This window comes from Ornithodoros turicata, chromosome 9 (assembly GCF_037126465.1).
Source record: "Ornithodoros turicata isolate Travis chromosome 9, ASM3712646v1, whole genome shotgun sequence".
Classification (NCBI taxonomy): Eukaryota; Metazoa; Arthropoda; class Arachnida; order Ixodida; family Argasidae; genus Ornithodoros; species Ornithodoros turicata.
The window spans coordinates 10420579-10489502 of NC_088209.1; the positions used below are offsets into that span (position 1 = coordinate 10420579).

Below are 68924 nucleotides of genomic sequence, written 5' to 3' on the forward strand. Positions count from 1 at the left end.
GCCGAGAACGTCAACCCCTGTGGACCCGACAAGTTTATCAAGGTTGCCAATATCAATGGTTCTCACGAGGTACAGGCAATGCTGGATACAGGCAGCTTTAGTTGCATACTCCAAGCATCAGATCCCCCCCCCCCCCGGAACTTTCGCAGGGGGGCCAGGCCCCTCCGGGAAGTCTACGCAGCTGACACTCAATATGAATGTTTCGAGAGATTTCCTAAGAATCTTTCGCGTGTTGCACGCGAGTGAACATGAAAATCCTGAAAAAATTCGTCTCATAACGTCACAACACGGAAGCCTTGACACCATGTCCGACCTGTGTGTATGGGGAAGGGCGTTGTGCTCCGGCCCCCTCCGGCAGATTGCAAACTCTCCGCCTATGCACGAGACCAAAGCTAACCCAGGAAAGCACAGCTCACGTGCTATACGCAGCGCGTGCATCGTACCTCGAACGATTGTTAGTATTCCATGGACGGAGCAAACCCGTGTGACCCCGCCGGGAGCATGCACTCAGACCCCACGCAGCGCAGGGTCAAAATCTGCTCTCTTATGGAATACATCATAAATATAGAAGGGCAACAGGATAGGGAGGAATGCGACACCAGCCTCAGCCTCTAAGTAGATGTATAAAATGTGTAACCGCCACGATATTTCGAGATCTACGGCTGTCTCGAGAATACACGTCGCTAAAGGTTACAATAAATGGTACTGAGTTAAGAGTGTGCACAGCAGCGGTGCTGAATTGCCTTTGTCTCAAAGCCACCGAGGAAGATGTGGTGAACAATCAAGAGAGTGTACACGATAAACAGTTTGGCAATAAAAGAGTATGCCCAGTAGACGTAATTCGACGTATTTATTGGTTTCTCTTTTCCTCTTCGCCTAGGAGCACTTGCAATAGTAGTCCCAAACACCGATACATCTTCCGGCAGAATAACCCCATGAAACGCAAACGACGTGGCAGGTTCGGTCTTCGGGACACCTCAGCTTCTCCGGCATTTGAAGGGCTGAAAATGTCGCACTATGAAATTGTGCGCAACGTTATACTAACGAGTTTTTGTTCGTTGGATGAACTCTAGGAAAACAATACAGTAAACAACGTTATCAAAACCAAGCTTAGGAATGTGAGTTCATCCGTTTCAAAGAAACACGCTTTCGTGACCGTAATCAAATGTCCCAACGTACGTGGCCACCGCCGTTTGCCCCCAAGACCGACGACTCCAGTGTCCGCTGCGAACGCTGTAAGGATACATAACTGATATCAATACTTTGATCAAGAGAACTTAATCACGCAAGGCGCTCAGTGTACAGCTCGAAGCAGAAGTTAGATGGAACGCATCTCCTACCTGCGGAGCGGGAAGAGAGGCACCCTAGCAGCGCCTCCGAGAAATAAAGGGAAAGAGTGTCTTGACTCTCCCATTTTTGCTGGGGGTGTCCGCCTAGCCATGAGTTGTTGACTCGGCATCGCGTTACCTTCAACCGTTGTTATCATCGCGACGTTTCTTTGGTTGGCGGAGGTTGTGTAGAGGTGTATGTTAGTCGATATCTAGTAATGCAATGCTGAATCAACAGGTCATGGCATGACGGACACCCCCGCTACACAAGTGGGACAGCCGAAACACTCTTTCCCTTCATTTCGCCTAAGTGCCGCTAGGGTGGCTCTCTTCCAGCTCCACAGGTCGGAGACGCGTTCAAGTTAACTGAGCTCCGAGCTGTACCCTCCTCGGCGTGCTACACGCCTATCATTATTGCACTACTACGTTCCCTGTTGAATCTTTAAATGGCTATCGCATCCGGAAGGTTGTGTATGAGACCGACACGGTAATGCTGGACATGGCTTCACGGTCTATACTTGGCAAAGTTTATCTTCTGAAACCAGCTGACTTACTAAATACATGACCAGAATTTAGAGACACAGACTGCAAAGCTGGCTTCGCCGTAGACTTGAGTATCATGCAGTGTAGAGTCACTAAAGCTACTAAATAAGCGTAGCTTATTTAGTGACTCTAATGCAGTGTAGCCAGCTTGACAGGCCGGCACGGGGACATGCCAGGGGCATTAAAAAGAAGCGAAGGGGTGTGGAGGGAGATAAGGAAGGGAACTTCTGCGTTACATAGTCACGAGCACCGGCCTTTATTAGGACGTTACGACAGCACAATGACCGGCCGAGGGCGGTAGCAATGTGGGGGGGGGGGGGGGAGGTAAACATTGCTTCCAGCGCCGTGTGTCGGAGAATTCCGGCGCACGTCAAAAGAACCCCAGGTGGTCCAAATTATCCGTAGTCCTGCCCTGCGGTACGTGCAACATATCGCCACACTGCGCAGACAAACCTTCCGTGTAACATCACAGTACGATTACCATTATTACGCGTGCCCGCGAGGTCTCGTACTTAGATCTAAAATGAAAGACGTAATACATAGCTCCAGCAGGCTTCTGCGACGGTTGAATATCGTGGAACAATGGACCATTTCCATGTACGCTTCGCTCCTTGCGGCGAAAGACGACATGATGAGAAGACGACGAAGCAACGATGAAAAGTTAACACGACGTGAGCTTCTATCATCTCTGTGCCGGCGGACGTTCTTGGCCATATGTTGCTCAACCGTCAAATCAGCAATTACCTAAGAATCGTTACTATAAACTGTTTAAGTATAAAAGCTACGAAGGTGTCCCAATGAGAACATCTGTTCCTTTCGGTGACCCGATAGCGTAGCCGTTTCCAGAAGAAAAATCCGTTCGGTTGATCGTCCGCAAAAAATTCGTGAAGGAGCACCTTTTTTTTTTTTTTTGTTCGTTGCGCATCTTTGGAGGCCCGTCTTTCCTTCACCCCCAATGTGAGAGGGGGAAAGGGCACACTTTTGCCTCTTGCGTCCTGGAAAAGAATAACAGAAAATGCAGCCCAAGATAAGGGCAGTTCCGATAGCGTCGCCCGATACATGCGTTTTGTTTTGTTTGCTCAAGTAAAGCTCACCTTGGACGCATAAAGGTGGCACTGTGGCGGCATCTTCGACGCATGAGGCTCCATCACCATCGCACATGGGGGGGGGGGGGGTGAAGGAAAGACGCGTGTTGAAAGATGTGCAATGAAGCAAATGGAAGAAAGAAGAATGGTGTTCCTTCACGAATTTTTTGAGGACGATCTACCGAACGGATTTTTGTTCTGAAAACGGCAACGATATCAGGCGTAGCTTTTATAATTAAAAAGTTATTTAACGATTTTTAGGTAATTAGTGATTTGACGGTTGAACAACGTATGGCTAAGAACGTCCGCCGGCCCAGAGATGATAGAAGTGAAAACAGTATGTCTATGCCTAGGCAGTGCTCAGCTGCGGCAACCTCTTCCATCGGCCCCTCGCGTCTCGTGACGTCAGGTGACGGAGAACGGTGACAGGTGACGTCACTGACACACAGACCACTAGTGATAGGCGCAACGGCAGACAAATGAGCCATAAACTTACCGGTTAGGACACACAGGGTCCCCAGAAAAGTGAGCATAGTGCCCGATGAAGACCCTTCCTGCAATAAAGAACATACCGTAGAACGGGTTCAGACGGAGAGGCGGTGGACAACATATCGTCCCAGCTGCTTCCTTTATCTGTGACGTCAGCTCAACTAACCGCCCAGATGACGTTTTCCTACTGACCAGTGTCACGCAAATAACGATAGCGACAAAGCCGTCCCTGAAAGGAGAACAAATGTCAACAATATTCCTTAGTTGCGACTCTTCTGCGAGCGAAGAACGTTGAATATCCCAACGCCAGGTCGAATATCCTAGCTAGGGGGTGGGGGTGGGGATATGTTTAATGATAGCTTTGGAGCTTTGGTATTGCTGCTGACAGCCTGAAAGTGTACCTCCAAACCACACCATCAGTGCGTTCCTATGCTTCACCAATGTTGACTCTTCGCGGGACTCCTATATGTGACCACATTCCTGGTCTTCTGAAGAAAAACTTTGTGCCTCCCGTTGTTGCTCAACTTCGGCTGGAGCACCTCAGCTCAGTTTGAGTCTTAACGAGTCGGGAACATGGGGACATCACCTTCAATAACTGCCTCCTACCACTTTCAGCCTCAGCGTGTCAGTTACATATACAGCGACTCCGTCACAGCCGCACTCAGCAGTTTCAAGAGGACGCATTCCTACTGAACGAACATCTCCGGTCTATGGGCACATCGATGGATTTCGTTACACACACCACTGCTCGCGTCGAGAGGCGTCGATTCGGGTCTTATGGACAGCCTTTGAACACCGGTCTTGCAATCTCATTCTTCAATGCCCCACTCAATGCCCACCTTCAACGCATTAACCCTATGCCTTTCCAGCCAGGAAATTACGTCGAACAGGAAATGACGCCATCAAGGTCGCATGGCGTCACCCAAGGCCGCTACCACTCCGCCCTCATATCAGTGAGATCATGACGTCACTGGATAAGATAGTTAATCAGTGATACATGTCATAGTTAATGCAGTGATGTCATACCATTGATGTGTCTGTAACCACCTCCTCCTTCTTTCGCTGGCTCTAGTCATCTTTATTTGTCATCTTTGTCTTTGACCTATCTCATTCTTCGGTCACCGTTTGTTGGTTTATTCTTTACCTCCTAGTACTTTTCCTTTCTTTTTTAATTTATTCCTGTTCTTCTTTCATTTATTTTTCTTTTTTCCTTGCGGAATAGCAAGCCAGCGTCCTGTTTGCCTGACCCTTTCTCCGTTTTTGTCCTTTGGCCTAACAAATCTAGCCCCCCTGGCTAGCTTGAATATCATAGGCGGAGAAAACGATCCCCTGCCGAATCATTATAACCTTTTTTCGTGGCCACAGTTGTGTAGCGACGTAAATTATGGGCTACCATTAACGTTTAGTGCGGGAGGTTGAGAGAAGTGTGTACTGTTGGGGACACGGTTCTCTAAAATCTCCAGCCAGTGGCCGAGCTGTCACCTATCGGCGATGTCGCGCACGAAGGAACTATAGGATTACATTACAGTCTCCGAGGTAGGGCCACGCAGCGCCTTCTGTCGGGAGTGGTTACCATAGCATCCTTAGCGTCGTCTGCTAAGGAAAGTAGTTCAGCGTGGCCTTTCTTCGGGTATTGCTATAGTTCCTTCGGGCGCGACATCGCCGGTGGGGGATCGCTCCGCCATGGGCCGGATATTTTAGACAACCGCGTCCCCAACAGTACCCTGTTAAAAACCGTAGGATTTGCAAGAAAAATTCGGCACCGCAGCCCTTACCGTGGAATTTGTCCTCACATCATTACACACGTGACTGTTGCTGTAATGACATTTGCGAAGCATTAGAAGGGCGAGGTCTCAGTACCAGGTGTTCTCTCTGTGACTCGCCCCATAAGGACGCGGCGACAGAAATCGTCGTGTGCTATCTACAGGGTGTTACACCTAACGTAGGCGAAAATCGTATTAAGAAAGCGCTGTGCTCTTTGGCTCACTGCCAAACGCGTATGGAATGCAGTAGCGCACCTAACATTACAAGGGATGAAAGACGACGACTGCATTTCGGACACGCAAAGGAGTAGGAATGGGCCAACCGAATCCGGGAATCCTCGAATCCCAGGCAGGGATTTGAGATTCACGAGTACGAATCTCATTACCCAAAACAGCGAATAGAATCTTTCGAATCCACCAACCACGCTTCTCTGTTTCATTTCAAAATTTCGGCCTCCAAGTCTGCTTTTTTGGCGGCCAGTGAGGCGCGACAAACATACACACACACATATAAATGGGATGATGATGTTGTGTTGGTGTGGTGATAGGGTGTCATGTGTGGTGCTGCGCGATGGGTGCGTGGTGGGGATGTGGTGGAGGTGTGGTGTGTGAAGTGGTGGGTGTGTGGTATTGTGGTGAGGCGCGCGAAGATCACAACATAAAGCTCCAATATTGGAAGTTTTAAAGTAACGTGGTTTTGATTTGATTGTTTCTTAGATTTATGGCGGGAATTCAGACTCCTGAGCGTATGTATTTCCTGTAGTGCATGAACAACATGTTGAATAAGGTACACTTAGGAAGCAGTATATGATATGGGTATGTCTTCTAGCGAAATTTGTTGTTTTATTAAACAAAGTTGTCAAATTCTGCTCAAAAGAGTTTTCAGTAGTAGAGTTTTTTTTCCTCTGTCCTTTTAAACTGCTTTCGAAGAGAGGATTTGAAAGATTCGAGATTCGTAAGATTCGTGGTTTCGCAGAACCTTCCTTGCATTCGGATTCGAGAAATCCTATATTCGTCCCACCCAGAGTTGTACACGATACTCGAAAAAAAGTAATTGATTACAATTACTGTTACTACCGTGCGAAAAGTAATTCGTTACCGTTACAGATTACTTCATCAATAGTGTAATACGTTACCAATTAAAAATGTAACGCGTTACTTTTCCCGTTACTTTCAAATGGTGGGTCATAGCAAAGCCAACAAGCCTGCAGTGAATGCAACCATGCAGCTCTTGTTGCAAAGTCTAATATGAGACACCAACATACGTGATAAGTGAAATTCACAAATACATTTGAAAGCAACATACAAAACACATACACGCCTTTATTACAGATTTATATACGCATTTAAAGCAAATTGTAATCAAATTACTTGAAAACTTACTTGCTCACAAAATTAATTGATTACGTTAAAAAATTACTGAAAAAAGTAATTGATTACTAGTAACGCAATTACTAGTAACGCGTTACGTACAACTCTGGTCCCATCTCCACAAAAGAGTATACCTTCTGGAGTTTTAACACTCTAAACACATATGATACGATAAAAGAAGCTGCCCAATCAGAGATCGACAACGTGATGTAAGCCAACTCAAGTGAGCAAGGTGACCAGCGGCGTAGCCACGGCGGGTGGGGTGTCGTCCCCGATTTGTTGAAAACGCGGGGCGAAGCCTATTTTGTGTCACTTATGTCGTTCATAATTGTCACAAAAACGGCGTACGCCTCCCGTTTTCAGCAAATCAGGGAAGATAGAGCGATATCATTCGAGGTTACGGTTGGCTATGAGCGTTCAATGCGGTGAAGTTCATTTTTAAGGGTGTCCCCGGTATACGTGGAAAATGCGTCACTCACTCCTGTTCGAAATTGGTCCGAACTTGAGCTTCAGAACGAGAAACGTTTAGCCGGGAGAGTCACCGTCTCTTGAGGGTGTGCCTTTTCCCAACTATAGCCGCTGTCGCAAAGGCCGTACCACTTACGACGAGGAAGAGCGTAGGAGTATATCGAGGAATTTTCCCCCGCAAAGTAATCCACACGAGCGCACATGTTTCTGCGAGGCACGCCAGGTAGAGGTAATAATATGGATGTTTGAAGAACGGCGCGTTCAGTTTAACGAGCAGGACGCGCAGCAGGGGGAGGGGGAGAGAGAGAGAGAGGAAACCCCTTTCTCTGGAGTCTGCCAGTTTGGAAGCGTGGCAGCGCAAAGAAAAAACAGGGAGGGGGGCGGCCGCTGTCCGTCTCAGCTATAAGCAAAAATGGGTAGATCAGCTATGCTGCAACCGCAAGCTAGGACCAAGTGCCCGTTATATTTTCTGCAAGCGCCAGGACCGCGAAACAAGTTCCCGTCACATCGCACATTTGGAACGTTGAACTATTGAAAATCGTGTCCAGTTGCATGCGGCTACTGATGTGCGTCGAAATAGAAAACACACACTGCTAAGGAGCGCGCGATGGGGTAATCGGAAACGTAATATTAAAACGGTTAGGAGCAACTAACGTTGATTCTAGAGATGGGAAGAATCCAGAATTTCTCGAATCCGAATCTAAGGAGGGTTCCGCGAATCCACGAATCTTTGGAAAACAAAAGTTGAAAAAGCCTGAAGAAAAAAACTGCTACTGGAAAGTAACAATGAGGCTTTGTATGTATTTGTACTTTCTATGTTGTTCCAGGCTCAGAACATCAGTTCTCTCATGCTACTGGAAAGTGTTTTGTAGCAGAATATGACATATTTGTTTAATGTGAAGCAAACTAAATAACAGTTCAGTTTCGGGAGAAAATATACCCATGTAGTGCTTAAACGTAATTTATTTACTGTTCTTCGACTACAAGAAATACAGGAATTCTCGACAAATTATTTCCATAAAACTAAATAACAATAGAAGGCAAAACCATATTGTTTTTAAGAGGGCATACCAGCTCTCCGTCCCAATGTATTTCCTATGGGACAGTTTTTATGCTTTCTCTCGGTAACCGCCGCGCAGATTTTGACGCGGGTGCTTTCATCACAAAGAGGAAGACGAGATGAAGAGAAATACACTACAGGATTTCTCATATATGTCGTATGTATTTTACGGCGACGTCACGAATGCGAAAAAAATACACAATTTTTCTCCTCCCTCTTTGAAAAGGTTTTATTAAACTTCTATAGCCATTTCGAAAAAAACTTTTCCATTACTCTCTCTGGAATTATTTCAGGAATCGATAGACATCAAATTTATATGTCTACCACTTATAGTTTTTATAAAAAAGCATGAAACGTGAGTACGCAAAATCGCCCACTCAAAGCCCCGTGAACGGCGTCATTCTGTGTTGCCATCTGGTGACGCGACAGCAAAACCGCGCGGATGGTATTCTTCCGCCGAGCAAGCGTGCGCGTGCGCACCTGACCGTCCTGTTGGCTCCTCTGTCCTCTTTACTTTCCCGGACCGCTGACTTAGGGCATGACCTTGGAGACCAGAACAAAAGCTTACTTAGCTGCTCGTAAAGGGATTATTGCCTGAGCCTGAGGCATTGTCGCCAACAACCAGAGACCAACAACCGTCTTCTTTTTTCGGTGCGCGTATAGAGAATTGAGATGAGTTTATTAGCTTCACATGAAACATCAATTTGCCCGATTTTGACGTTTCGGGTTTGTGCTTACTCAGTCAACTGTCTCATAAGGCTAACGAGAATCTGTCGTATTTACGATTAGTGGAAGGCCGACTTTACAAACATTCCAGTGACGTTCAACAGGAGTGCCCTGTAATGTTCGTAATGTTGAAACAGCGATCAAGCGGATTACACACAGATAAATGTTCCTCAGCATAACTGCATTTAGAACTGCAGCTCTCTTTGTTCTTCTCTTTCTTTTATTGATCGATTTATTTTTATGTTTATCTTATTATTTTCTTTTTTTTTTTTCGTCAACGCTCCACGTGAACCAATAAGAAAAATCGATCAAGCGACTGCTGCACAATTATTTCCGCCCACGCAATGGGCAACCGTCTTTTCCGGAACCCAAATTTAAAAAAAACCAAAAAAGGAAAACAGGAAAAAAGGAAAACCAATGACAATGCTCGATTGCTTCGAACGGTGATATGCCATGTTTAAAAGTCCGACATCACTATTTACCACACAAACTCAACAAATTCCGATGAAAAAATGGCTAGGAAGCAAGCGAGCTGCTGAAGATGATGCATGATGTCAAACCCCGAGACTAGGGAACACGAAGGGACAGACACGAACAGGTGTTTTTGAGACTTCGTGTTTGTGTCTGTCCCTTCGTGTTCCCTAGTCTCGGGGTTTTACATCATGCATCAAATTTCGCTATCTGTCCAAGTCATTTTAGCGAACGAGATCCACATTTTTGGCTCTTAGGCTTAGCGGGGCGGACGCGACGGAACAGCACGTTAGGTCGGTGTTTGCATTTTCATGTTCATGTTGTTTATTTTTCAACGGCGACTTCGATCACGTTATTTTGAGATACGGCCAATTTTTCGATACCGGTTCCCTGGATTTTCCATCTTTCGACACTTCTTGCTGGTTGCGCGTTGGATGACCCAAAACCTGTACCCGTCGTTCTTTGCACCGCAAACAAAGGGAAGCCTTCTGAGGAAGATAAGGAACTCTGGGTTACTGGGGATTCTCAACTGAACTAGTGACGAAACTAGTAACGAAAGGTCTGGTGTAATGTGAAGTACCCTGTGAAAACCAAGGAGTGTCTAACAATATAGTACTGAAGTTTCCGGGTAATAATCAGTTCATTATGAGACGTAATTTGTGCTCCGAGACCTCCTCGCGTACATAAAGACGGAGTTCAAAGAGTTTTAGGAGCTTCCCTTCTCCTTTTCTTATTTCTTTTTTTTCTAAATAGCTGTTGCTAAATGCAATGCATTTATTTAGGCTGACTGAGTGTAAGTATTGAGCCTATCAAAAGGCCGAAAATCATAACGTCGAACTATCAGAAGGCCGGAAGCCAAAAGACCAAAAAATCATAACGTCGAACTGTCAGAAGGCCGAAAATAAGAAGGCTGAAAATGGAAAGGCCAAAGAGACACGGGGCGAGCACTCCAGTGAATGACCACTGAATGGGATGATGTTGATTATGAAAAAGTTTTGTGGCTATTGTATTAGAAATCAAATAACTGGAATGCATAGCATTTGGTGGTCGCAAATAGATTAGCCAGCGAAGATGAAAAACACACCGATCACATTATAACCGAAATTATATTCCGAAATCCTAAGCTGTTATTTGAAGAAAAGTAATTGATAACAGTACAAACATGAGTAAGAAACATCATAAACAGCATAACAGCATTTGATCGAACGCCGTTTGGTCGAACGCCGCTTGGTCGAAAGCCGTTTGATCGCAAGTCGGTTGATCGACGCCGTTTGTTCGAAAGATGTTTCTTCGAAGGGAGTTCGAAGCTCGCAGCGTGTCCTTAGCACCTCTTTTTCTGTAACTTTTGACTCGAACATATGGAGCAGGCAATCAGTGTCCTCTCCTTTTTTGTTTGTTTGTTTCTTGCTTCTTTTTTTTTTTCAGCTAAAGACCCCACTGGTTATTTGCAGACCTTTGTCATTCACGAACAGCACAGCCTTCTGGCTTTTTACTCTCTCCCATCTGAAAATAAAATAAAATTGAATAGAACAATGTGGAAGTATCCCGCGAAATTGTAACGGGACCCATTACTTCAATCCCCCGGCGATGAACTCCCTACCCATCATCCTGAAATAAAGTTATTGTTGTATCCCGCGAACCAGTGGGACACATACCGAAGAAAATGTCTTCACGATCGTACGATCGTATGGTTTCTTTTTTTTTTCTTCTTTTTTTTGGGGGGTAGCAGAATTCGCTTGCGCGAATTCAACCTCCCCTTGTTATTTATTTATGTAACCAACCAACAACAACAACAAAATGTCTTCAAGTTGGGAGCAGCCAATAGTCTGTGCTTCTTCTGGGCATGGCACGAAAAACTGTCCGAAAACTGGCCGAACCGAAATCGGGACCGAACTTTTTCTGTGCATCACCGCGTGCTACCGAAATGCACCCCAAATTTCGGCCGAAGACTTCTGGCCTTGGGGAACATCGCCTTTCAACAATCCAGCTCAATGAGATAATCCCTGTATTCATAGAAGTAGAAATCGCACACACGGCAACAGTCGACCCGACTGCTACGTCATCGTTGCTATGGTTCTCCTTCCGGCTGAATAGCCATTGGATGCTTCTCCTTTTTCGGTTGGCGTCACTTCCCATTTCGGAGGAGAAATCTGGCTTGGTCAGATCGGGCCGACTTCGGCCCGAAATTCTGTTCCCCGAAAAAAGTCCGGTCCCGAATTCGGTTCGGAAAGAATTCGGACGCTTTTCGGGCCATGTGGTTCACGCTAAATGGGATAGTGATATGTGGACGAAAGGCACTCGAAGTCTGAATGCTAAGAAGGAAATTTCGCCATAGTATAAAATAAAGATATTGTATTAACAGCCATATAAAACTAGTTCAATCTTGTTTAGAGTATGTATCTGCTTCGAACGTGTTGCCCTACAAGAACTGTGTTGCCCTACAAGAATGGTGATTTTCCTGTCCCACATGATAAGGAGACCGAGCTGCACTTTTTGCAACACTCAAACAAGAACCTGTTATGTTGTCAGGTGACCATTGTTAATATTTTTCTATTGTGTGCCCTTTTATTTTTTGTCGAATCGTTCCTCTTGGCGTCCAGAAAAAAAAGTATATGTTGGGAATATCGCGACTCCCACTGCGAGGTCTCGCCGCTCGACCTTTCCGTATCTTCCTTGGTTGGGTCGACCCGAAGCCTTTATCGCCCTTCATGTTCTTTGTACGGTTTTGCAAAGTAGCACACCAAGGCGAGAAGAAGGGAGTCTTCTGTCACTGGGGGTTGTCGACCGACATCATTTTTCTGAGCCGATGTGAAAGAAAAAGGAGAGGCAACATGGGGGAAAGGATTACTGTAGTTTTCTGGTAAAGAAGTCTATTCTGCGATGAAAATTTTGAAAAGTATTTTGCACCAACGCCCTGTAAATGAAGTCAAATATTTGATAATGCTTACTTACCAGAAATATACATACCAAAATGTCATTTTTGCATGAATAATAGAGTTATTATCAAGGTAAATTGCGTGTAAGCGTGTGCAGAAAAAAAAAGAAAAGGGGAATACTGTTTTGAGCACTAGATTTTCCTGACTGGCATTGTAAGCGCTGTGTGTTTATAGCCTAATTTACAGCCGCCGGTACATCCAGTTGAGAGCCTCCGTGATACCGACATCTCGGGCGAGCTTTGATAGCATATGAGGTTACCTTTCCTTGGCCATTTCCTGATTTCTTAATTGGCAATCGCCTTGTGCTCAGACTCACTGCTGGCAACATTCGTTTATAATACCATCTGTGTGTGTGCCCATATTGCCATCCATACTATCCGATCACACCTATACGTCGGCATACACTAAGTATGCACTAGTAAAACAATACGAAGAGCAACGTAATGTTCAACGTTCGTAATGTTGAAACAGCCAGCAAGCGGATTACACACAGATAAATGTTTCTTAGGATAACGGTACTTAGAACTGCAGCTTTATTTGTTGTTTCTCTTTCTTTCTTTTATTGATCGATTTATTTTTATCTTTATTATTTTCTTTTTTTTTTCATGGACGCTCCACGTGAACCAATAAGAAAAATCGATCAAGCGGCCGCTTGCACAATTATTTCCGCCCACGCAATGAGCAACAGTCTTTTCCGGAACCCAAATTCACGTTCGCGTAGCAAGGAAAACCAACGACAACCAACGACAGCGACGGGGGAGGGGAATATATTTATTAGACGAAAAGGAAAAAAAAAAAAAAAGAGAACCCGGCTAAAGGTCAGCCAAACGGGACGTCGGCTTGCTATTCCAAAAATACTTAAAATAAATAAATAAATAAATAAATAAAATTAAGAAATAGGAGATAAATGAAACGGACGCGACGGAACAGCACGATAGTTAGTTGATTATTAGGTTAGTAAAAGTTCGCCCCCTGTCACTGGGGTTGTCGACTGACATCATTTTTCTCAGCGGGTATAAGGTGAAAGAAAAAGAAGGGAGAACATGGAGGAAAGGAGCCTTCCAAATATGTTACTGAAGTTTTCGGGTAATAATAAGAAGTCTGTTCTACGACGGAAATTTTGAAAAGTCTTTTGCACAAACGCCTTGTAAATGAATTCAGATATTTGATAATGCTTACTTACATGAAATATATATATCAAAATGTCATTTTTGCATGAATAATAGAGTTATTATCAAGGTAAATTGCATGTTGTAAAAACATTTTTGGGACCCCTCATATAGGACCCCGGTTAGCGAATGCTGCCCTGTTGTGCATTTCTGACACACAAATTATGGACTTTGTCGCAGGCAATGCTATGTACCTCGTATCTTTAATGAGCTCCCCTTCGACAATCGAAGTACAAACTGAAAAAAGCGCTACGGCAACTTTATCATAGGATGTAGTACCTTTATATGTTCATGTACTGTCAAACTGTATGCCGCTGACTGCTTCAGGCCCAGTGCCACAAGCTTTTCCGCTTAGACGGGCCTGTTTTATTATATTTGTAGTTTGCTTTCTTGAGTAAAATTATTATCATTATTATTATGTAAGCGAGTGCAAAAAAAAAAAAAAAAGGAATACCGTTTCGAGCAGATTTTCCAGACTGGCATTGTAAGCGCTGTGTGTAGGCAATGTTTATAGCCTAATTTACAGCCGCTGGTAGATCCAATTGAGAGCCTCCGAGATACCGGCATCCGTACTATCCGATCACACTTGTATATCGGCATACAGTAAGTATGCACTAGTAAAACAATACGAAGAGCAGCTAAAAATTCCATAATCAGTCAGTACAGGCGGTAGTGACTTGTGAAAACAATAATTGTAGCATGAATATATAAGAACAAAAAAATAAAAATAAAGTACTCATGTAGCAATAGGAGACAAGCAAAAAGACGTGAATGTATCGAATCGAACTGCGGACCTTTCGTGGCAAAGTCCGACACATTACCACTCGACAAACAGCGCAGAGGGCGCGGGCCGCCTTAATCTCGCGAGGTCAACCATGCGCAATGGGGATTATTTCGTGAGTCGGAGGCGAACGGCGTGATAAGGATCGGCGAGCTTGGCGCCATCTAGAATCGGGAAAATCGTGAATCGGAGTTGCTCCCCGACTGGTATGGCCTCTAAAACCTGCGATGTCACAGTTCCTACCTGAAATCTTTCGGTACGCAGCAATGTAAACAAATAAACAAGGAAACGCTCATCAGTGAATGAGGCATTCCATGACTCCGGAGGCGCCAATTTGAAAAAAAAAAAAAAAAAAAAAGACGGGGTTGGTGGATTCGAAAGATGCGATTCGCCGTGTCGGACACCGCGATTCGGATTCCCGAGTCTAGAATCCCTGCCAAGCATTCGTGGATCCGAGGATTCGCGCATTCTGTTTGCACATCCATTATAGTTTATCCGAACGAAAGTTCTCATTCGAATAAACCCTAGTTGCTCCTAACCGTTTTAATGTTAGGGCTACTGACTTACGCAGAGAACGCAAGACAGCAGGCGGGGCTTCGCGAAGCAGGGCTGCGTGTCACGACTACACTCTTAAAAAAAAGCGTGTAACTCCTTTTTCTTGTCACGTATATAACTCCCTTTCGGAGAGTGCAATCACTCTCAAAAAGGAGTCTTCTCACTCCCACAAGGGAGTAACATTACTGCCTTACTCCCTTACTGTTACCGTTACTCCCTTGTGGGAGTGAGGAGACTCCTTTTTGAGAGTGATTGCACTCTCCGAAAGGGAGTGATGTATGTGGCGAGAAAAAGGAGTTAAAGTACACGCTTTTTTAAAGAGTGTACTCGCTTCCAGGGTGGTATCGCGTTTTCCTCAGGGGCCGGTGACTGGGAATGTGCACACACAAACGCAGTGGCGAGCCGTTTCACGTTCACATAGAAATTCAACCGGGAGTTCACATGCTTCAGCCGGGACTTGCCGCGTTTCAGCCATTCTTGGAACTCCAAGGCAGCGACGAAGGCGTCGAGCAAACAGGGTCCGAAGGGTATTTAATGACGCTGTGGAAGTCCTGTGCTGGATTGGAAGGTTGTAAAGCGCAGTGGCGCTCCAAGAATTTTCGGTCTTAGGCCCGCCATAAGGAAACATTTATGGTGAAAGATGGAAGTCACTGAAAAGGTTAGCCAGCTGTAGGAGTCGAACCAACATCTTCTGGATTACAGGTGCAGGGCTCTAGCCACCAGCCACTCTCTCCCACTCGTCCTCCTTTCCACTCTTACAGTTTTGCTCACTCATACACACATTCATACGACGGGATCGACGCAAGCGCCATCAGTTTTATGTTGACCTTGAAGGAGCTCAACGCTCCTCCTCGCGCGCCGTCATCTATTAAACTTACTTCAGCGGTAACGAGTCTATCACTCCCAGGTATCAACTTCTTTCTAGCAAAATAAACGACGAAAGACGGCACAGTCTCGAGAAATATCATTGAGTTTCCGTGCATCGTACGCCAACGCGTTTGCATACTCCATCCTACAAGTCACCACGTGTATACACTTGTACCTCCACTTGTGTCAGAAGTGCATGCTATGAAAGAACAGCGTTATTTCACCTTATCGTGCGAAAGCCAGTGCTGAAGGCTGTGCTTCCCATGCATGTCACGTTCCTTCTCTTATCTCGAACGGTAAATAAATTGTGCATTATCGTTGCGTAGCGTATTGAGAAGTGCCTTCTTATCTTTGGTACATAACGTGCGCTACAAGTCTAGTTTACACGAGTTCAGAAAGTCTCAGTGCTGCTTGCGCACGCATTGCATCCTGGGCGCTTGCTGAGCAGGGGGAACGAAGAATTGAGAAGAAGAACGGAAATTGAGGGTCACGGTAATCTTCATTCTGCAGCAGGGCCTCTTCGCATTGGGAGGGGAAGGCTTCCCGGCGTCGATGGCGTGATCACCCTTCCATTATTGTTCAGGATGCGTATCTTAGCATCGTTGGTGCACCTACATAAACGTATAAAGGCTCCCCTCATATGTACGTACCCACAGTTTAGTGTATTATTGTCATGTGTATATAGTCACAGTCGTGTAGTCATATGCAGAGTCTCACAGTTGTGCAACCATATATACGTCGTAGCTTGTGCATTGTAACGAATAGACCTCTGCCCGAAAAACGTCATTATGACGTTGGTAGACAGACTGAAACCGAAACAAATCGGAAGGGGAGGGCTGGGTTCCGCGAATGGGCACTTGTTCGCTGCCTCCTATTGAACGAAAAGTAGGACCGAAGTTGGCGTCCCTTTCAGAGTCCATGGTAATCCCCTGAAGACCGTGGCTTTGTTCGTCCCTAGTTTCAAGGGTAGTTCAATTCTACCAAGTTGGTGGCACTGTCGAACACTATGACGTCACATGCTTACAAACAGGCAGAGCTCTATTCTAAATTGTGTATAGTGTGCTGTATAGTGTGAGTCGTTGAATAAATTTTCTCAAACAGAATAATCTTTCACACATTTCGCTTTCGCTGACCTTGATACGTCCTGGACAATGGACCGGTAGGGTAGAAATCGGAACAGTTTAGAGGTCACCCGTTTCTTTCGGGTTAGTAAACTCCCAGAGTTCAAAGTGACGCTACACACTCTGGGATTGCCTGAACTCGTCTATTCGTAACGCTCACGACTGGATTCAGTCTGCCTTATTTGGGTATAGTCGCAGCGAGTGGTCCTTTGCGTTCTCCGTGGGGTCATTCGTGGCTTCGAAAATGTGGTAAGAATTCGAGGGCGTCTGCACTGCCACTCTGAAACAGTACTTCGCCACATATGACGGTGAAGTTATCAACCTTGATCTGCGGAAAAGCACTGGGCGTGCGCCCTTTTGTGACAGCATAACCGCACAACTATCACGAGAGAAGGAGTACGCCTCTCGTTTTCAAGAGATCAGGGAAAAGAATGATGTCATTCAGTATGACGGTTCCCTATAGGAGCGTGCTATGCGGTGAAGTTTCTTTTTGAGAGCGTGGACTGCAGAAGGAGAGTGTGCAAGACACGGGGTCTTCGCTTTGAGTCATTTCAATTTCTCTTCATTCAAAATCAAATAAATCCACAGCTCTGAGCCAGCTTCGTGGATAATTCCTTGCGAACACATGAAAAAGAAGGAAAATTCATGTAGCACCGTGGAGGGAGTAATTTCGGTCTCGTGTCACACGGCGAACTTAGTCATGTTCGGTTACCTTTGTCCTTAGGCTCATCTCCGACAAACGAGCGAAGAAACCCATCTGGAATATTTTTCGTTTTGGACACACCAAGAAAGGAAAGCTGGGCTCACCGATTAGCATGAAAAACTTGTCTGTACGCTAACGAAAGCTCCGCACGAACATCTTCATGAGCTATTCTACCCACAATACAAGAAAAGAACAGAAGGGAAAAGCGGAGACTGGGATAGCAGGAAAGTGGAGGAAAGTGTTAGGGTATCCGGAGATACGGAACATTCTTGTGTATGTGGTGGTACCCGTAGTTTTCGAATTCAGTCGCTCGGCGTCACCAACAGTCCTCGCCCACGGCTCCCGCTGAAACATGGCCGTGTACTACAAGCGTAGAACTGCCATAATAACTCGACAACATCGACATCGTTAAATCGTTAAATAAACATCGTTAATACCCTTCGGACCCTGTTCGCCCGAAGCCTTCGTCGCTGCCTTGGCGTTCCAAGAATGGCTGAAACATGGCAAGTCCTAGCTGAAGCTGGAGAACTCCCGGTGGAGGTCCTCCGTGAGCGGGAAACGGCTCGACACTTCCTACGTTTGCGTGCGCACGTTCCCCGTCACCCACTCCTCAGGAAAATTCGATACTGACCTGAAAGTGATTTCCCTCGCGTGGCGCAGAGGACACGCCACGCTCTCACCGGCTTCCCTACCTGTCTTACCTAGCACTGTCACACCGCCGAACGCCACCTGGTCTATGCCTGTGCCACCGGCCTTCGCAAGTCTTCCTGACCTCCTGGTCCGCAGAGCTCAGGTTCCCCCTCAAGTCCTACGAGCCCATTTTTATGCTCTCGTCGCCGCGAAGTTTTCCACCTATACCGGCGCTTACACCGATGGCGCATCTCAAAATGGCAAGTCCGCGTCAGCATTTGTCATCCCCGACGAAGGCGTAGTTCAAGGACGTCGCCTTTGGCATTGTACATCATCCACAGCTGCGGAACTCTACGCCATACTTTTCTTTTCGCAGCACATGGTTCCTCCCCCCCCCCCCCCCGGAACTGGGTGGTCTTTACAGACTCAGCATCTGCGCTGCAAGCAATTGAAAATTCTGGCATACGAGGCTCCTCCGCATCGTTCGTTATGGATTATGGATGTGTTAACCGCTTACAAACTTGTCTACGAAGCAGGACATAGGCTCGCTCCATAGGTGAGCGGGTGGCAGGTTCACTCTGACGATTATTCCGGCGTGACGGCAGTTCCTCCTACGAGATGCCCTGTGACGAATTGGCCTCCTTGACGAGTTCACCTATGACCAATTGGCCTGTGACGACCGGGCTCGTGAAGAGTTCTCCTAAACCCCATTCTGTGTCCGGGTTGTCAATCGGGATATCCCGGGATCCCGGCCACTTTTTGACGACCCGAAGTCTCGGGATTTCTTCCGTAAAATCCCGGGTTTTTGGTGAGATCAAATATGAATGACAAATCAAACACCTGCAGGCCATCAGGCACAGACTCACCCCTTAGTAAGGAAATGGCACTTTTTATGACTGGAGAGGCAGAGGAGTGCTGCCTACGTGTGGTTACAGGTATTTGCTGACTGTCGTTTTCCTTTTAGCGCAGAAGCTGAACGGACCTTCAGTTTGGCAGCCAGTATTTCCACATTTCGCTCCGAACTGGGAGACATCACCCTCGACGGTCTGTGCTTTCTCAGGTCGTGTGTCTCATTGTACAATGTGATATGCACGACGGTGTTGTAAACTGTTTAGTGTTTCCTTTTCTTTCCATTCATCTTTTTTGTTGCTGTTGCACAGTGGAATGATACACAGTTGGAAGTAATATTTCCTGTGACTTCAAGTGTTGCGGAAATCGCCTTCTTTTCACGCGCAACAGTGAAATGCACATGAATAGAAAAGGAGTGGCATCGTTATAGCAGAAAAAAATAAAAAGTAAGAATTTCGTCGGCACTATTTTAACAACAGGGTTACACTGCGAATTTTCGAGTGCCTTCCTTCAGGAAAAGATAGAATTGACAGAGCGCACATGACCTGCGCACAACATGCCGATATAGTCACTTGAGGTAAATGGACCTGGTTAGATAATGCCGGGTTAGATAATCTGACCCGCGCAAGACTATACTCGGAAGCACCTTCTGATCTCGTCACCATCCCGAAATCTCGTCCCGGGATTGTCAGCAAAAACTCCCGAAATCCCGGGACTGCAAAAATGGCTCGGGACTGACAACCCTAGTCCTGACTTGTTCAAAACAGGGGGGAGGCGCCTATCTCGGACAAGATAATCTCTCCCAGATAGGCGCCTCCTCCCATTTTCAACAAATAAATACACAGAATGATATCATTCGGAATGATGATTTGCTATGAGCGTGCCATGTGGTGAAGTTCTGTGGTATGGTGTGTCTGCTGCGGTTCAAGTCACCGGAATAACTAAGGCCGTTTTGCTTACGGACTCCAGAAGTGCCCTCAACATCGTGATGAACCCCATGTGTGGTAGCATCCTAGCCCGATGTATAAGGAGGTCGCGTGCCCAGCATAGGCTAACCGGAGGTGAGCTTACGCTCCAATGGATCTCGCCTCATGTCGGCATCAGAGGCAACGAACGAGCGGACCAGCTAGCTTCCTCAGCACACCACAGCTGCAGCCCATCCTTACCACTCCCGGCCGACACTGAGAGGCACATGGTCGTCAAACACCTAGCTGAGGTGCGTCATCCTGGCATACAGGACATCATGCAGAATCACCGACCCTCTCTTCTCACGAAAGATCTTCCCCGTGGTATGCTCCATCGGTTACGCACGGGATCTGAGTTCACGAACTCGCAACTGTTCAAAATCGGCTCCAGGGAGGACTCCAGGTGCGGACACTGTAATCATCCGGAGACTATCGCGCATATCTTGAGAGAATGCCGTGCATACCATACTATGCGGGAAACTCATCTTCCCCACGCCAGGCCTGGTATACTGAAGGACGTCCTTTTCCCGAAGGTTCTTGTGCGGAACGACTGTCAAAAACTCGCGGCCTCGTGCGCTTTCTTCAAGAAACGGGCCCAGCGGAAAGACCAGTTTAGTGCATCTCTCACCTACAGTGTGCCTCCGTTCCATCAGTATCGGTCATCCTGCCTATGCATCACTTTGAAGTCCTCAACTCCCCTCTCCCACTTTCCTTTGTTTTTTGGCTATAGTCGTGACGATGCCCACTTGAGTGCCGCCAACAACGGCAAGCTACCTCGACCCCCCCCCCCCCCCCGTCTTAACAGTGTATAAAAAGAACGCTCGCTGATTGGCTCAGAGAAATGTTGTCTGCTACTCTTCTGTTCGAGGTTCTGAAAAAGCATTGCTCCTGTCTCGGTCATGATTCGGCCGCTCCTTCTATCCCCATTTCTCCTGGAGAACTGGCAAAACTGGTTTACGGCAGCAAAGTGACCAGGCGCTGACACCCACTGACCGGCGAACCAGAACTAGTTATCCGAATACCGCCATCGGTGACGTGGCATCGTACCTTCTCCTCCTCGTTATACCCGGAGGAAGGTGAAAGGTGAAAGTCACTGTTGTTCCAGCCTCAGAACATCAGTTCTTTCATGTCCGGAGGAAGGTGTACGCGCGGCTTTCCATGTTTATGTAAGCTTTTTTCTGGGAAACAAATTGCACGCATTAAAACCTTTCCCGCTATAAGGCAAAATGCGGCTGTGCTTTTTATGGTCCTGTCTTTCTTTAAAGAACGATGCGTAAAAGACTGCCTTTAAAGTATTTAAATTATCTATTTTACTAAAGGGATTAAAAGGAAAAGGACACTAAAGCAACTAAGGAAAGCAATTAAATGCACCTACGTAGTTATTGTCACCATAAAAATTGAGACAATTTGAACGTGTGACCCCTTACAGAAACTCCCCAGTCTTCATTCGCCTATGAATTATGACATACCGCGTTTCCTTTCTCGTTCTTTTCTTTCTATTTTTGTCTTGTGTGTGTGTTTTCGTCCTTGGAACACGTTAACGTGGTTCCGCTAGTGCTGCTGCCATCGCTCTTTTTCCTATGAATCTTTACAGTTATAGCATTGCGCGGCAATAAATACCACATGTACCGTAAGCGTACCTGGGACCAGATAATATTGTAGCAGATCGTGGACAACGACGAAGGTGGCCAGGCGCCTGGAGCACCTCCCTCAGTTCCACCGGCGCGGCCATGGAGACAGACCACTGTCATCGCCTCTCCGTGGCATACCATTATCGCCGTTCGGGACTCATGTAGAGGGACACCACCTCCTCTACAATATAATAGAGGGAATGTCTCGTCCAGAAATTGGTCACAAATTCGTAGGCAAACAATGTTTCACCACTTCCGGTTCTAAGTTCACGACATGGCGCGCATAGTTTGAGATGGTGAGTAAAAATGTGTTGCCTTGAAAGTTGAAATAGAAGGTAATGTGCGAGACAGTCGACAACCCCACGGCTTGCACTTACGGCCATACGGAAAACTCGGACCGCAAGTACTGCATTCCGTGGTATGAACCATGCGTCTACGTCACTTCTCAGATAAACTTTGTTAACCTATTTGCAGAGCGTTTCATGCGTCGCAGTCTAAAAGACTAGACAGAGAGACCGGATTTGTTTTTCCTAGTGGAGTCTCACCTTTTCTTTTTTCTCTCATTTTTTTCTTTTCTTTGTCTTTTCTTTTTCTAATGGAATAGCATGCCGACCTTGGTCTGGCAAACCTTTCCTCTTAATAAATGTATATCCCCCCCCACCGGTGAAAGACGAAAGGACTGGAACTGCTGTCATCATTCTGCAGTTCCCTATAGCATCTGGTCTCCTCTTGGTTCTGCCGGAATAGCTTTGCATTCGATGAAATTTCATTTCCAGTTGTGCCTTCTATCCAGGCTCGGGTAGAAACTTGTTACAAGTAGCTTGTAACTGCTACTTTTTAGTAACTAAGCTACTGTAACTAATTACTCTGCTAGAATAAAAGTAACGGCAACTTTCCTCAGCTACTAATTGAATTAAAGTAACTACGACAATATAACGCGTTACTTTGCATTCTGCGCGGCGCACCCGCACATCGCCAATGCCCACTTGCCGGCGAATCGGTATCTCTCTTCAAACGATGAAGAAGTCGTGCTCCGACGCCTACGACCGTCCTCGGTAGCTCAATCGGTAACGTGCTGGCTTGTTGACCTCAAGATCGCGGGTTCGATCCCGGGTTCGATCCCGGTCCAAGCGCGGTAGCAATGTACGTGAGCGGAACGTTCTGTTGTAAGCACTGTTTCAATAAAGGTTTCGCTTAAAGGTTGCAATAAAGACATCGGAACTACGTTTCGTTGTGATGCTTTTGTAGTCGAAAGTAACTTTAAAGTAACGTAGTTACTCCTACGAGGTAACGAGTTACTTTCTGTGAAAAGTAACTAACGTAATTATGTTACTATTTTCACAAAGTAATCGTAACTTAACTTAAGTAACCTACCCGTCACTGCTTCTGTCTCTGTCTCTTAGTTACGGCACTGCCGAAGATTTGCCGCTCTGTTCAAGGATTCACGATCTGCATACTCAGGAGGCTGGGCTTCTGAATCCATGTCACGGCTGTTGAGCACGCGCTCCTCTGCCGGATTCGGAACAAATTTGATAAATCCCGATTTTAAAAAAAGAATTGATTTTTCAGGCGGAAAATAAATCGCGATTCGAAGTGACTTGATCTACTCAAGGGAAGTGAACTACGCCGGGCTTGATTTTTATTTCATTTGGAGTCCTCGTGAAGCTGAGGAATTGATTTAAATCCGATTCGTTTTGTGAAACACACAACGTCTTTAATTACATACACAATTAAGTCTCCGCGAATGGCAACGTCTGGCAACATAACACGAAGCAGGAATAAAATTAATCGTGGCGCTATAGGGTGTGTCGTGAATGTCAATGTTTGTAACCCATGGCTACACTTATACGGGGTGTCCGGTGAGAAAGTGTCATACAATTTCTAAAAATAGGCTTAACTTCAGAAAATTATGAAATTACTTGGAATAAACACACACAGACTTTTGCCACTGATTCAGGTCGTTTGCGTTCGCGTCACACATTAATTAAGCTAATTTTGCTAATTGGACTCGAAAATTAGCCAAGCTGAGGTAACGTTTTTCTTGATGAATTTGGAAGCCAATGGGCATAGCACACTATTCCAACCGAAATCACAGTTTTTTTTTTTTTTTCAGAAGATTTGTACAAAAATTTGACAGCCGCAAAATATTTATGATATTTACGTTTGCTGAATATTGATATTTACGCTTGATTTTTGATCAAGCTGATATTTACGTTTGCGGAACTTTTCGTTCCATCCAAATACCCTCCCTCCTATGCGAACAAGGACATAATCACGCCTTCCGCCCTTATCAACGTGCATACAGTCCGTCCCCAGCCACTTATAACGTCGGTTACCGCGGTAATGTCCTAGATGGGGTGTGGCTGTTTCCACTTTGTCTCCATAAAGCGGTGATGGGCAGTACTTGAAGTACCAAGTAGTCCAGTAGTACTTTAAGTACATTTCTGTGTACTTGTACTTTACTTTAAGTACATTTTAAATCGTGTACTTTGTACCGTACTTTAAGTACTTTTTTCCGAGTACTTTCCCATCAAGTACACAAGTACCCAAACTTGGACTCCAGACAAAAAATCACAAAAGAGCATCAAAAGACACGCACACATTATGACACTGCAACCGGGAGCACAATGACTTGGTCCATTGTCATTTCAGTTATCTCAGTGCAGGGTTCTATGCTGTTTATATTGTTTCCTTGGACTTTTTCATGCATACGGCCTGAATTTGTGGCAAAAGTCTGTGTGTGTGTGTGTGTATTCCAAGTAGATTCATAATTTTCTTAAGTTAAACCTATTTTTAGAAATTGAATGACACTTTCTCACCGGACACCCTGTGTATGTGTCCACAACATAAAAGTAGATAACTTCAATGAAAATGACCGCTACTATTGTCTAAGATCTGACATAATTCGCCTCTTAACTTGCGCAATGTTTACCGTAGCAGTTACCAAGAGACCGTTCCGTCTCACGGCCTTCGACTAGAAGCCAGACGCACTTCGTGCCCAGCCGTATTCGTTTAGGCGAAGAACAACATTATTAACTGCGTTAATTGCGTAATTGAGTGAACAAAAGAATGCATTGGAGAGGTCACTGTCAAGACGTAATAAAGGAAAGCATACCAAATTCTTGGCAAGCGGTTACTAACTGTCGTTTGAAACGTCCATCGTCAGCAGCACTTAGAACTGTAAAGTTTTTTTTTATGAAATGTTGCTAGTTTAAAACAAAACGAAGAATAAACAACCTCTCAAGTAGTTGCTTTCATACAGGAGCAGACCTTCATTGTATAGGAAGCGGTCCGCAAGTAACGTTAAGAATATAATTAGTATGCGAAGAAGCGCGCACATTGTCTTTCTGCGTGCAGTTATAATATGTTGACGTACGTATGTACTTCTGTACGCTCTGCATTTCCTGGACGTTGTCGCGGTGAAACTGCGAGCGAAAGCGGAAGAAGAGATAGCCTGTGATGAGGCGGGACGCAGCCGATATTTAAGAGGCTGACGCTGCCAACTTAGCACGGAGTCCGTGCGAAATTGTTTGCCTCTCAACATGAAGGGTTTCTTTTCCGTTGCTGCTCTCGCTGCTGTTCTTCTGGTGGCGTCGTCTCATCATCTGGATCTGTGCGGTGCGTACTGTACCCAAATCTGTTTTACGTGGAAAGAAACCCCGCTGATGATACAGCATGAACCTCCTATACTGCTGCGTATGTTTGTCTTCATCGCTTCCTTAAAGGGCTCAGATGAGTTCGTGTTAGTGGGTCTCGTACTCTACTGCAAGCAGGTGTTTTCTGCTGTAATACAGCAATTATCATCATGATATAGGTTGAATGATTATTATTCCGTGTATGTATGCTCGAAATGCAACGCAGGAAGAATAGTGCGAGCTTGCTATTTCGCGATGCTCGCTGAGGTGTGCGCAATGAGGAGTTTCCCGTCAAAATTACAAATGGATGCATTTTAATGACAAAACGTCCCATCTGCCAGTACAGATAACGAGAATTGTTGAGATTATTGGTTGTCAGGGGTATAAAACACATACATGAAGGACTTACCCCCCGTGGCATAGTGGTTAGGATGCGTGCTTTCGACGCCGAGACTGGGAGTTGACACGGGTTCGAATCCTGTCACCGGCTGTGCTGTCTGCGGTTTTCCCTTGGTTTTCCGAAGACTTTCCAAACGAATGTCGGCCCCGTTCTCCCTAAAGTCGGCCCAGGACGATTACTAAACCCCCTGTCCCCCACTCCTTCCTGCTGCCCTCTCTCCACCTGGGAAGTTTTCAACCGTGATAAAAAGCTAGAAAGACGTGATGCACACAGAACTGTAGCAGAACGTCTCATTTATGCGTGGAGAAAAAACAAGAAAAGTACTTTTTGTTAACTTGAAGAAATTAATTATTTTCATCGCATACTTGGCGACGTAGGCTTCGCAGCGCGGCCACCGGGTATGAGCGCACCTTGCACCTCTTCACCTCGAGGAACGTAGTATAAAACTGAAATTATTGCGACAGAAATAATAGTGACAACCATTTCACCTGATAGTTATATGATCGCGAGGGCCGAAAGGGTAAAATGTGAAACAACCGTCAAGCGAACTTGAAGCGAGCTTGGGACCTCTGGCAGCCCCTACACTGAGACTGTCGAAGAAGATCAATCGGCAAATCACAGTTTTAATATGTAGTATATAGTATATACGTATTTAGCTGAGAAAACATTTTCGAGCATTTCTATCGCAACAATTTCAGTTTTATACTTCGTTTTTCGAGGTGACCAGGCGCAGGTGTGCTCAAACTTGGTGACCACGCCGCGAAGCCTGCGTCGCACGTATGCCGCCAAAAAAGAAAAAAATAATAATAATTTCTTCAAGTTAACCAAAAGTACTTTTCAAAGTTTGCTCCACGCACGGATGAGGTGTTCGTCTACAGTTCTGTGTAGAGCACGTCGTCCTAGCTTCTTATCGCGGTTGAAAATTTTCTCACTGAAATATGCACTTTTCAATGATTTTTGTGATTTTACAAGTTTTCTACTACACCTAAATTGCTGAGAAAACAGTTCAGAATTTTTTCCTCGAAGATGGTCCTGATGCACTTTACTCCTGCAAAATTTGATTTTGTTAGAGCTGTAGTTATTTTTAAAGAAATGTCAAACCTGGGCAAATGATGAAGTGTTTCTCAGAATTCCCCAAGTCCTAAATTTTGCGGGAGACTAGAGAGGCTCGGTCCGTAGGTGGAATGGTCCTTCTAAAAAACAGGTTTAAATTTTGAGCCTCTTCAGTGTAGTAGCACGCTGACGGCACGCTTCCTTATGGACTATCGTTTTGCTCGCAGCACAAACTACAAAGCCCTCTAGCGTCCGAACGCGGCGGTGCTTGAGGCTAATATTTTGGATTTGGTGTATGTGCACGACCAGAATGACCTCTTTCTCTTTTTTTCGCGAGAATCAGCCATGGCAAGCGGCGTCGCTAGATCACATGGCGTTGAATGCATCATCTTAGTCCATGTTGCTCCACTCGCAGTTGGCTTGGGGTTCTCGCGGTGACTGCTCATGTAACCAAAGGTGGCATAGGAAATGTCCGATGGACATCTGAAATGAAAAAAAAAAAAGAAAAAAGAAAACGTAATATGTCTCGTAAACGTCTCCCAATATCCTTAATGTCTAGGGAAGTTCCTCTATAGCCTTCTTCTAGCATAACTGCCGTTACGCCACCTAGGCCCAGTTTCACCAAAGCTGGTTAACCGAGATCAAGGGTTGCTAAAACTAGAAGTCAAGAGTAGATTCTTCTTTGCAAGCGTTTGTTGGTGACGTGATGAATGTTTCAGTGACAGCAACTCACTTTATTGAAACTGAATGAGTTATGCGTTAAATTCATGTTAACGGACCGTTGAACTCGGTTCAAATGTTAATCGGCATTGGTGAAACACGGCCCTAGACGTCTAAACTTAGACGTCCAACGTCTTGGCCTAGTTCAATTTTACACTATTTACATACCAGAATCACGCGGGTTCTAGCCCTGTACTAGACCTGTATTAGCCATAATATCTAGGATTATACCTTCATTTGCTTTTACTTAGACCACCCTAAAAGCTGTTCTGTACGTGTTTACTACGAATATTTCGGAAATGTGTGCTGTGCGTGTGAAAGTGAGACGTAGTAGGTCACAGATGGAGCACATTTTGACAAAACGTTATTTGAAGTAAAGCTATTAGAACACTGCAAAAGTGACTAGCGTGTGCACTTTACGTTTGCGCAGCACTGCGACAAGACTGTAATCGTACGGACACTTATCAAGGGCTAGCCGATGACTAGATAGTAACGACCATAATATCCCAACACATATTGTGGAACTTCTAGAAACCACATTGAACTATTAAACTCCAGTTACTTATGTTCCCTGATGATACATCTTCAACTCCCGTAAGCAGACTCTGTAAGTCCTCAAACGCAAAATATCAAGCTAAGGCAATAGACCTCTCACTGTTTGTAAACAAATGACGTCATAATGATCCACAGCGCCACCAATTTGGTAGAGTTGAACGAGGTTCGAAGCTATGGGCGAACTAGCTCGCGCCCGAAAGCCACGGTCTCTGGGGGATTACGATGGGCACACTGTTAAAACAGAACTTCACCACATAGCACGCTCCTAGCCAACCATCATTCCGAATGATACCATTCTGTGCATTAATTTGTTGAAAAATAGGAGGAGGCGCCTATCTGGAACAGATTATCTTGTCCCATATAGGCGCCTCCCCCCTGTTTTGAACAAATCAGGATGCAGAATGATATTATTCGGAATGACGGTTGGCTAGGAGCGTGCTATGAGGCGAAGTTCTGTTTTAACAGTGTATGAAAGGAACGCGTCGTAAGGTTCTACACTCTTCAAAATGAACTTTACCGCATAGCACGCTCTTATCCAACCATCATCGCGAATGATATCGTTATCTACTCTGACTAGCTGAAAGCGAGAGGCGTACGCCTTTCTGTGACAATTATGAGCATCAAAAGTGTCGCAAAGAAGGCGTACGCCTTCCGTTTTTGACAAATCAGGGCGAATAACGACATCATTGGAGGTTATTGTTGGCTAAGAGCGTGCTATGCGATGAAGTTTATTTTTAAGAGTGCAGTTTTCTTTCATTACAAGGTAGCAAACAAGAATCCCGGGACGTAGACCTCCCCTTCCGATGTGTTTCGGTTTCAGTCTGTCTACCAACGTCATGATGATTTTTCTCGTGTGGAGATCTATTTACGAACAAATTTCAATAGATAATGAGTGCCCAAAAAGTCCTTAGATGTTCCACCTTTTTTAGTAGCATACCCGTGGTATGGTGCTTTTGAAGTGATATACAGAGTGGCATTGACCAGATAGTATGATGAAAGTGTGTGTGTCATTATCCGAATAGCGCGAAAGGTTTTGATGTGGGCACTTTGCTTCCCAGAAGAAAAAAAAACAAAAAAAAAAACTACATAAACATGGCTCCGCGCGTTCACCCTTAACTCGTCACTCCAGGTACGATGAGGATGAGGAGGTATGATGCCACGTCACCGATGACGGTATAAGGAGAACTCGTTCTGGTTCGCCGGTCAGTGGGGGTCGGCGTCTCGTCCCTTTGCCGCGGTAAACCAGTTTTGCCAGTTCTCCCGGATAATTGAGGATAGAAGGAGCGGTCGAAGCATTACCGAGCCAGGAGAAAGGCGTTTTCAGAACCCCGAACAGCCCAGTAGCAAACGACATTTCTCAGGACCAATCAGCGAGCGTTCTCCTTACAGCGTCAGCGCGACAGATCACAGGCTGGTACTGCTCTCGACCGCCATTGCGCACGGTCGCTTTTTGCGGCGTACTTTAAACTCAATTTCCTCGATAATTATGACCCTGTGGCGTGAATTTCTTCGCATGGTGCATCTTACGGGCCTACTTAACAGTTTTATAGGAAGAAAACAGGGCGTTAAAAACGACTTCTGCGCTACTTTAACGGGCATTCCACGCCAAATGATGCAAACGTTCTGTTCGACATTCCTTAGCTCCTTCTTTAAGAACAATACCATACATACTCCGTCCTACCATTTCCTAGCATTTGCCAAAGAGTTGCTGAAAAATATTTAACGGCTGTTCAGTTTCGACTGGTCAAAATTTACACACAAGACAAAAACCAAATTACGGAGGAAGAAGCCGAGAGGGCGTACCTGCCCATATGCATAAATTTGCAGACGTCGTAAATGCAGAAAGGTTCGGTGCAGAGAGATAACTGCAGTGAGATTATTTGTTAAACTTCGGCAAATGCCTATTGGTATAGACACGAGTATGTTTTGTTCTTAATAAGGAACTGGGGGATCGTGCACAACCTTGGGATCATTCGGTGTACAATCACCCTACACTCTTAAAAATGAACTTCACCGCATAGCACGCTGCTAGCCAACCATCATCTCGAATGATATCGTTATCTGCATTGATTTGTTGAAAACGGGGGGCGTTCGCCTTTTTTGTGACAATTATGAACAGCATAAGTGTCACAGAAAAGGCGTACGCCTCCCGTTTTCAACAAATCAGGGCAGATAACGAGGTCATTCGAGATGATGGTTGGCTAGCAGCGTGCTATATGGTGAGCTTAATTTCGAAGAGTGTAATCTAAATACCAGTCTGTAATTCCGAACCTAAATGCTCTGCGACGTCGGAATATCAAGCTCCAATTGCATTCATTTGCACGCGCCTCTTGCGCTTTCCTAAAGTTAGTTGCAGGGTCAAACCTGTCTCAAATCACGCAACCGTTATTTACACGGCTTGCAGAAGTGTGGGCATTCATCATCGAAATGGGGATCGCTTATAAGAAACCACACGAAACAGTAACCAATTACAACACAAACACACCAACCAAAACACAAACTTGACTGAGCACTTACATGTCTTTGAAAGCGTGCGTTCATCATCAACTCACACGCCTTAATAAACAAATCTTAAACTCATGGGGCACGTATCCGCAATGTCTGACGAACGAACAGAAGCGACCAAAAATTTTCAAGCGACGAAAAATTTCTTCAAGCTGTCAGGTCCTCGGCGATGATGTTCTTCTGTCTTTTCGTAGAATTGGTGACTGGTGATTTACCTTCGTCAGGACGAAGGCGGAGCTTCCGCTGTAACGTAGACAACCCTTTATCATTCCAAGTATCTTAAATGTAAATAAATTATCCCCCTTTTTATTTACTTCCCTTACCTTCCTAGTCCATGTTTCATTATATACAGGGTGTTTCACGAAAATCCCCCGGCTGCATAATTCGTGAACAGGTGGCACCCTCGAAAAAATTTCTTTTCGGTAAAGATCCTTGGGACATCGGCCATGAACTGCGTAGTGAGCGGCTCATTTGCATACGCTCACCAATTAAATAAACATCCTAACTTTTAACTTTTACTTCGCACGCTTACTCAACTTCTGTTTTACGCATCGGGACCTTCAGCGAAAAATATTGCAAGGAAAAAACCATTTCCAAAAGGACATTTAATGATTTTTTCGAGTACTTAATCGGTTTCGGTTTACATTTCTTGCGCGGAGCAGTGCACCAATGCGCTCTTTGGATCAGCTATCCGCCTGTCAATTTCGTGTTCATCCGCCTGGTTCACGCACGGGGTCGACGGAAGATTAGGAACAGCCGTAAGAGAGGCTTCGGTATTCCTTCTCAGAGCGACTGGTAGACAGCACTGGCGGTTCCGTCGTTCGGAGTGTGAGATAGCGTGCTCTTATCATTGATGATGACGAATGCGCCGGGAGCGCTGTGAACTAGTGGGATACACTCGTAAAAATTAACTGCACCACATAGCATGCCCCTAGCCAACTATCATCCCGAATTAAGATGGGTAGAAATCCAGCGAACCGAATGACAACGTTATCGCTCGATTTGTTAAAAAGTAGAGGCGCCGCATTTTATTTATTTTTTCTTGTGTATGGCATCATTTGTACAACAACAACAACAAAAATGCACTGCTCCCACATTCATAAAATCAAGGGAGAGAACGTTGTCATCTCGGATGATGGTTGGCTACGATTGTGCTATGTGGTGAAGTTAATTTTCAAGAGTGTAGAGAAGGAGAAGGAACACCAAAGCACCTCCTGCGGGCTTGCGGCTGTTCCTTATCTTCCGTCACCCCCGTGTGTAAACCAGGCGGATGAACATAAAATTGACAGCCGGATAGCTGATCCAAAGAGCGCAGTGGTGCACTGCTCCGCGCAAGAAATATGTAAACAGAAACCGATTAATTACTCGAAAAAATCAATAAGTGTCGACGTGTGTTTTTTTTTCTTGCAATATTTTCCCCTGAAGGTCCCCATGCGTAAAACAGAGGTTCCGTAAGCGTGCGAAGTAAAATGTAAAAGTTAAGATGTTTATCTAATTAGTGACCGTATGCAAATGAGCTACTCACTACTTGGTTCATGGCCGATGCCCCAACGATCTTTACCGAAAAGAAATTTCTTCGGTCTCTCCACCTGTTCACAAATTATTCAGCCGGCATATTTTCGTGAAACACTCTGCATATGTGTGTGTGTGTGTGTCTGCGTGATTTAATCATGCACTCCTACCCGAGGGTTCGCTCTACCTGGAGCTGTAAACTAATTACCTATGTCACACATCACATCACCTAGGTCGGAATAAATTACAAGATGATCAGCAGTCGCGCTGTTTATAAACTGCTTGACCGACAGTCATGGTACGCGGCATTGTTATAATAACGTGTACGATAACGTTTGTAATGACGTACGCGCATGACCCGTTCGGAATTGCACCCGCCTGGCATATTAAGACCGTTGTTCGATATATGGAAGGACTCCCCAAAGAGGCCTTATTTGCTCGATAGATGTCATAGCTACGCGCCTTGTCGTCCGCATACAGGACCTGACGTTGCAGGGCTATAAAACCACGACGCTCCGCACGTGGCGTGAACAGATCTAATCGGCTCTCTTGGAAAGTAAGCAAGGGCAACGAAAGCAAAAATACAACAACCGCATATCTTTGCCGAGCACGCAGTGGTAAAAGCGCTGTGCTACGTCGTCGTGTCCGCTTCAGAAACGGAGCGTTGTGCAAAGTTATGTGGAAGTTGTCGGATACACCTATTACTCTATTATTCTCTTATTGCTACCTATTATTGCTCTTTGGGAGTATCTGATGTTGGGAATCCAACAATGCAAACTACTGTATTGTCGCTGGTCAAGAGCATCAGAAGACGGGTCATTATTACTCCTTCCTGTATCAGTTTTCTTCTGATTGAACGGAAACATCTCCTTGAGATCTGAGGAACAACGAAGAGGGAAACTTATAAACAGGACGACACGAGACAAGAACCGACAACGACGTCTCAAATGTTCGACTCAAAACTCGACTCGACAAAAACAAAACTCGAACAAAACTCGATAAATGTTCGACTCAAAACTCGTCGTTGTCGGTTCTTGTCCCGTGTCGTCCTGTCTAGTTTCCCCCTTCGTTGCTCCTCAGACTCAAGGAGGTGTTTCCATTCAATCGTATACACCAGCTCGCTTGCCTCCTCTACTTATGTTCAGTTTTTTTCGTCTTTCCTGGCATTCCGAACTTTAAAGAGCGGCGACTCTTCATCCACAAATAAATAAATAAATAAATAAATAAATAAAAATAACAAAGAAATAGAAGAAAACAAGAAAAATACTAGCGCAATGAATACACAAATGTAATTTCACCGTTAGTACCACTCAACGCTTTTCGGTCCCGAAATACACAACAAGAAGTTCACATGATGCTCTGGTGGCATGTTCCCCTTTCCGGAGGCGTCCCCTGTGGCTCACCTGTCTCTTGATATTTCTGCCGCTGGCATTTCGCGTGCGCAATGCAGACCGTGTTTGAATACACTCACACGGTGCACTAAAAGTTTTTGACCTTGTGTCTACACTCTTAAAAATGAACTTCACCGCATAGCACGCTCCTAGCCAACCATAATCTCGAATGATATCGTTATCTTCCCTGATTTGTTGAAAACGGGAGGTGTACGCCTTTTTTGTGACATTTGTGAACAGCATAAGTGTCACAAAAAAGGCGTACGCCTCCCGTTTTCAACAAATCAGGGAAGATAACGATATCATTCGAGATGATGGTTGGCTTGGAGCGTGCTATGCGGTGAAGTTCATTTTTAAGAGTGTAGGATAACGATGTGTAGAACTTCGTCTAGCTATATCGTTCCCTTGCAGGGTGTAGCGCTGATCTGACGGTAACTGCCAGGGTTGGTACGGTAACTGGGTGTACACCAAACCGTACAATTGAGCAGTTTATCAGCATAATCGAGTTCTCAAATGTGTTGGGCGTAGCTTAGGCCACGTCGAAGTGTATGTACGTCATTATGGTACCGGAGTCAGGCTACGAGATTGTTCCGCATTGACGTCATGCAGACACACTTCAAGTTGGGCTCCTCCCGGTGGTCGGGCCTTTACGGGACCCTGAGTGCACCAGATACTAACACCGCCAATCGCCCGTGAGCAAACGCGGACTCTACCCTCGCTGTGCTTCCAAGTCAAGCTACACTCTAGAAACAGAACTTCACCGCATAGCACACTGTGCGCGGACCATTGCGCCAACCTTTTCATTTCTCTCTTGTTGCATTTTTTCCTCCTCATTTATTTATTTGTATTTTTTATGTTTTCGTTCTCTTTTTTTTGGTTAGGGAATAACAAGCCTGCGTGCTGCATGGCTGACCTTTCCCCTTTTATTCTTGTTTTCCTTTTTTATTCTGTCAATAAATCCTCCCCCCTTTGCCATCATCACTTTTGCGTCATTAATTATTGTTGTAATTGTTTTGTTTCTTTCCAGTTTCTTCATCAATTGGCTTTTTGTTGTTGTGGTTAGTTTGCATTTGTGTGTGTGTGTGTGTGTGTGTGCGTTTTATCTGTGAGGTTTTGCGCAGCCGCTGTGAACTCTGCCTTGATCAGTGTACCTCGTCCAATACACAACTACATCCCCATGTGTTAAAGAGCTGCAGTGCATATGAATAGATGAACTGTCTGCCAATTCTAGACAAAGACGACCAGGAACTCAGAGATCAGCTGCAGTGTCAGCGAAATCAGGCCACGGCTGAGGTAAGTGAGTCATTGTATCAACGTAACGGGACGCCGATTGTGCCTAGGACGGATCGAACATATACCTATACAGTTTTGTTGGGACACAGTTACCCCAGAAGGATATATTCAGAGCTGTGAAGTCTTAATTACCGTATTTTCTGGTGTATAACGCACACGCTTGTATAACGCGCACCCCTAAAAACGGGCCCAATTTGAAAAATGTTCGATGTATAACGCGCACCGGTGCATAACGCGCACCGCAATGGTGCTACAAGCTTCTGTACTGCCACCAGTATACACAATAAACCAAAGCGGTGTATCACATATGCATATGCTATATTTGAAACACATTTCGTCAAATCCGTTAAACTCCGATGCAACAGCGTCGCTCTCATAGCATACTTCAGTGTCCTCCCTGCTTTCCGTTTCGCGTCCCTTCTCAATCACGCCATTCTTCCGAAATGAATTCAAAATTATTGACTGCTGAATAACATCCTTAAGCAGCATCGTTAACCTTTTATGAAGTTCAGTGCCCTTTCGCCGGTTTTGTCAACTGACCCTAACAGATATGGGAGAAAGCCACAGCACACTCTGGAAGAACCTAGAATTTGTACGTCACCGACCTGAAAAGGAACTCTGCAGGAAAATATTTCCGTGTATAACGCGCACCGTTAGATAACACGCAGGACATCTTCAGAACACTTTTTTACTGTATAACGCGCGCGTTATACACCGAAAAATACGGTACTGTGAAGTATGGGTGTGATTAATTCCTTTAAATATAACCAACTGGTACTACATCCAAGTGCTTCCCAAAGTGGATAGAGCTGCGCCTGTAACCTTATTACGCTGTTCACGAACAAGTACTCAGGACGTAATCCCTTTTCGGAATACATTGCTCTCGTTTTTCCCACGGTGAAAAGGTTCCCTTCTTTTTGTCTTGCTTTGATCGCTTTCTATTCTTTTTTTCTTATTCAGTTGATTTCCGAAGCGCGTGTTGGTGCCACCATGCCCGTTAATTTTAAGCCTTATTATTATTACTTTTTTTTCTTCTCTGTATATAGGCTACAATTTCACGTTTGGTCACTCACAAGCATAAAGTCAAAAGTAATTCACCAAGTAACTCAATTATATTCGATGAATGAAGGTAAGAGCGTTACATCTTACGTTCACTACCTTCCATGCACTATAATTACCCTCCTTGTCATGTAAGCGGAGAAAATTTCTTTTTTCTTTTTTTCTGTTGCTGAGTAACTTACAATTAATGCGTAATGTGTCACTGACGTAGTGCCTCAACATAAAGTTACCCCGTTCATTCCGCGCGTGCATGTGGCAACGTTTTAATTTTCACGTCAGCGACACGATATAGTGTGTGTACATTGCTTCTTGCTTTCACCCCTAAACGCCAGCGAATGACACGCGTCACACGCAGGACTCTGTGGTTGCACGTATACAAGGCTAAAATTCATACGCATAATTTTAGTCTACAGTTTACGTTCGGTAAGACTCCGCTAATATTGAATATTTGTTTTCCTTCAAACGATAGTTCAAGAGGAAGTTTGACCGCGTCAACAGACAACTTCAGTGCGACAGCGACCTGTGCAGCATCCGCAAGATGTGTGCTGAACCCGACTTCGTAAGACACAGACAGTGATTGATCTCGATGCTCTTTGAAGTTGCATAATTTTCTCCTCTCGGTATATAATATGGTGTTACCTTTACAACAATACTGAAGGAACGCATTTTATCCGTTGCGTCGTCTGTGATTAGTGAGAGAAACAATCTGCAAGATTACTCTTTCTTTCCCCCTCCCTCTCTCTCTCTCTCTTTACGTGAAGCGCGACAGAGAGCCGGAGGGACCTCCGATTGGTCGCCTCAAACGATCTAAAGTCGCTATACACTCTTAAAAATGAACTTCACCGCATAGCACGCTCCTAGCCAACCATTATCTCGAATGATATCGTTATCTGCCCTGATTTGTTGAAAACGGGGGGCGTACGCCATTTCTGTGACACTTATGCTATTCATAATTGTCACAGAAAAGGCGTACGCCCCCTGTTTTCAACAAATCAGGGCAGATAACTATATCATTCGAGATAATGGTTGGCTAGGAGCGTGCTATGCGGTGAAGTTCATTTTTAAGAGTGTAGGACAAATCACCTGGGGGAGAGATCAATACGAGCATGCTTGGCATTGTCGGACTCCTCGAGGAGAGAGAGAGAGAGACAGCATCAATTGCGCTTTTTGATCGATCATAAATCAGGAAATACGCAACATATGAATATCCCATTCCTTTATCGGTTGGTGTCTAGGTAAAAAGAGAGCTTCACCGTAAAGCACATCTGTCTCTTGATTTGTTGAAAACGTGGCGTACGTCATTTCTGTGGCAATAGTTAACTGTATAACTCCACTAAATGGCGTACGCCCCCTGCTTTCAGCAAACCAAGGAAAAAAAGAAAAAAAAACGATGTTACTCAGGATGAGGGTTGGCTATAGGAGCGTGCTATGCGATGAATGTCATTCTTAAGAGTGTAACACCGTCTCACATTCAGCGAAATGAATTTTTCGCACTTTCGTTCTCCTTTAATACCACCGATATTCATTTTTATTAGTACGCAAATTCAAATGAACTGTTTCTTGCTTCCACAGCTCACCGCATTGAAGAGGTTCTTTACGGTGAGTTGATGCACCTTCTGTTGGCATAATAGTTGATTCTTCCATACAGGGTGTTTCACGAAAATCCCCCGGCTGAATAATTCGCGAACAGGTGGCGCCATCGATGAAATTTCTTTTTGGTAACAATCCTTGGGACATCGGCCATGAACTGCGTAGTGAGCGGCTCATTTGCATGCGCTCACTGGTTAAATGAACATCCAAACTTTTAAATTGTACTTCGCACGCGTACGGAACCTCTGTTTTACGCATCGGGACCTTCAGCGAAAACTACACTCTTAAAAATGAACTTCACCTCATAGCTCGGTCTCAGCCAACCATCATCTCGGATGATATCGTTATCTGGCCTGATTGGTTGAAAACAGGAGGCGCACGCCTTTTCTGTGACAATTATGGCCAGCATAAGTGTCACAGAAAAGGCGTACGTCTCCTGTTTCCATCAAATCAGGGCAGATAACGATATCATTCGAGATGATGGTTGGCTAAGAACGTGCTATGAGGTGAAGTTCATTTTTAAGAGTGCATTGCAAGACAAAAGAAACGCGTCGACACTTAGTGATCTTTCCGAGTAATTAACCGGTTTCGGTTTACATATTTCTTGCGCAGAGCAGTGCACCAATGCGCTCTTTGGATCAACTATCCGACTGTTAACTTCGTAATCATCCGCCTGGTTGACGCAGGGGGTGACGGAGGATAAGGAACAGCCGCAAGACCGCAGGAGACGCTTTGGTGTCCCTTCTTCTCTACAGGCTGCGCCTCCCGTTTTCAACAAATTAGGAGAGAACGTTATCATTCGGGATGATGGTTGGCTAGGAGGAATGTTGCGGAAGGGTCGATCCATTGAATTCCAGTACCATTCCGAGGAGTGGTCGCGATTCGAAATTCTATTCCTTTTAATTCCTCAGAATGAAAACCTGGGCTCATTCTCATTCTACCCAAGAAAAGGACATTCCCATTCCCACTCCGGGGCTAACGTGATGCACTATATAAGTTATTAACTGGTGCACTGATCAGTGCAAAAAGAAAAAAGAAAGAAGAAAAAGATAAGAAACATGTAACGGGGATACTAGATATCACACCAAGAACAAACGCACAACAACACGTATACTGATCTATTTTGATGAATTTTATGTTCATTTTTTTCGAACATTAACTTCTTATACCTACAATCTTAAAAAAAGGGTGTACTTTAACTCCTTTTTTTGCCACATATATAACACCCTTTTGGAGAATACAATTACGCTCAAAAGGGTGTCTCCTCACACCCTCAAGGGAGTAGTATAACACATTTCTCCCTGCTGGAGAGTAATATTACTCCCCGGCAGGGAGAACGTGTTATGCTACTCCCTCGAGGGAGTGAGGAGACACCCTTTTGAGCGTAATTGTACTGGCTATTCCGAATCTTCCGTCGCTCCCGTGCATGAACCAGGTGCACTCTAAGAAAAAAAAGAGTAAAACGGGGAGTAATTGCAGCTTCTACTCCCCTAGTCTGCCCAATTACTCCCCATTTTAGTCCCCTAACCCCACATTTAGTCCCGACATTTACTCCCCAGAACTGCAAATTGTCATTAAACTTCGCGAATGGTCTGCTGACTGCAACTATCTAGGTAAATATGTGCCCTTGGTCAATTTGAACGACATAAGGCTCTATAACTCAGACAACGTAGCAAATTTCCAGCCACACAGAGTAAGAAACAGTTAGCGCATCTTTCTTTGCAAAATTGTGCCCTAGTATGGCGCAAGATTTTATATCACTCGATATATCACGGTTGACGGTTTGCTTAAAAGTATTTTCATGCACGCACACCAATTATCTACCTGGGACTCTTACAACAGAGCGTGAAATGCAGTCTCCATCCTGTGACATTGATTTACTCGTGTGCATTTACTTCCCAAAGGGACTATTTTTTGTGGAAATGCATTTAGTCCCCAAAAGGAGTAAAATTACTCCTCTTTTCTAAAAGTGTTTGACCACGAAATTGAGAGCAGGATGGCTGATCCAAAGAGCGCATTGGTGCACTGCTCCGCGCAAGAAATATGGAAACCGAAACTGATCAATTACTTAGAAAAATCACGAAGTGTCGACGTGTTTTTTTTCTTGCAATGTCCCTCGCTGAAGGTCCCGATGCGTAAAACGGAGGTTCCGTAAGCGTGCGAAGTAAAATTTAAAAGTTAGGATGTTTATCTAATTAGTGAGCGTATGCAAATGAGCCGCTCACCACTCAGTTCATGGTCGATGTCCCAAGAATCTTTATCAAAAAGAAATTTCTTCGATGGCGCCACCTGTTCACGAATTATTCAGCCTGGGGCTTTCGTGAAACACCCTGTATAGCGACGCCGGTATGAAGTAAAGCAAAAAAAAAAAAGAAGAAGAAGAAGAATCCATAGTAACAATTCAGGTAGATACAAAGTAAACATCAAGTAGAATGAACAAAGTAAACATACAAGCAATCGTGAGCTACTAAGACATGACGCGCTTTCTTGTTCTATTGAAGACTGCGGGGACCGCCTGTACGCTGTCTCTGATCACATCGGTCGCAAAACCGGCTCTGCCTACGGAATCATCCACAAAATCTTCGAAAGATCTACATTCTTTTTTTTTTTTTAGCGACTAAACTAGAGGAACTTTTCAACATCATGTTCACTGACGCGCTAGTTCTGCGAAGATGGAATCATTGCATCTTTTTACAGGAAGGTGAAATCGAAGAACTGCACGAACTTGCGAATCAGTGCGACGCTGCTGCACAACACAGCCATGGTCAGGACCCCCACTAAGGTAATTATGAGTTTCTGAACTAATATTATTGACCAACGATGATTAAACCCTGTACAAAAATTACGAAGTCGGTACGTGGCATAGTGAGAATATTAAGCGACTGTACTGATGGTGTATTCCACTGGTCGTCCCGATACTCCGAACTGGAGCGGGTCAGACCGCATGTCACTCCGCCTCCGAGTCGGAGGTATTCCATGTCTAGTGTGACGGCGCCATTCGATTTGACACTTAAAATCTTCATACCCGAACGGATTTATGCAAGACTCTCGCCCCCCTCTCTCTCAGAAAATTGTTTGGTCCCTGGCCACAACGCTCTGCCCTCAAGGCTCTCTTCACATTACTCGACACCACAGGACTTCGATCCTTACGGTGAAGGTGCTCATTATTTCTTTCCCCGCATCACCACCAGCAATGGGGTAGGGTATCGCCGCCGACGATGGAACTCCCCAGCCATCATCCCGTAATAAAGTTGTTGCAAGACGCACTGTAATCCATCATAAGTAAGCGACACTCGGTTCCACAAATCCCTCCAGAGACCAGTTTCCCAAGGAGAGTTTGGGCAGCGGTGACCATGTCATCTCCATGCGCCAATTGTTTACCTATGAAAGCATACGCACACCTCACGATCTTCCCGCCATGCTTTTCGCCTGTACATTGTGAAGACGCACAGCAGTACCACTAGTGTACGTCAGCCGGACGCTTCCTCACGCAATTGCTGCGCGCAAAAATTGGCAGTCTGCTGCCATCACACGGCTGCGTGCGTGTGTGCGTGCGTGTGTGTGTGTGTACCTAAAAATCGTTAATTAACTTTTTAATTATAAAAGCTACGAAGTTGTCCCAATGAGGACATCTGTTCCTTTCGGTGGCCTGATATCGTAGCCGTTTTCAGAAGAAAAATCCCTTCGGTAGATCGTCCGCAAAAAATTCATGAAGAAACAATATTTTTTCTTTTTTTCTTCAATCGCTCCATGGTGTGGCACGCGCGAGTCTGATATATTTCAGATTGGAGCCTCGTAACGAAATCAAAGCTCTGCACTACGAGAACAAGCGCGAAATTAACATAGCAGGTAACAACTTACGTGGACATTTTTGGTGCCCTTTTAATTACGCGTTCGTGTTGTTCCGCTCGATGCTTGCGTGATCGCGCCACATAATAGAACATTACTTATAGTAACACCTGAGGTGGGAGATTTATAATTTGAATAGCATCGTAGTTTCAAGTATCGTCTCTCTTGTTTGTGTAGCGTTAAGATGAAGTATCCAGGGAAGAGGCCACAACAAGTGGAGCCTTCGAAGACCAACAAGTTTGTGCACGGTTGAATGTACGCATGTCACCCATTGGAGATGATTTATTAATAAAATGTAATGTACGCCTAGCGATGCACACGTCTGCTTTCATGAACGGAAGCAACACACATGCTACAGTGGTACCAGCAGATATAGCTGCGATGAATACGCAAAATATGCAACACGCCGCACTTCTGAAGATGTCGCACAAGTGGAATCGGCACCCTATCATATCACGAACACTAGTCGGGTCTCAAACTTAAACGCTGAAACCACTCGGGTAATGTAAGGATAGTGTCAACACCACGTATAGATAAAGGAGGCCTGCGCGCTCGTCGACTTGGCGTAACAATTAAGTGTCGGCCAATCAGGATCGTGTTTTCAACGCCAGTAGCCAATCACGAACGTGCTTTCTGCTGTCGTGGCTATGGAGAAGAACCACCGTCGTCTGCGAGTTGTGATTGAACGTCCCTGCGTATTAAATGGGAAAACGTGGAAATAAAGCGCATCACGCCGCATCACATCATCAAAGCGCCATCACCATCATCAATCCATCAATCTTTCTCAAAAGTGATATTCTGGAAAGCGTCTTGCACTTTTTGTCTAATTATTTAGGTCTGCAGGTTCCAGGTGAGCTGCAATCATATGCGGGTTCTTGAGTTCGCAGAACGGTGAATCACAGCAGCAGACAATTTTGACTATATATGTCCACGTTGCGAAGGATGGAGAGGAGGCAATGTGCAGGCTTTCTCTATCTAGTTGGTGTAGGTAATGTTACGTACACTGTTAGAAATGAACTTTACCACATAGCACGCTCCTAGCCAACCATAATCTCTAATGATACCGTTACCTGCCCTGATTTGTTGAAAACGGGGGGCGTACGCCTTTTTGGTGACAATTAGGAACAGCATAAGTGTCACAGAAAAGGCGTATGCCTCCCGTTTTCAACGAGTCACGGCAGATTACAATATCATTAGAGATTATGGTTGGCTAGCAGCGTGCTATGTGGTGAAGTTCATTTTTAAGAGTGTAGGACACTAAACGTTTTTGATTCACAAGGAAAGTTCATTGTATTATCCGCAAATACTATCTTCGTCGATGTTACTCGCGATCCCGGCATTTATCGTCTTGACCGCTTCTTACCTTTTGTTCACCATGTCAACAAAAGTCCAGGGAAGAGTAACGGACGTATTTTCGTTGCCGTTTCCATTTTCGTTACTGCTGTATTTTAGTTTCCGTTATCCATTTCTGATACCAGCATTTTAATTTCGTTTCCGTTACGTTCTTCCTACTGTTTCCGGTAATGGAACGGCTGTTACAGAGCTGCGGGAGGATAGTGCGTCCGGCTCTGTCAACACCCTGTTTTGCCAAGTCACTGGAAATGACGCCAAAGGTACTACGTAATTACCCTAATTTATACACCGTTGTGTAAAAATTAGGGTAATTACGTAGTACCTTTGGCGTAAACATAGTGGCTATAGTCCATTAACACGCCTAATGACTAATTTCAATCACCTTTATCGTCAGCACTGTGGATGTCGATATTCTTATGTCCTGTAGTTTATTTTCGAATACTATCAAACCTATTGTTTAGCTGTTCATTATATAACGTATCTAGTGTTTGTTATTTCGTTTTAAGTTAGTGTGCACCATTAGGTAGACCTTTCTAGGTTATTCATGGATACCTTATCAAAAGAAACTTAACACTTGAATGTTCATGCACCTTCCTCTCCGCCTCACGAGTTGGGATATGTTTATGTGATTCCGCTTCATGCTTTGTCAGGATGAGAACATGCTTTCTATAGTACCAAGTTTATACGTGATTGTGTCTCTTGTTAGTTTTATTTTTGTTAGCAACGGCGGGATGTCCTAACATGCAGTCATCCGCGAAAAGAGAGGGGGAATGCTTATGTTGCAGGGTAAAGAAGGGAAAGGCTCCAAAGAAGGCACATGCACTATGACAAATCAACTTTCTCCTTCTTTTGGATCGACGGAACGACGCAGTGGGCCGAGATGATCGGCTTACAAGCGCGGCTACGGTTGACAAATGACTGTTAAAGAAACACTGACGTGACCACCAAAAATGTTTTCGTTTTTCGGAGCAGAGTGTTCTCCAACGAATAAAATGAGTTCCTGCGAAAGGGCGATGAGTGTAGGTGACCTACAGAGCGAGCGCGAGGGCTCTGTTCGGCACACCTTCGAAAAAAATCCCTCTCCTCACGAAAAGAGCGCCTCCCAGAGCGAGATGGTACTCCCCTCACGTGACCAGTGACGTACAGCGGTACAGATCAAGTATGTATAAGTGCCACGTGAGCTCCGGAGAAAAAAGAAAACAAACAGAACACGGAGCCTTCGCCATGTCACGAGAGCATCGTGTTGGCCGTCTGCGGCTGCTCTCTCCGACTGTTTCTTTTTAATTCGATTGCACTGCGATAATGCATCTCAGGGCGAAAATATTTTGCAATGTGGCTCATGGCGGACAGCTTGACAGACGAGGCAGGATTTCGAGCCACATTGAATGTCACCTCATTGCTCCTTTAAAGTAGCACAGAAGTCATTTTTAACACCCTGTTTTCTTCCTATAAAACTGTTAAGTAAGCCAGTAAGATGCACCATGCGAAGTAATTCGTACCACAGAGTCATAATTATCGCAGAAATTCAATTTAAAATACGCCACAAAAGGCGACCGTGCGCAACCGTGGCGAAGAGCAGTACCAGCCTGTGATCTGCCTGGAACCTCGAGCTGACGCTATAAGGAGAATGCTCGCTGATTGGTCTAGAGAAATGCTGTCTGCTACTGCTACTGGCTGTTCAGGGTTCTGAAAAAGCCTTTCTCCTGGCTCGGTCATGATTCGGCCGCTCCTTCTATCCCCAATTCTCCGGGAGAACTGGCAAAACTGGTTCACGGCGGCAAAGGGACGAGGCGCTGACCCCCACTGACTAGCGAACCAGAACGAGTTCCCCTTATAACGTTATCAGTGGCGTTGCACCATTCCTCCTAATTCCTCGCTATACCTGGAGTGGCGAGTTAAGGGTGAACGCGCGGAGCCATGTTTATGTGACTTTTTCTCTGGGAACCAAATTGCACACATCAAAGCCTTTCGCGCTATTCGGTAAAATGCCACACACACACTTTCATCAGACGTCTTAATCTGAAACTTTTTTGGATAGCCCTCTGTACTCCTTTAAGAACCGGAGGACGACGAAAAAGTATCAGTAATCAGCCTTTGCGGCGTTGTTGAGAATAAAAATAAACGATTACAAGAAAGAAAAAAAACGATGTATTGTTTTCAATGGGTGGCTTCCACTGATCTCGATTGTAAAAGGCTGGATCGCGGATAGGGAGCGCGAGCGTGAAGAAACCGGCCGCCATCTTACGGTGCCCACAACAGCCGCCGCAGCGATCATGGCAACTTCTTGCAATTACGGTCGTACCAACCGTACTGGCAAGGTTACAGGGCCTAAACTTATACAGGTGAGTCACTCTTCATCAAGGAATAAATAGGCGTCCATTCTGTACATTTATTTGACCATTATGAAGTGTTTTTTTTTTTTTGCCCAAAACGAGCACTGGATGCAGGTTGCTTGATCGCTCTTCCGACGTTCAATCGAGCACACTTACATTTTACCCGGCGGCAAATACAGTTTGAGTGCATAATATGCTTGAAAGAACATGTTACACTACACAGGTAGTGTTGTCATCAATATATGTGCGAGCACTCGAGCGCTTTTTTGCATGCATTGCTAGCATGGTACACGGTGTTCTCTGCGGAAGCAAGTGCCACATTCATTTCTTTGAATTACCTTCGCGCACAAGTTCGGTATTACGTCATAATAAGACCACGATTGTCACATTTTTACCATGTATTGGTATTGTTTTGTGGCTTGGTTTGATTTGTGACAAAGAATCCTACGTAACGGTGGTGTGGCGCGACTTGAATAACGCCTTTGTGTCTGAGCTGTATCGTCAGCTTGTTACGATAGTAATAATTTGTAGCGTGTCGTGCTATTTGTAGCAGTTTTATGGCAAAAGTGGTCTCTCAATACAGGTTTCGTCATGAGGGCTGCCCAGTGAATAATCTGTGCAGTGTGATACGGCTGGGTGTACAGGTTAAGTATCACGTTCCTCATCCACTGGTTTCTACTTTACAGGAAGGAACAACCTCAGTGCACGCACTGTGGTTAGCCTCTCTCAGTTTTGCATATTTTCTTACATGTTCACATCAGAAACACACCTTACACTTTAGGCTCCTTAACCCAGCAATATAATAATTAGAGATTATAATTCTTTTTAGAAGAGTTCCCCATATTCTTTAGAATAGTTTTTAATCTTTTTAATTATTAGAAGATACAGGGATTGTAAACCATGTTTTAAACTGATGTTTTAACATTTGTCCAATGCATTTACTAAACAACATATTCATTTTTAACTGGTTGCACCCAAACCAATTTTCTGATGTATTATTTCCTTTGTTGTCGATGCACCATAAAAGTTGGAATAATCATCATCAATGCAGGTTACTTCACAGCTGCCTCGACATACTCAAGAAATGGGTGCAGAACCTGCGTAATGCCCGCAAACTTTGACTACCACAGCATCTCCAGAAAGTAAAGGGATATGTGTCACATGGGATTTTTAAAGGCATTCACAGTATATAATACCTTGTATGAACTGTTGTAGATCTAAGCAGCCTCTACAGTACACTCTCAGAAATTAAAACTTGTCAGGGAACTGTGATAATTGTTTCAGTTAATAGGCATGCACATATACGCTATAAGAAGACAATTATTTATTGAGAATGCACTTCTCTGGCTACTCATGTTGTTTACATCTACTGTTGATCACATTCATTTATCACATATTATATTCTTATATATTATTATTATATTATCACATATTCGATCACATTAAATTTAAAATTTAGCATATATGAGAAAATATCAGTGGGGAAGTTGCTATTCATTGCTCATTCCAGCCTAAAGTTGAGTGCTACAAATTTAGATAGCGTACCTGACCATTGTCATTCCTAAAATATATATTGCCATTGTAGCAAGGTCACAAAACAATAAACGTAGCCTTTTGCGACCTCCCTGCACGTTTATTGTATCCTGAAACGCATAAGTGCAAGAAATAAATCTTGAACTTGAATAAACTTGATGTTGTATAAACTTGACATAAAATGTTGAATAATATAATGAATGATATAAAGTATTGAATAAACTTGAACTCGTATATTCTCTTTACTCATCATCAGTGATCTTCATTACAAAAGCATATCGTGTTAGACTTTTTTGTTTGCGTTTCACAGACTGGGTACACGAGGGCCAAAATGACAAAATCACAACTGTTTCAACCTCCAAATAGTCCTGTTGCAATTTGAAGACCATACGTGGAGCTGCATTGTTTGGAACATGCTCCACATAACAAGCATGACAAAGTCAGCACTGGATACCAGGACCCCGTCCCCAAGCAGCTTTTCTAACGCTGCAGTTGTATTCAACAAAAGCATGTGAGTGCTGGAGAAGGACATTCAGTTTGGCGCAACCGTGCCTGCAAATAATCAGAACAAATAAAGGGAGAAGCAAACAAACATAGAAGGGCTGTACTTCAAAAAGAGATAAGTCCTGTGTCTCAAGGAGGTGTTACCACTTTCTAAGTAACTTAATTGATTAAGCTTACATCACTACCTGATTAACTGTCCTAACGAGCGTGACCTAATTGCGTGAAGTATTTAGGGCTGCTTCGGTGTGTCCATATTTGCGAGGCAAAGCACCGCTGTCGTTTACTAAAAGACTGTTTCTGCGGCGATGCTTGATATAAATCATACTAAACCCATACACGACTAAGACAACGGCTGTGATTCTACAGTACGATCTCTTTCTGCCATGCGAGTATATATAATCCCGGACCGTTCTTTATGGAACAATTTTTGTCCAGAACGCAGCACGGGATATTACATACATGGTTGTTGTTAACGTCACATCGTTTCTTATTGAAATATTGGCTGGGAAACGTACTGTAGTACAATCCCCAGCGCTGCACTGCCGTGACGGTCTAGTTTCGGAATGCAAAACATAACGTAATTAAGAATCGAACGACAGGACACCTGTGAAACACTGTTAGGATACATCAGTATACTGGCACCTTACAAAATTGTGTGATGACAAACAACGATCAACGCCTGCAGCGCAATAAATACTCACAATCTCCGTTGCCTCCCATTGTTTTCTATGGGCGCACACTGCGTTTTAGGGTCTCCCAACATGGCGGCCCGAATGCACGCCTCTCTCCCACGAGCCCCTCTCCCATGCGCGATCCAGCCTTTATACATAGAGATCAGTGGTGGCTTCCAAGTTGAGTGATGGCGCTACGTATGCTGGGACCATGAAATTCTGGTTCGAAATTTTAGTTTCACTCAATTGGAGTAACGCAATACTTTACAAACTTTGGCTGGAACGACAACCAAGATTAGCCCGCCTGGTAAAGGCTTCCTCAAAACAGGCAAGCTACTTTAACAATTACTTCGCAGACAGTTTTCTCATGAGAGAGTTTAGATACCATGAGACTTCGCGCTTGTGTTCGCGATTCCAGCGGAGCCGTGGCCACCCGACGGCTATTTCCAAAAGCTGCGAGTGCAGGTTCGAGAGCGTGTCCGGACAGGGTGCAGCGGTACACGTTTCTCTGCTGCTTATCAACAGAGTGTCAGTAACCAAGAATGTATCGAAATTGAATAGAGGAATGCGGAAGACTACTAATTTCTTCTCGACCAGTTGGGAATACCCCACCCTTTTTTACTAGTTTCTCAAGAAAAACGGAACCGTGGTCCCATGTGTCGATCCATCGCACGAGTTTCCTGATCAGCTCTGTCACTACGATTTTATCTTAATATTATTCTTAGTAATGGGGGATTTCAAGCATGGTCGTTCAGGGTGGCCTGCTCCACCTCTCAGATTTTTTTTTCGTTCTAATACATATTGAAGCCCAAGTGATTAGGAAGTAAAATGGTGAAGGAAATAGCTGAAAATATCTTCTAGTTGCTTCTTTAAATAGTTTTCAAGACTGCCTATTTCGACCGTTGTCCTTCCTAGTAATTTTCATGCCTGGTGTCTTCGTCGTTAAGGCCATGAAATTATTTTTTTTCACGCTTACTGCCTGTATGCTGTGGTACTGATTGCTCTCTCTTTGAGGCTCTAAGTTTTGCAGTGCAGATGTCTAGGTAAAAATCGCAGTCACCTCATTTGCAAGAAAAAAAGAGAGAGAGAATCGCAATTTTTCGGGGCGTAACCGCTTTTCTGCACATACCAGAAGGGTAACGTGTGTGACATCGCTCTGTTCGTGTTTAGACACTCTTTCCATTCATATAAAAGACACTGAAGAAACATATCGGGCATACTTCATGACATTCGTTTAGGTAGGGGTGGTAAGCCAAAAACACGCAGCTTCGGTAGCGTATTTTCCATATTAGCCTACTCGTGACGTGGTTTATATTCCTCACACATTATGTACATGACAAGCTCGCGTAGTGCAGTGAAAAAAAAGTGCACTTCAAAAGTGGTCGAGGTTCCGTTGCGGACACTCAAACGTAGCCCCATCACAGCAACATTTATGGCGCGGTGTTGAAGCAGCAGTATAGCCTGTTATGGCGCCGTAATTTGACAAATTTGACAAAGGTCACACACAAGGCGCGAACTAACAGGCTGCGCACTTCCTGCAGAGCGGGTGAGATCATGTGTCGTAAAGCAGTGAAACATAATCCGCTCTACGAGCATTTATTGGAGAAGCTATCGACAAAGGTTGAGAAAGCGCCTCTTTCCGTCGCTCCTATGGTCTTCATACAACTTCGCCCAGGCAAAACACATTCTATTCCTGCTGTGTGTGAGAACACAAAAACGTCAGAGCGCTTGTTCTGTGCGGATTATGGCGCTAAGCACTCTGCAGTGCTCCAACGCCCGAGGTCGGTGGCTTGACCATCTGATACTTTTCTTTTTCTTTTTTTTTTGTGTGTGTTTCTGTTTTTTAAAGTGTATATAGCACTCCGCAGGTAGGAGTTGTGGGGCGAAAGGAGCGCTCGGACCTCGGAAACCTCACGTGCGGCATGGCTCCTGCACCGCTCTACCTAAAAAAAAGAAAAAGACGTATGTTCCTAAAAGGAAAAACACGCTCGAGATATTCTATTCCTGAAAATTAGAGGTACTGATCTACGCTTTGATACCACGCGTGAGGTTCTAGACATCCCGGTAGTTCAGTATTGTTGTCGTCTCTACTTGGGTATTTTTTCGAAAAAAAAAATAAATTTTGGATTTTTTAGTTAAAAAAAACGGCTGTACCTAGGGGCCTGTATTCTTCTTCCTCTTCTTTTTTTTCTGACGTAATGTCCACGTTGTGAGGATTGCGGAAAATAAAAATCATTTCGATATGTGATACGTAACGCGGCATTAAAAAATCGTCAATATTGCAAGTTTTATGCAATTTGCGCGGTCGTTCTTCTCTTTTCTTTTAGGTCCGAAATCGCTAGAAAAACGCTCACAAGTAGATATACCCTTCTCCAAGCGCATCCCAATAAAATTTTTCGCTATCCGTTGAAGCTTTGGGACCTATATATAGTTTTAGATCCAGGACCTGGGACGAGTTCATTTGCAGCGAAGTGGAACTACCACATCCAGTTCAACTGGAGCCTGGGCAAAACCAATTGGAAACCTCCTGCCAGTCAAGTGGGATCAGATGGTATTGGCACACACAGTTTAACGATAACTGGGTCAAGCCAGTTGGCAACCACCTAGTAATTAAGTGGAACCACTTCACGAAGTGCACATATTCGGCAAAAGCGCTTACCTTGGCACTTACCTTGGCCCTGTGAGAAAGTACTTTGAAATGAAGTTAGAAAGTTTTAAGTAGGAGAACTCTACATGTGGTTGTAAGAGACCAAGTGGTACTGCCTTCCAAGTGGTTTCCAACGTCAAGTATAGCGCGGTGTAACACTTGAGCTTGGCATCCCCACAATGGGACCTGGCTTCATGTGGGCTGCTGGGTTGTGCTCCCAGGATGGACACGCAGTGAGCCAGACATCCCGTTTTAGATACCACGATGGGACCTGACCTGAAGTGCGGTGACAGGACGGGGCCCAGCCTGGAGGCACACTGGAACCGCTCATGCTACCCAAGGATCCAAAATGGTACCTGAGTATACCACTGTGCAACTGGCTGGGACCGTCCCGAGCCCAACTGGAACCACTGTGGTGCCACTCTGGGACCCTCTCAGATTTTTGCTTGGGTATAATTGTTCTACGCCAGTGTACGCAGACCTAACATTTTCCTTACAGTGCGCTTGTTTTGGCACGCAAGAGCCAAAAATGCCGAGTTGAAGGACAGCACAGTGCATCTGAAGGCAGCATAGCAGGTTGCAGGTTGCAGTGCGTGAACACTTGAACTGACGTCACCTGATGTCATGAGTGAAGTCACAATTTAGGTTGTCCGCACAACGGATAGATGGCGTTGACCGTCAAAGGACGGCGTAGATTTGAAGACGCAGGGGCTTATGGGAGTGTCGCAACCTTTTTGCATATACCTTGCAGCACATGCCAGGGCAACATCTGTCCACACCCATAAAAGGTGTTTACCCTATTTCTTATGAAGGTTTTATGACGTGGCACCTCCGCACACGAGAGTGTTTTAAATAACTTGTTAACTGTTCTCAAAGCAGTTAAATTGCTCGTTAAGATGTTTACTCCATACATGTGGTCCTGCTGGAAAGCAGCGAATAATACGTCTCATGATCTTCAGACATTCTCCCACAAAGTACACGTCAGCACAGTCCCAGGGTACCGAAATGGCGGTCAACCTGTGGTTGCTTTGCGGCCCGCGTGGCCTCCTGGGAAAATAAAAAGGAAGATTCGGTTCATTCTATCACTGGTCTCTGTACTCATGCAGTTCATCTTGCGCTAATTAGTGATAGAAAAATGCGGTAACTGAACTGCAACAGCCGAAGTCTCTCTAAGGAAGAGATGAGCAGGGGCGGTTGGCACGTGACAACAGCGAAGATGACAAAAGTAATACAAAGAGGGCCAGGGAACGTCCGTGTTTCCAGCTTTAATCATAAGCAACCTTTAACTATTGTCCAATGTTGATGTCTGTGTGCTGCTTTCGTCATCTTCGCTGATGACTCCCTAAACCAGTCCCTGCGTCTGACTACTTTTACTTGCTTCCTACTGCTACTGCAGTGCTACCAATTTTTCTCAGCAAACTCTACGTGGACGATTTGTAATAGTTGTACCTTTAACACCACTACACTCTAAATCCGGCACCCGATATGTCGCAGCGCGCTATCCGTTGCATGTACCGCATGTGAGGGTGCGTGTACCTCTTAAATTTAAGAGGTATTTTTTTTAAATGTACCTCTTGGCCAAGCGGTACTTAACCGTTACATATGAGTTACCCGGTTCAGAGTGTAGAAACGGGTTGATTCAGTCGCAGGCCAGATGATCTCCCGGATGACTTCGAGCAAAGATTCTTCGAGCGCAGAAAACTTGAAACGGAGCGTTTTGGCTCGTCATTATCTGCAGTTGTTGATAACGTTCCTGGTGACTAATAAATTGAACTGATTAACTGACAGCGGGACGCACAAATAAGAACCACTTCCCTGAGGTTGGTGCGGCTTCGTTCTCTTGTTTCGTTGGACGAAAGTATCTCAAGGTACCTCATGTTGTCACGGGCCAAACCTGTCCATGTTCGGTGCAACATACGTCTAATAATAATATTGTGTGACTAAACATCGCGAGACAGCTGCGTCAACATATGTAGGCGCTTTCTGCGATGAACCTGAAAGGTTATGCTCAAAACTATACATGAGCTTCTCAGGATTTCTTCTGGTGGACGGGGGCAAGTGTGCAACCCCCGCCCACACCTCTTTCTGGAGGCGGACGTTGCAGACACTGCGGGCGTCCAGAGGTTCCTGTTATGATATATGGGATTGATCTTTACGGCCTCAAGACTCAAGAGCACACCATCTTTCACAGGCGACCTTGCATCTCCTGGAGGAGGCCATGGAGCTCCTTACCCCCCCCCCCCCCTCCCCCTTCACGCCCCCTCTCGGTAAGGGCCATGCGAAGTGCCGTTACCGAATTCGCTTGGGAAGGATAGCTTGTTTTCATCATAATGTAGGGTAATTTGTTCGGTTCTCCTGATACACTGTGACACATACGTCGGCGCAGTTCTCTTAGAAGCCGTCACAGGATGCACTCTACTCCAGAGAGTCACTGGTGATACTTCCCACCTCTATGACGCCGACTATGGCAGACTCTTCCAACACTACCGCCACTACCACTGGGGTAATTTCTGCGGAATGCATCGCGTTGAGGCAAAAGCTGTAGAGGCGTGTGACCTCCGTCACTGTTTTTATACTTTTTCTTCCCTCATACAAATTTATGACACGGCGAAGCCCAGCTACGCCACCGCAAAAGTACAGTGCTGGTGCAGCCTCGCTAACGCACATTAATATCTGAACCGAGACCCAAAATTTAAACGCTTAATTTAACCACTTAAATACAATTTCACCACGGAATTTTGAAAAAAAAAAAGGTCTTCGGACGTATTTCTCAACTCTTCTTTGCCAACACTAGCTAACATTATTAAGCTCGCATTACGTCGCTACAGAAATTCGCAGACAAGTTCCGAGTTTAGTGGGCCACATTTTGTCATCATTGACAGCATCCCCATTCCTCACAGACACCACTTCGCTTCATTGACACAGAGTACACAATAGGTACACACACACACAAAAAAAGCCCTAGAAGGTGCTTGGATAGAATGATCCACTTTTGAGAGCGTTTTTGACTTCAGGCATCCTGCAATGTTGTGTTTTATACGGAACACACATAATTAAACACATTTCAGGGTGTAAATATCAGTGCGTCATGCGACACGCACGTGCATAAAAATGATGCAAAACGATATATAAACGACGCAAAAAGATGCAAAAGGGGGCAAAATATTGTGTCCCCTGTGGTGAGACACCTCACTCTGTTCAAAGTCATATCTAGATATTCCTTGTATCCTTACTACGCTAGAAAGTAGGCACGGAAAAATGTGCACTGACAATAAATGATTAAATGAAGTTCTACCCAAACTACAGTGGCTCTGGTTCTCTACTTTCTAGCTGTTGAGAGCATTTTCATGCCTCCTATACAGTTATGACCAACCAGAATAACCACAAAGCACCACCTATGAAATCTCCGTCTCCTCACGTTCATACAATTATCACGTGACATTGAAGGCGGCATTCGAAGACAGCATACGCCAGACCAACATCTGTCCACACAAATAAAAGATGTTTGCGCTATTTCTTAGGCAGGTTTTATGACGTGGCAGCTCCACACAGGAGAGCTTTGTAAATAACTTGTTAGCTGTTCTCGAAGCAGTTAAATTGCTCGTGAAGATGTGCACTCCAAACATGTGGTGATACTCAAAAAGCGGCGAATTATACGTGTCGTGATCTTTAGAACTTCTTTCACAAAGTAAACGTCAGCAAAGTGCAGGTGTGCCTAATTGGCGGTCAGCCTGCTGGAGTTGCTATGCGGTACGCGTGGCCTCCTCGAGAAAAAAAAAAAAAAGAAAGAAAGAAAGAAAAAAGAATTGGTGGAAGGGGGGGGGGGGCTTCTTCGTGTGACGTTATATGACTGGACTCTGTATTCATGCAGTTTATCTTACGTTAATTAACAGCCGAGGACTCTCTAAGGAAGAGATAAGCAGGGTCGGTTGGCACATGAAAACAGCGCAGATGATAGAAAGATAGCCAGGGGACGTCAATATTTCCACATTAAATCATGAGCTACCTTTAATCATGATAACAGGTTGATATCTCTGTGCCGCTTTCGTCGTTTTCGCTGATGATTCCCTTACCCAGTCCCTGCGTCAGACTTTTATACTTGATTGCATGTTGCTTCTACACTGCCTACCAAGTTTTCTCAGCAAACTCCACGTGGCCGATTCGTAATAATAATAGTAATAATTGGGAGTTTACGTCGCGAAACAACTGAGATCATGAGCGACGCCACAGCGGTCGGTCTGTGGATTGCTTTTGCCCACCTGAGGGTTCTTTAACGTGCGATGAAAGCTCATCACACGGCACCCCGTATTTAACGTCCCTCGCGGAAAACGGCGTGTCTAAGCAACTTGTGCCCTGCCACCAAATTGTTGGCGTCCTCGGCCGGGTTCGAACCTGCGATCTCGGGACCCGAAAGGTGAATACGCTAACGACTGAGCCACAGAGATTTTTTTTTTTTTCACGTTTATTATGGTTCATGGCGCTACGTACGGACGGTGATTGGTAATAGTTATACCCTTTAACACCGCTAGGAACGGGCTGATTCAGTCAGAGGCCAGGTGATTTCCCGAATGACTTCGAGCAAAGATCCTTGGAGTGCACTATACTTGAAACAGAGCGTTTTCGTTCGTTTTTTTTTTCGAAGTTGTTGACAACGTTCCTGATAACTAATAAACGGAACTAATTAACTTACAGTGGGACACACAGATAAGAACAACTCAAGCAAGATGCAAAACATGGCCCAACGTCCACAAAAAGTTGGCTAGCCAAACTGGCCAGACACTTTCGAAGTTTTGCCAAGGAGTATGGGACCAGAGTGGCATTGGTTCCTTGTCCAAAGGTTTTGCTGGCCAATACGTGCCCAAGCAGAGGTCTGCCCAAGGGGCACACCAGATGTGGAGCACATAAGATATTGGGCTGAGTTTGACCAGCCAAAGTTGCCATAAATGGCCTAAGTTAGGCCAGAGAGTTTGGTAATGGGATTTGTTCCTTTTGCCAAAACTGTTCGTTTGCACTTAGCATGTGTATTTGGTTGGCCAACAACCACCCAAATATCTCCATGTGTACATTCACATGAAAATACAGGTTCCTTTTTGTTTTGTTTTTGTTGTTCATTGTGTGCCATTTACTTTTCTTGACGTGGGAAGCCAGCTGAATGGCTGACTACAAGCAGTTACGCACCACTGGCACGGGCACCCGTCCTTTAGTTGTCAGGCCAGTGTGAGTGCCATATACCCCGCCTGCCTCGCATAGGCACTGGGTGTGAGGGGTAGGCACTGCTGTATCACACGTGGCCACCACTAGCCAACTGGTTGGACCATGCACTGAAATACAAACTGTGCGGCTGCATATTAACCAAGTGTATAGTGGAGTTTGGAGTTTTCTGGCGCACAAGTGTATAGTGGGGCGCAAAACGTTTGTAACGGTGACCAGGATAAGTCTTCGCAAATAACACGTGCATCTGCAAAGAGTCAAGTATAGCCAACAACTTTCCTGACATGCTTTCATGCGAAATACTGTGTTTCTAATTCAGACTGTGGCTCTAGTGTGATTACCTGAGTAGAGCTGTAAAACCAGTTGGTTTACTCTGTTGCTTGAAAAGGGTTACACGTAAATACTTTGTACAGACAGCAGCACGAGAACGTTTGAAACTCCTGATGCTTTCATGTGAATCTTAATAACTGCTGACCAGCGCTGCCCATCCCCCTAGTATTTTTCTTCATTAACATCAACTGCTGACGAGGTGCTTTATCTCCATCAGATATGTTTTATTGATTGGTACGAGTTTGACGACAGTATGCATACCATACATGGTAGACAAGCTTCTGCCAATCATTGGGTGATAAAAGGTTGATATACCGAAAAAGTTTCTTTGTTGGCCAAGCAACCTGCTGCTACACATTTGCCATGCGCTTACCAATGAGTGGCCATTGGCCAGTGTGGGACATTGCTCTCTATTTCTGAACTTTATTTAGTTTGATATTTTTCACTGAATGTCAACGTTGTTTGCCAACCACAGGAAGTGCATTCATCACCATGCGTTATGCACCTTTCAAGCCTTCACATTGCATTTTGTCCGAAAACGACTTGAATTACTTACTACATTGGCAGAAATCTGGTCAACATGTTTGTACCACGCTTGTCATCCAATCATTTCATGAACTTTGGTGTGTCAGACTTTGGCCAACCTCAAATTTTACTTGGGTGGTCAAAGACTGGCCCCTGCCAACTTCTGCCCATTGGCCACTGCTTGCTTGGGAAGTTCCTCGACCAAGAAGTTGGTCCGGCTTCGTTCTATTGTTACGTTGGATGAAAGTATCTGGGGATGCGTATGTTGTCACCGGCCAAACCTGTCCATGTTCGGTATACAGCATACGACTAACAGTAGTAATAATTATGTGTGAAAAACTATGCATGGGCGTTCCCAGGATTTTTTCTCCGGGGGGGGGGGGGCAAGTGGGCAACCCCCGCCTTCACCTCTTTCTGCAGGCGGGCGTTAAGAGGTTCCTGTTTGTCTTGAAATTGTCATTACGACCGACGACTAAAGAGCACACAGGCGACATTGCATCTTAAGGAGGGGGCCACGGCCCCCCTTGGTCCCCTCTCGGTAAGGGCCATTCGAAGTGCTGTTACGAAATTCGTTTTCGCAGCTTATACAAGATAGCTTCTTTCCATCGTAATGTAGAGTAACTTGTGGGGTTTTCCTCATGCACTGTCATACATACGGCGATACAGTTCAGTACAGTATACAAGTCGCCCCTGGAGTCGCCCCTGCAGAGGCGCATCTCTGCAGAGGGTCACTGCTAGCATTTCCTACCTGTGACGCCCACAATGGCAAACTCTTCCAACACTACCGCCACTACCACTGGGGTAATTTTTGCGGAATACACCGCGTAGAGGAGAAAATTGCGGAGGCGTGTGGCCTCCGTCACCGTTTTTATTCTTTTTTTCTTTCCTCATACAAATTTCCGACACAGTGAAGCCCACCTACGCCACCGTAAAAAGACAATGCTGGTGCAGTCTGACTAACGCACATTAATATCTGAAATGAGACCCCCAAAATTTAGCCACTTAATTTAACCACTGATATACAATTTGACCACGGAGCTTAAAAAAAAGTATTTGCAGGCATTTCTCAACTCTTCTTTGCCAACACTAGCTAACATTATTAAGCTCGCATTACGTCGCTACAGAAATTCGCGGACAAGTTCTAAGTTTAGTGGACCCTTGGGCCTACATTTTCTCATCATCGACAGCATCCCCATTCTTCACAGAGTACGCAATAAGTACATAAAAAAACACTGCACCTTAAACGGTGCTTGGATAGAATAATCCACTTTTAAGAGCATTTTCGATTTCAGGCACCCTGCAATGTGATGTTTTATACGGAATACACCTAATTCAACACATTTCAGGGTGTAAATATCAATGCGTCGTGCAAGACGCACGTGCTTAAAAATGATGTAAAACGATGTGAAAGGTAAATGTGTTTAATGGTAAAGAGATCTGAAAGGTGTGAGATATTGTGTCTCCTGTTGTAAGACATCTCACTCTGTTTAGAGTCATATCTGGATGTCCCTTTTATCCTTAAAGGTCAGATATGCCGATTTTGAAGTGCCGCAGACCCGAGCGATACTCGCGCTGTGTGTTCATTAGCTAACACTGAATATGTGTGCGAAATATCTTGGTCCAACTGTTGGTTGTTTTTTATAAAACATGTTTTTAAGTTCCCACGCCCGCCTGTCAGACCGTCGGCAAACCCTGCGCACTGGCGCACCGACGTCACTGCTCTGATTTATCTGTCTTTGGCTTGGCATGAACTCTTGGCTTGGCCGCTTGGCTTCTTTCGTTTCGTCCTCTGTGCATCGTACATAAGCGAACAGCTGTTATGTTATCGCTAAGCCGGAAACAAAGCATGTGAATATTTTTTTTTTGGCACGGCGTCGTTTGGAAAGAGCACTTCCTTGTCCCGACCTTGCCTTTTATGGGCTGGAGCGATATGATACGTGATATGCCACGGCGAAGTTGTCGAAAATGCGACGGTGCTACGATTCTAGAACACTTCATCGGATCATTCAAGTATTACATATACACTCTAAAATGTGTACCTCTTAAAAACCCCTTTATAAGGTAAATTTTTACAAAAACTTATCATTTATTATATGCGGTACGAAAGCGCCTAAGGTACAGCACTTTTAAGGTACTGCCGTCTTACAGGTACCCCCGTATAAAGGGTACAGCCGTCTAGCAGGTACAGCCGTATAAGAGGTACAGCCGTCGAGCAGGTACACCCGTATAAGAGGTACAGCCATTTTAGAGGTACCGTCGTCTAAAGGGTACAACCGTTTAAGAGGTACAGCCGTCTAACAGGTACGCCTGTCCAAGAGGTACAGTTGTCCAAGAAGTATACAGTCCTCGCAAGAAGTACAGTCAGTCACACAACGGAGAGGAACATGTTTGTTGTGACATAATCGGCACGTGACGTATCGCACGCACAGCAAAATGCACGACGCGCATCATGTATTGTGCGTTTACGCCTTGCTATCGGTAGTGGTAATACACACTCTCCGAAGTGTGCATCTGTAACATACGCGAAGGTGACCAACGTGTTGCAAGCACATGCGGTACAAAGATAAAAGGCGATCTAAATACTGAACCGCTCTTTATTTGACCTTCGAGGATTTCAGCAGCTGCGAAAGCCGTGGCTTTCTGTACGGCTTTGGGAGTTCGTTGTCGCCCACAACATATATTTGCAGCAGGCCTAACAACTGCTCAAAAACAGCTAGGTATGTCAAGTTTTTTGCGTAGTAAACTGTCAAGCAGCAGAGCAGCGCAAACTCAAGCATGCCCGAACGGTTCTAGCTGCACAGCCTCTCCGTCACTACACCAAACAAGGCTACCCAAAAAAGAGTTTCGGTCCCGGAGAGACTACCTCTTCGGGGACGGTCTGGAGAGGAACGCCGCAAGTAGTTCGTGGTTGTGCCTTCCAAAAGGATTGTCTCAAACAAAGGAAGCAGTCCACATACCGTTGATATCGGGTCATATACTTCGAGTTTTTTTTTAAAAGTAAGAATATGTACACATCGGCGAACGTCGGCGATTCTTTTTCTTTCATGGCTGAAAAAGCCGCCAGGATGTTGGTCATCTCCACCATTGCTTGATCAAAGCTTTTGCGGAATCTAACGTCGAATTCCAGCATCAGCTGAGAAACCAATGAAGTTTAGATATAAGAGATAAAACTACACTGTCGGCTTGAGCAGTAGCAGCACAGCAAAGCGGATCACTTCGCTTGATTTATTTCGATCGTATGAATAATTAGTGTTGACAAACTACATTACTAACACGACAAACTACATCGCTACGTCGTTAAGTGAAGACGTCATTCTGACCCATGAGTGTTTTGCCGATTGGCTACTCTTGGTGCCTGACTTTCCAGCAAAGCAATGTATCAAGACGGTCAGATTTCGCTCCAGTATAGAATGATAATTTTATTCCTTACCCGGAGAGCTGGATTCCAAAGAATCCATTGGAGGTGACCATGCCATGGGGTAGTAGTGTTCGTTAATTGACTGACGGGGGTACAGTGGCGCGCAGACTTGTCTTGACCAGCGGAGCGCGTGTCATTGGCCGCTGATAGGCAGCTGGAAGCAAGGTTAGGATGATCCACTATCACCTTGAAGGGAGGGTCGGTACGCACAGCGGATGAGTTCGCGTTTCGACATCTCCGTTGTGCGTACCGACCCTCCCTTCAACGGGATAGTGGATCATCCCAATCTCGTTTCCAGTTGTCTATCAGCGCCCGATGACACGCGCTCCGCTGGCTAAGGCAAATGTGCGCGCCACTGTATCTACATCGAAAAATACTTCAGCGCTACAGCTGGGACGATAACCTTCAGCACTAGACAAGCCTGAAATCATACACTGACGTGGAACGCTTCTAGGTTGTTACAACCCTCAATACAATCGCTTACGCACTCTTGCAAGCTACCGTTCACTACGCTCACCCTAGGGTAGTGCACGTAGTTCTAGCGGAAATGAACAACGTTAAAGAGCGACTTAGCATCAGCAGGTACACCTTCCCGGCCTTTCCATGACCCTTAACCGGCAATTTAACCGTGCGAAGACGGCGGCTTCCTGATCACAAATAACCTTCACACGCGGACGCGGCTGCACTTATAACGTATGTTTCTTCCGTAGGTATCAAAGGTTCGATTCGCTAGATATTAGGCAAGATAAACAAAAAATAAGACACTGACCCGCCTGACCTCATGAAACCACTGGAAGGTATGGCTTGTCAGTTCGTTGACAGCTTATCTGTTCCGGAATGTTCTTTTTCTTTTAGTTTTCATGTTGGCCAAAAGAAAACCTCCCTCCTTCACGAACACACAGAGAGAGTTTAATCTGTTTCTATTTTATCAATGTAAATACCCAATTAGCAATAAACATCACATATACAGAGCGGCATTTTCACTGTCTAGCCTGTGTTCGTAATATACTTGAAACAAATGCAGACAATTTAAACAAAAGTACCACGGTTGAGGCTCTTTAGCTGACGACATAGACAGGAAACGTTTTACCATCTGCCGTGAATGAAACAATCATAGTTGTAAATCAACAGCTAATCTTTATCTCAGAGCCCGTGCGATGTACATGCATTATAAGACTGCATCGAAACCTTTGGGGCGTTACATGAACGCAAGAAGTGCTGAAAGCAGCGGAAAGCACAATAAGATTTTGCGCAAGAGGTACTGCTTTATACGGTACAAGTCACGGTACCTCATAAACTGACCGTGTACCCAATGAATATGCTTGTACCTCATACATAAAAAGCGAGATCCTTTGTCTAGCCCAGTACCTCTTAAAGCAACTGCGGAAAAGCACCGATGTACGTGATATTTACAAGGTACGGCTCGATATAAAGTACGTAATAAGGTACCGATTTTAGAGTGTATTATAAGCTGCCAAAAGACCAAGTAGTGCGAAGCTCTTGGCTGACAGCGACAGCGGTGCCTGCTAAATTCCACTCCAAGGATTTTGTTCACGAATGTTATCATAGGTTACGCGCGACTCCGGAGGCAATTTGGAATCTCGGCACGAAATCGTTAGATGAAAATCTGAGGTGCCCGACACACAAATTTTGAACGTTCCACGGAGGATCAAGGCAAAAAACGAGAGCAAAAAGGTAAGTCGAGGTTCAGATATAAAAATAGCAAGCTCCGTGAATTGATTGTGCAGCTGTCCTACTGATATTACTCTGATATAACCACGATTAACAACACAAAAGTATTGACAATCTAACTTTTGAATTACCACAGGTGCACGCTGAAGGCGGAAATGAAGCAGGATCTGGCATGCACCTGGTGCATGAAGAAATTGCTGACGCGTTAGTTGCAGTATATTTGCCACCAACAGGTACAACAACAACAATAAATGAAGAAGTGACGATGACATGGGATGTTTCTCCGTGGTAGCCACAGGACCCTACCCCACTTCACAGTGCATGGTTAATATGAGAGGATGAATTATGGTGAGATTGAGGCGACGACAGGTCGGAGTTCTGTTTAGAGCTCTTCGAGTAGTCCAGTGGCTTGCATGAAAGCAAAAAGGGAGCGAAGAGCCCAGCACTGATGCGCAGGGGAGCTCCATGGGCCAAGTGCTTTGGACAGGCTGAATGGTCTATGGTCGAGGAGTTCAAGTTGGCGTCGAAGTACCCGGCGTTCAGACGTGTACCGCTCACAGTCCTCGATGATATGGGGGATCGTAGCTGGGGTGCGGCAAGCTAGGCGCAGCGCCGTGTTACTGTAACCCAGCTTAACACGGAATACAGGGGTGAAGGCGACGTTGAGTCGTAGACGCCGCAGGAGTGGCGTAAAGCTGCGAGGGAAGCCACCTGGCATCCTAAATGATAATGACGGGTCCACTGCATGGAGGAACGACCATTGAGTGACGTCATGCAGCCATTGCTGGCGGGCCAGGGGTGACACCAACGCAGACAAGTAGGAGGCCCTATCTCCGTTGGAGAGGTTAATGGGCACGGCTCTGGAGATACGGCGGGCCGCAGCAGCCGACAAATCTGCCTCTTTGTTGCCCCGAATGCCGGTGTGGCCGGGGACCCACTGTTGGGACTGACTGTTGGGTCACCCGTGGGCGACTACCATCTGCTCAATATCTTTGTCAAGTCCAGGCCAATATATAATATTTCGAGCGACGCTCTTTGTCAGTGTGACACCTCTAAGGGACATGTGAAGTTTTCCAAGCACCTCAGCCCGACAGACTTTTGAGATGACTAAGCGTTGTCGAAAGCAGACACAGTTATTACTGAGGTATAGCTCATCCCTGATTGAGTAGTACGGCCTAGCTGCAGAATGCACACCAGAAAGGTGCTTAGGCCAACCATGTCTGATGTATCTGGTGACTTGCTGCAGGGCAGGGTCTCTTGCTGTTGCTTGTTGAATTTCAGTCAGCTTGGATGAAGATGCATGCACAAGGGTGCATACCAGATGACCTGGATCATAATCAGACGTGGTGACTGTCGCAGTATGGTCAGGGGCTCTTGAAAGAGCATCTGCCACAGTTAGAAGCTTCCCTGGTACATAAAACAGTCCGACATCATAGCGCTACAGGCGGAGCAGAAGCCGTTGAAGCCTCGGGGACATTTTGTCAAAATCCTTCTTCTGAATAAAAACCAGGGGCTTCTGATCTGTTTCCACAGTGACCGTTCTTCCAAATGTGAAAGCGTTCACACGCAAATACAAAGCCATGGCAAGCGGCCATGGCAAGAAGCTCTTTTTCAATTTGTGCGTATTGTTGCTGAGGGGTAGTCAATGCTGCAGACGCATATCCGAGTGGTTTGTTGCATTGCATGAGGACTGATCCCAGGCCATAGGAACTGGCGTCTGTTGATATCAGGATGGGCTTGTGTGGATCAAAGAATGCTAGCACTGGTGCTGTCATGAGAGTGCGTTTTAGGACGTCGAAGTCCTCAGTGTGCTGCTCCGTCCAATGCCAGGGTACGTCAGCCTTAAGAAGTTCTCGAAGACGACTTGTTTTCGTGGAAAAGTTAGGGATAAACTTGGTTAAGAACGTCACCATACCCAAGAATCGTAGAAGTTCAGGCTTGTCCTTAGGCAGAGGGAGTGCCTCAATCGCTCTCACTTTCTCTGGGTCTAGTGCAATACCCTCTGGCGATAGTTCATGTCCAAGATAAGTGATCCTTGATAGACCAACCTGTGATTTTTCCTTGGTGAACTTTAGATTTGCTGCTCGAGCCGTCGTTAGCACCGCTTTGAGATGGTATGCGTGTCTTTCACGTTCCTGGATGCGATCAACACATCATCAAAATATGGTTTGCCAACCTGTTGGTGCTCAAACACAGAATCGATGGCTTGTTGAAAGAGTTCGGGTGCCACAGACAGTCCAAATGGTACTCTTAGGAAACGATAACGGCCCCATGGGGCAGTGAATGTGCACATGTAGGAGCTTGGTTCATCGAGTGCCAGCTGCCAAAATGCGTGCTTGGCATCAAGAAGAGTGAACACCTTGCAGTTCGCAAGCCTAGCAAAGAGTTCTTCAACGACAGGAATGTCGTAATGTGGTCGTTTCACAGCAGCGTTTACGTTCCTGGGGTCCAGGCAAATCCTCACAGCCCCGTTTTTCTTGACGGATATTACGATGGGGTGAACCCATTCAGTAGGTTCTGTGACTTTTGCAATTATGCCACTTTTTTGCATGCGCTCCAATTCATCCTTTACTTGCTCTTCAACAGCTTTCTGTTGAACAGAACTGTGCGGGGCGCTGTGACTGTAGGGACTGCGTCGTCACATAGGTGGATACTGTATGTGCCACGAAGTCGCCCAATTCCCGTAAACACATCTAGAAACTGTTGCAGGACATTATGCAAGCTGGATTTATCAGACGACATGTCAAGCTTGTGAACTCTCTGTAGAAGCTTGAAGTTGAGGCAGGCCACTGCTGCCAAAATTCGTTCATACTTGCCGTTGACAACAAAGAACTTAAAGTCACATTGCATGTCACGATAGGTGCAACTCAGTTCACAGGAATAGCAGATGTTTAAGTGTTCTCCATTGTAAGTTGACACTCTCACTGTCGTCTCGTTGAGCTGTGGTTGCCGGGACATTTGTGACAAAAGTTGTAATGAAATAACATTCACATCTGACCCGGTGTATAACTTGAATGATACATTCATTCCATTCACATTGATGACTTCCTTCCACGTGTTTACCTCTGTAATGGACAGTGCATTTGCAGTCGGCGATTTCTGTTGCGAGTGCTGACCTTCGGAGGTAACTTCTACGGTCGAGTACAGCACATCTATTGTGACGTCATCGTCTCGAACACCTTTGTCACCATCATTTAGATGGAGTGTTTGGAACGTAAAATCTTCTGTTAGGTCCTCTGCTTCAAGGCTGCTGATGTTGCGGTTCCAGCGTTGTTGTTGACAGTAACGAGCAAAATGCCCAAATTTACCACAGGCACTACAGTGTTTCCCGTACGCCGGACAGCGGCGGCGTTCATGCAGAGTTCCACATCGTGTGCACGCCCTTCTGGGGTAGCCTCCTTGTTTAGTTTGACCTTGTTGAGAGGAAGGTACGTTGAATTGACGACGTTCTCCTTGCTGCTGCTTTCTTTTTGGATGCTATTGCTGAGGCCTCCGGTGTCCTCGACGTAAAAAGTCAACCGTTGGTACAACCTCCTGCGGTGATGCCGCCGCGGCATTTAACGAAGTGACATGTTGTTTGGATATTTCAGTCGCCTTGCAAGCGTTGATTATCTTCGGCAGTGTGAGCTGCTTCTCTCGAAACAATCTTTGCCTGAGTGCACTGTCTCGAATGCCGAAAATTATTATATCCCCAATAAGCCGATCACACTGGTTTCCAAAGTCACATTTGGCTGCCTGTAGCCTGAGCTGCGCCACAAATTCATCCACTGACTGCCCTTCTTTCTGGACCATGACGTTGAATAATGCTGCCGCTTGCGTCGTGTTCTGGTAGAACGAATACCTCGTAGCGAATATCGTCAAACTTGGCAAGTATGGCGTCCACGGTCTCTTGTGCAGGCGGCGCGAAGTTGAACGTTTTGACAATGTTACGAGCTTGTGGACCAATCACGTGAAGTAGTAGGGCTCGACGAGTGCTTGCTGGCTTACTTGAGTATTCACACGCCTCTTCATACAAAAGGTAGGCAGACTTCAATTCAGCCCACGCTTGCGCCAGGTTGTTTCCGGGTGTAAAGTGCAGCGGTTGAATGAGGAGAAATGCCATGTCCTACGTTGCTGTGGTGCTGTGTGGGTTCGTTAAAGTAGATTCTGACACCATGTTATGTCCTGGTTGAGTCGATGGAGTTGGATTGAATGCAGCTTGTTAGTTGCGGCAGGGTTAGTAGCAGTCAGATGATGTGCGGCCGTGTTTTTTTATTGAACCACAGACGACCTATGTTGCCAGCCTTGGCAATACATCACAAACGTTGTGGGGCGCTACAAGAGAACTACATAACAGAGTGCTGAATACTTGAAACGGAGCGTTTTGGCTCGTCGTTTTCCGCAATTGTTGAAAACATTCCTGATTACTAATAAGTGGGACTGATTAACTCACAGCCGGACGCACACATAACAACAAGTTCGCTGAGGTTGGTGCGGCTTCGTTATCTTGTTACGTTGGACGAAAGTATCTCGAGATACGTATGTTGTCGCGGGCCAAACCTGTCCATGTTCGGTGCAACGTGCTACATCAATAATAATGCGTGTCTAAACGACGCGAGACAACTGTGTCAACATATGCAGGCGCTTTCTGTGATGAACCTGAAAGGTTATGCTCAAAATTATACACGGGCGTTCCCAGAATTTTTTTTTTTTTGGGTGGGGAGCGTGCAATCCCCACCTCTTTCTGGAGGCAGACGTTGTGGACTCTGCGGGCGTTCAGAGGTTCCTGTTATGATATCTGGGAATAATCATTAAGACCTATGACTGAAGAGGACACTATCCTTCACAGGCGACCTGGCATCTCTTGGAGGGGCCCACGGACCCTCTTGCCCCCCTCTCGGTAAGGACCATGCGAAGTACCCTTACGTTTTCGTAGCATATAGAGGATAGCTTCTTTTCACCATAATGTAGGGTAATATGTTGAGTTATCGGATAAGCTGTGACACCTACGTCAACAATGTTCCCCTAGAAGTCCTACCAGAACGCACATTTCTCCAGAGCGTCACTGGTGCCATTTCCCACCTCTGTGATGCCGACAATGGCAAGCTCTTCCAACACTACCGCCACTACCACTCGGGTAATTTGTGCGGAATGCATCGCGTAGAGGCAAAAATTGTGGAGGCGTGCGGCCTCCGTCACAGTTTTTATTCTTTTTCTTTCCTCATACAAATTTCTGACAAGCGATTAGAGTGCTGGTGCAGCCTCGCGAATGCGCATTAATATCTGAACTGAAACCCAAAATTTAGACGCCTAATTTAACCACTTAAATACAATATGACCACGGAAGTTTTAAAAAAATGTCTTCGGACGTATTCCTCAACTCTTCTTTGCCAACGCTAGCTAACATTATTAAGCTCGCATTGCGTCGCTACAGAAATCGCGGAAAAGTTCTAAGTTTAGTGGAACCTTACTGAAACCTGGCCACATTTTCTCATCATCGACAGCATCCTCATTCCTCACAGGGTACACAATAGGTACACAAACACACACAACACTACAGTCTAGAAGGTGCTTGGATAGAATAATCCACTTTTAACTTGTTAATCCACTTAACCTGTCTGGCTGACCTTTCTCTCGTTCCTCTTCTTTGTTTGTTTGTTTTCATTAAACATATCCCCCCCCTCCACACACTTTTAAGATCGTTTTTGATTTCAGGCACCCTGCAATGTGGTGTTTTATACGGAATGCACCGAATTAATCATATTTCAGGGTGTAAATGTCATGGTGTCATGCAACATGCACGTACATAAAAATGATATGAAATGATGTAAAATATTGTATACATGTATACTCCATGTATACTATGCTAGAAACTGGGCACGGAAGGATGATGTGCACTGACAATAAGTAAATGATTAAATGAAGTTCTACCCAAACTACAGCTGATATTCCACACCTTCTCCTCGACTGTCACAGATTCGACACCCCTCGAGTCACGCTGAGACGACGCCTACTCGAGCTGCGGTGCACGGGCTTTTCTCTGGCCACTCTGCTCGCCCAGTACGACATCACACACAGCGGTCTGTGACCAAAGCAGTTCTGACTTGCTTGAGCTATTCAGGTATTATGAACAGCCTGTGAACTCAGTCGTGCAATCTCATTCTTCAGTACCCCACTCTCACCCTCAACTCATGCTTTCCTTTTAAAGTCATCTTCTGTGATCCATCTCATCATTCTTTCACCGTTTGTTAGTAATAGTTTCTGTCATTTTTTTGTGTCATCTTTGTCTTTAATCTATCTCATCCTTCTTTCATCCTTTGTTAGTTTATCCTTATTTCTTAATTTTATTTATTTACTTATTTCCGGAATAGCAGGCCGACGTCCCGTTTGGCCGATCTTTCCCCCTTTTTTCCCCCTTTTCGTCTAATAAATATATCCAACCCCCCCCCCCCCTCCAAACTACAGTGGCTCTGGTTCTCTACTTTCTAGCTGTTGAGAGTATTTTCATGCCTCCTATACAGTTTTGATCAACTAGAATAACCACAATGCACCACCTATCAAATCTCCGTCTCCTCACTTCCATACAATTATCACGTGACCTCGAAGGCGGTGGTTCGAAGACAGCACACATAAAAGTGCTTACGCTATTCCTTAGGAGGTTTTAGGAAGGTTAGGTTAGGAATTTGCCATCATCGCTGAAATGGGTACGGCTGCATGAAATGCAGTGTCCTGAAATGATGAGTCTTCGCAATTGCGGTTGACGGAAGCAGTGGTAGCGTCTCACAGCTCCACCAGATAGTGGCTACTTATGGCATAGAGGAATTGCAATACAGTGGCAGTACTATTTCAAATGCACAAGATTAATGTGTCCCCTCTCTCCAGTCGCACAGCAGGCAGTCTCCCGAATTTTGAGTTTGTCAGGTTGGCAGGTGTGCGACCAGGACGTTCGGATCATTTGACGAATGAATGACACATAAAGGTGTGTCCCTTATGCATGACCCTTGGTGTCGTTTTTTCAAAGGGTAAATTTACATTAGTCGAAATTTGTCAGCTGAACATAACAAGGTTGAAAGATGATGAAAGATGAAAGTCACTGAAAAGGTTAGCCAGCTGTAGGACTCGAACTTACATCTTCTGGATTGCCGGTCCAGGGCTCTACCAATTGAGCTAAGCTAACACGCCTTCTCAGCGAATTCCAGGGTGCGTCCTCTGAAGGGACAAACCAGTCACTCTCTCTCACTCATCCTCCTTTCACTCTTACATTTATGCACACTCATACACACATTCATACGACAGGGATAGACGCAAGCGGCACCTTTTGTACAAGAGAGAAACTGATGTTCTGAGGCTGGAACAACATAGAAGGGACAGATACAAACAAAGCCTCAAACTGCCTAAGAAATCAACGATGAAAGATGAAAGTCACTGAAAAGGTTAGCCAGCTGTAGGGATCGAAACCACATCTTCTGGATTACCGGTCCAGGGCTCTACCAATTGATCTACCAATCATCTTTCATCGTTGACTTCTTAGGCAATTTGAGGCTTTGTTTGTATCTCTCCCTTCTATGGTGTTCCAGCCTCAGAACATCAGTTTCTCTCTCGTTCAAAAGGTGCCGCTTGCGTCTATTTCCGTCGTATGAATGTGTGTATGAGCG

The 68924-nt window shown here is 45.2% G+C and overlaps 1 protein-coding gene and 1 long non-coding RNA gene across 2 annotated transcripts; both read left to right on the plus strand.

Moving 5' to 3' along the window:
* Positions 1–24998: 24998 nt before the first annotated feature.
* Positions 24999–41382, plus strand: LOC135369297 (antimicrobial peptide microplusin-like). The gene is made up of 6 exons (XM_064602896.1): positions 24999–25129; positions 34514–34575; positions 36104–36193; positions 37207–37233; positions 39922–40006; positions 41251–41382. Exons 1-5 carry the CDS (start codon positions 25054–25056, stop codon positions 40003–40005), a joined length of 339 nt encoding a protein of 112 aa, XP_064458966.1. The 5' UTR covers positions 24999–25053; the 3' UTR covers position 40006; positions 41251–41382.
* A 3183-nt stretch (positions 41383–44565) lies between these two features.
* Positions 44566–46318, plus strand: LOC135369298 (uncharacterized). Its single transcript, XR_010415057.1, has 3 exons — positions 44566–44768; positions 45343–45403; positions 45811–46318. It is a non-coding gene; the product is annotated as an uncharacterized LOC135369298 (long non-coding RNA).
* The last annotated feature ends 22606 nt before the right edge of the window (positions 46319–68924 follow it).

Bases quoted from the DNA above. Each gene is read 5' to 3' on its own strand.
- LOC135369297 (XM_064602896.1), top strand. From the start codon at position 25,054: ATGAAGGGTTTCTTTTCCGTTGCTGCTCTCGCTGCTGTTCTTCTGGTG. The intron at 34,576-36,103 runs GTAAGTGAGTCA...TTCAAACGATAG, and splicing joins GAAATCAGGCCACGGCTGAG to TTCAAGAGGAAGTTTGACCG. The intron at 37,234-39,921 runs GTGAGTTGATGC...ATCTTTTTACAG, and splicing joins CATTGAAGAGGTTCTTTACG to GAAGGTGAAATCGAAGAACT.